This window comes from Camellia sinensis, chromosome 15 (assembly GCF_055761805.1).
Source record: "Camellia sinensis isolate YWXY chromosome 15, ASM5576180v1, whole genome shotgun sequence".
Lineage (NCBI taxonomy): Eukaryota > Viridiplantae > Streptophyta > Magnoliopsida > Ericales > Theaceae > Camellia > Camellia sinensis.
Window position 1 is genome coordinate 34,173,266 of NC_138975.1, and position 72,089 is coordinate 34,245,354.

Genomic DNA, 72,089 nt, shown 5'->3' on the forward strand with positions numbered 1-72,089 from the left:
TACAATGTTGGTTGATCAATTAATCATTGCATTGTGTGTAATCAAGGATATAATATATAGGAATTACTTGGGTAAGAAAAATTTATTCAACACCAATCTCGTGGTATTTGGATCCTTGGAACTAATGCTTTGTTGAATCGAAGTGTCAATGATTTATTTTATCAAAATTTTCATGCAGGTTTTGAAAAGCTGTCGGCATCTTAAATGGAACGACTTTGATGATAGCATTCTGCCATCTTTGAGTGCGCTTAGATCCCTTAAGATGCTTAATCTCCGTGCAAATAACATTGGGGGATTATTTCCACCTCAAGGTAACTTCAATTGTGTCTGAAAATTCATGATTGTTTCTTATTTGTACAGGAAGTTCGGAACTGGTAATCATAATTACAATTACATAATTATTTTTACTAATCTTGGTATTACTATGTTGCAAACTCATCACTTTGTTGTTTCTTTGTGCAGAATTAGCTTATCTTGGGAACCTGGAAAGGTTGGATCTAAGTTTTATTCAATTTAATGACATCCAAGGTAAAACCTAGCCTTCTTGAAATTACATGCTTGCTTCAAGTTTTCAACAAACAGAGCAGGAAAACCATATAACCTCTGTAGTATTTCATGCACTAACAATAATGGACTATCTTCCCATCCTATTGCATTTTAATCACTGATTTGGCTCATATTGCCTAGAAAGAAGAACAACAAATATAATCTAGAAGGAAGAATGAGTAAATGTTTCACAATCTTGTGGAAACTGATATTGCAGGTCTTGAAGTTCTCTTTTGACCTCGATCTTGATGCAATTGAACTAATTCTCATAATTCTGAATCAGATAGCTCAATTTATAAAGATACATACTCTATGAAGCTTAGACACTTCTAAATAGGCATTTGTCCGTATTGAATTCCGACATTCTTCAAATGCTCCCCAACATGTATTGGAGTTCTATTATAAATATTTGGGGGACTCACATCTATTTCTTAGAACACAGTATTGTAAGTTTGAAAAAATAAATTTGGGATTTAATTGGAAAAAAAATTGTGAATTCTTATTAATCTCTCATTCTTTAACTTTTGAATTTTAAGAATGAGTAATGCTAGGTTTCATGAAAGAAATATCATTAAAAGCTTCATAAAGATTCTCCACCATTGGATATGTAATTGCATAACATACAATAAAACATCACAAACTAATCTAAAGGTGGATAATTTTCATGAAGCCTTTGACATTACACTTTAAGAATTGTAGAGCCCAAAACTTCCGATTTACCTATGAATAGCCTTTTTAGGTTAGGATTTGTTTATTGACACTTCTTTTTTAATATGTAGAAAGAATGTAAAAAATGATTTATGACTATTTTGATATAATAAAACATAATTCATCTGTTTAGTTTTCAAACTCAAAAACTAGTTTTAGTAATTTTATTTTTCTTATATTTTGGCTTCAGTGAATTTCTTTAAATTTGTGTCAATTTTTTTTTTTAATTTTTAGATACACGTAAAAGGTAAAATATTTACAACAATGTTAGGTACCCATAAAAAAGTATCCATAAAAGTATCTAAAAAATAGATCACATTCATTCTAAGGGTGGCCCACATAATACCAAGTTCAATCACTTTGAGGATAAATTACATATTTCTTTTTCGGGGTACATATCCTTTTCCAAATATTTGTGAAGAAATTTGAAGAAACTTCACAAAAAATTAAAAAAAATATGGACATTTTTGTGTGTTTTTTCTTTTCTTTGGTGATTTTTTTTTAGTTTTTCTTTAAAAATATATTACTTTTTAAGTGCATCTAAGAAGTAAAAATATTTGAACTAAATATATAAAATAAAAAAATTAAGAAAACTTGAAAAATAAAAAATTCGAAAGCAGCTTTGAAAAACTAAACAAAACAAAGTCAATGCTTTCACTGTTAAAGAAAAAAATAAATAAATAAAGTAAAAGAAGAAGCAGTATCTATTTGTCCTTTTGAGGTATGCTTATAAAATATATGCTCATTAGTTGTCGTGTTCTTCCACTTCGTATGTTGAGATTTTTTTAATATTGTTATGTATGTATGTCTATATCACGCTGTATTCATGTCTCATGTCCGTATCCGTACTTTTCAATACATAGTGCATCAACTAACCAAATTGCCTCACTAGTCACAAACATATTATAGATAACCATAAATATTGTAGCCCTTTTAAAAAAGAAATAGAATTGCAATGTTAAATAGAGCGTGATTGTTGATTACTCTTTATTAAAATTGATGCTGGCAATCTCAGCTGGTAAGTAGAGATAGCATTCCACTTAAATTCTCCAATTTATGAATTGAAATCCCAATACAGTGAATGAGGAATTGGGTGTATCACAAAATAATTTCAATCATGTATCCCGTTTGACCAAAACCTCTATACTATGAGGTCAGTGATTCGAATTTTCTAACCTATGTGAGGGTATTGTTCCCCGTATATTTGTTGGGGTTTCTCTCTCCCTCTTTGAGAGTTTTTTTGTACTAATTGTGTGCTGTATTTAATTTTTATTATTATCATTGTATTTCATTAGGTTTCATTGTAATATCATATATGAATCGATCAAAATAATAATAATAATACCTTATTACAATCATATAGCAATATTAGCAAGATGAGGTCTTATAAATTCTCCCCGTCTTTTGTCATAGCAATTTCTCCCCTCCCCATACCCTGTTTTAGCAGGAGCCCGTGTATTAGGTTGCCCTTTTTTAGTCTCTCTCTATTCTGTTTCCTTCAATATGGGAATGAAATAACCAAATGAAAATTATATATGTAAATGGTAACTAAAAACATAATGAATTTTCGTAGTGGTTTATTAAATATCATTCTCATAGCTCCAATGAAAGATTGATCGATTCAATGTTTCATTAACTTATAATATAATGAACATTATCAATTTCTTGGAAGTTACAAAAATATGAAGCAAAAGTTGTTAATTTTTAAAAATTTACTGCAGGTTGTGAGAACTTATCGAGATTGGAAAATCTAGAGACGTTATATCTTCGAGGAAACAGGTCCAACAAGAGCGTCATTCTATGTTTGAGTTCATTGATATCTCTCAAAAACCTTTCTCTTCAAGGCAACAACTTAGGAGATCCCTTTCCTGCCCGAGGCATGTCTATCTTTATGAGAACTCCCAAAGAGAATATATTATCCATCCTCATCTTATTCATATCTTAACAAGAACTGTTTCAATGCAAAATTAACGGTGTTGAAAAATTTGGAGACGTTGGATTTAAGCTCTAATGAGCTTAGCTCCCTAACAATGCAAGGTATGACTTAGAACTTCCTAGATTCAGTTGAATAGAACTATCAATAAATTCTCTTTTTATATGTATGAGTTCATGTTTAAACCACCTGCTATGGAGACACAAGCACTAAATACCATGATTAATGGCACAACTATAGCTTATAGCAATGGGTCAAAAGTATATCTGTTTATTTGCAACCAACTTCTTAAATATTGATCTACCCATCTAGAAATATTACAGCATGTTTACAGGCACCCCCATCTGGTTGTTTTTGTTAGCTCAGTAGCCCAACTAAAATAATGTTGAGCCATTAGAGTTTTAGCCATTGGTATATGTTGTACTACAAGGTTTTGTTGAATTAGCAGGAAAAGATAGCATAAAAAAATTATTAAGCATAAAAAATAAGCAGAAAACATAATTATGTGGGTTACCTTCTTTACCCACCAAATTGACTGTACTAGCAAAATACCCAAACAAAATAATACTACTTACAAACCACAACTTAATAGATATGATACCAAGGCATAACCCTTTAACTTGCTTTTTTAATAGAAAATTTCCATTTGGAGTCAGTTTGCAATTTTTGCTTAAATATTCTGCTCAAGCAGCACTACTCATTCTTCTTTAGAGAATCAACTCTATTACTCTCAAAAGAAACATGCTCTGCCATGAGAGGAGAGCCCCTCAACCCTCGTATTAAAACCTTGGGCATGCTCAAAATTTTAACTCTAAGCCTCTTTTAGACCAAATTATTATTGCAAAGATTATGAAATTATTGCCGCAAGAATACTTCATAAAAGAAAAACCAACACCTAAAGATAGGAACTTGAGACAATTTCCAACAAGTTCACATAAAGAGAAAGGCCATGAATCAATTAAAGCGAAGAGGATTTGACAAAGGCATTGGACAATGCATGGATTTTAGAGTGTTGGGTTATTCATTGAGCTTCAGAAGAACATTTTAATGTCTACTTGAAATCAACAATATATAGAAATCTGATGTTATAACTTTGTATTTAGATAGCTGACACTTTCCTTGATAGTAGCATTCAAAATCATAGATTTCTACCGTGCAATTATGTGTAAAATAATGATGGTGCCATTCAATGATTGTGCTCTTGATTTTCAAATATTTAAATAAATAACAGAAAAGCCCAAAAAGAGAAAGCAAAACAAAAGAAAAGGAAATAAAAGGCCGGGAAATAGTTGTTAGTACTTCTAGCTCTACAACTTCTTTTGTTTCATTTTGTTTATTATTTATTATATATTATCTTTTTAACTGGTTCAACTTACCTATTGATTTCAAATTGAAAATATAATTGAATACGTTAGATGTTGCTTATGAAAGAAATTGTCTACATTGTCTAGTTTTATACATAGCAGGTAATTCCCCATGAGTAGAAACAAATGGAAGTGTATTGATTCTTTAATTAAAATGACATAGCTAGCGGTTTGCAGTTTACCTAATTATTGTTTTTGGTGAAATAAGGGGTGTGTGTGTGTGTGCTAATTCCATATATACCACTATATATATATATATATATATTCTCTACAATTGTGAATCAGAGTGAAAGTCTTTTTACAAAGTACCTAATTACCTGTGAAAGCAATAAGTTGGTCATTTTCACTTATGGTTCTTTGGGGTTGACTTTTAATGACATTTGATCATGGTCATATGCTCAGATTCTAAACTACTGTCTAATTTGAGCAAGATGAGACATCTGGATCTAAGTGGTAATCATTTTGACAAGGATGCCTTCAGAATTTTGGGTGCTCTCCCATCCCTTAAGTTTCTATCCTTAGTGTTCAATCAAATGGAAGGACCACTTTCTAACCAAGGTATGTGTATTTTTTATTTCTCAAATTCATGCTACTTAAGTTAATTTTTTTTAGTTCCATTTGAGTGTTGAGAACACTTAAAATAGTTGGAAAAATTAAGTCTTACAACTAGCAATTTTGTGTGAACTTATAGTTCTTCTTTGTCAAATATATCTTTCTGGAATCTATTACTGCCATCAATGGCATCACTGTCCTTAAATTTTTTTAACATTACATTTTCATTTGAAATTGAGCTACTAACTGAGGTGCCCATAGAATACAGGTCACAACATCAAATTATATTTATCTCTATTTTCTTTATCTCAATCTAATTAACGAGTCTCTTCACCTAGGTTACTGTTGACACCCCATTTTTGACCGCCCTTAAGACTTGGACACGACTGATGGTTTACAATCGGGGTTTGTGTTCCCGTTGTGGCAGAGCCCGTAACCGGTCAACCTTATGACACGCTTCTCAAAGTGAGCCTCCGGCAAACCGTTCAGGAATAGCAGACGGCAAACACTGTGACATAGGCGCACCAATGCACATGCAATGCAAAGAAACACATAAGTGAAGTCAAAACAAGATATCATGAGTTCGAGTCAAGTTCTCTAAGTCCCCAGCAGAGTCGCCAGAAACTGTAGACGTCCCCGAACGTCTCGGGAGGGAATCCCGTTTTGTTCATTTGGGCTCACTACAGTTCGGAGTCAAATTGTCACGGTTCTTAATCTGATCTCACAATGTGCAATGTGAGATTGATAAATCACCAAAGAGTCCAAATCCGGCAAATTATTTTGAAAAATAGATTTTTTATAAAGAAGTGTCAAGCATGGACTGCTTTGCCAGATACAGAGTCACCTCCTAAATATTTTTTATGGGAGAATTTAGGAAACACCGACTCGTTTGCCTAAGGCCACGTGTCTATCATCACCAAAGTTGCCTCGGCTCAGGAACTTGGGTACGATTAGGGAATGTCAGATATGAGCACCCCCGGTCGCCCGATCAAAGATCGGCCTCTACTAACCATGATATCTAGTTTTGAAAACATTATGCATCCTTACTATGTGATGCGCACAGCATACAAGTATAGACTAGTTTCCCTAATTTGGAACAATGCATTGCATATCCGTTTGTTTTGAAAATGGATTGAAATTTGCTACTTGCAAGTAGGCTAAAATACGGGTTTCGATGAATTATTCCAATTCAAGCAACCCAACCTTCACCCACAGGCATTCAGACAGCTAATCAACTATGCAGATAGCCTCATGGTAAGCATGCTATCATGGCAACACTCACACACATGCAAGGATACTAAAGCACAAATGCTTACCTAGTACTCCAAGCTAAAACAGAAACTAGTTAGTAATCAAATGCATGATCCTAGTTCATGTTAAGATGGCTAATGTAACACATGCAAAATGTAGCTAGAAATAGGGTCGGCTATTCTAAGATGTCATGTGAAATGCAACTTGATACATGTCTTCAAATTGGAAGTGAAATACAATGTAGTTAGAATGATGCGCTGGGCCCGGTGCATGCAAGACAGATGAATGGATGCAAACATGCGAGCATAAGTATGCTAATCAAAACATGACCTAGAACTAACCATCAAAGTAGGTAAGTAAAAGGGAGAAAGACGTGGGGTTGGAAGACATGCATCACACACACGCACACTTATTACAACATTGCCCTCTCTCGAAGGGTCCAAAAGAATAACACAAATTAACTAACTAACAAGCTAATTAATTATTTACATAACCACTTAACTAATTAAACAAATTAATTAAGCTACTGAAAGCAGTAAAACAGCCTCGGGGAGGGGGGTGCATGCATGCACACTCGGCTTCGCTCGGAAATCCAACGCCATACTGATGCTGCCTCTGTTTGCACTGTTTTATGCCTCTGAAAATTGCACAAGTCCAAAAGTTGGTTCTGGAACACTCCCTACCAGCCAAGAGAAATGGTCACCAGCCATGGAAAAAGTGGTCATCGACCACAAATGAAGCTCTCGGCCAAATATGGATAGCTGGATGGTACTGATGATGGCCGACCGGCCACTCTTTCTGCAGAATCCTGTTTGACAGCAGCAGAGAACAGACAGAGCATGGCAAAGCATTTACAAAGCAATAGATGCACAAACACCGTCCTTATCATGTTATGAACTCAAAGGAGTGTGGTCCTCGACCCTCGGGCCATCAATCACGCGTTTCGATGAATGATGGCCAAAGTGGCCAAGTGTGCAATTTCAATGTCAAATGAAATGCACACAAGACAAATAAGAGGCCTCCAACCTCTATCATGATTGATCAAGAGGCAAGAGATGCACACAGAATGCAATACAACCTAGGCAAGCAAGCAAGCATGGAAATAACTCAAGTGTGCAACAAATCTAATGCAACATGAGCATGTTAACATGCAATATGCAATAGGCATACAGCCTAAACATGTGCACATGTATAGCATGCAACAACATGCAAAATGAAACAAGCATGCAACAACATGGTGAGATGGACTTACACTAACATGGGTAGCTCTCAAGCATGCCAAAATCAGTGGCCAATGGGATGCAACAAAAGCATGGAAACATACATACAAGCATGCATGCACAAAGGCCTATCATCTAAGGCATAAAAGAAGCAACTTTTAAACACATTTAAAAGAGACTATTATGGACAAATGGCAAGCATACTGAGCTCTGAAGTTACATGAAAGATGATGCCAAATCAACTAATCAAGACAATCAAAGCATGTTAATGGACTTAAAGCTCAAAGCAAGCCACGTGACTTGAACCATGGCCATGTCGACCAAGCCCCAAAGGGCTAAGGTGATCCAAAACAGTCCCAAGGGAGGCCAAAACAAGGCTTGAACATGCATGGAATGAGGCCAAAACATGCTACAAAGGCAAGTACAAAACAAGACGCATACAAGGCCTAAAAGGGGAAATGCACTACACTTCTTACAACCAAACATGGCATGATTTTGGCAAATAAAATCAGAGTTAAAACACATCAAAAATAAGCCCCAAAACCCAATGAGAAGGTCTTCCAAAGATCAAATCATGGAGGCGCATGCAATGGTCTATTCTTAAGGCATAACACACAAACTATCCCAAGCATGGAATGGATGATAAATGCAAGTGTGTGGCCCTGGAACATGGAATGAAATGGCATGGGAAGTGATACCAAATCACTGAAATAGCCTAAATGAAGCATGATAATGACTTACAGACCCGAAGCTAACAAGCTAAAATGCAAAGAAGCTATACAAAGCATGGCAAGCATGACCAAATCGACACCAAACAGAACTTAAACATGTTAAAACATGACTAAAAACTTCACAAAGCTAAGTCAAAACATGTAAGCATGGTGGTCCAAATGCAAGATGCCTTTCTAGGCAAAATAGAGGAATGCAAGGCAAGTGTATGGTGCATGCAAGAGGTCAACAAACCAACCTAAAATAGAGGTAAAGCATGCCTAAATAACACCAAATACCCACTAAAATAGAGCCAACACATGTTAGAATGAGGTGCTCCTTTGGAAGGCCATGCAAGGGGTTGTTCTACACATGCAAGATGAACATTAAACATGGAAAAACCAACTATGGAAAGGGGTTATGTAGGCCCCAAAATTCACTGAAAAAGACCTGAACCGAGCTCAAGAAGTGTGCAAATAAGGGCTCCTTTGTAAGGCCAAAAATGCCAACAAACTAGACAATAAGGCCCTCTCCTTCTTAGGACCTCAAAACACTATCCACACCACTGGAATCCCTCTGAATTTCAGTGGTGAGAAGGCCAATGCATGGTGGTCCCGAAGCTCACAAAAATGGCACAAAAATGAGGCCAAACAAGGCCTAACAGGGGGTAAACAACCCCAAACACAAAAGTTATCTTAAACAAACTTCAAAATCATGTAAATACAAAACTTTTTTCAGTTTATAGCTAAGCTTAAATCAATATGCAAGATAGGCTAAAAGTGTGTACAAAAACGGGGAATAAAAGAAGGAAAAGGAGTTACCCTTGAAGACCACTTCCAAGAACACCAAACTAGCAGCCTCTTTGGATCAAAACCAGCTCAAAAACCCCTCAAACAACTCCTTATCACCTCAGTAACCAAAGAGTAGTGTACTCCTAGGTGTTCTAGTGCAAGAACAAGAACAAAAACTCACTTTGGAACACTCTAACCCGCACAAATGTAGAGAGAGGGAGATATAGAGAGAGAGTGATATATATATATTTTATATATTAGATTTTTCAACCCTTGAAATGGAAGGAGAGGCCCTCTTTTATAGAGGAACAAAGGTCCAAGCTTCTCTTAGAAGCTTGGAGCAAAGGGGCCAAGCTTCTCTTAGAAGCTAAAGCAAAAAGGGTCAAGCTTCTTGAGGAAGCTAGAGCAAAGGGGTCAAGCTTCCTCAAGAAGCTAAGAAAGGTTCAAGCTTCAGTTGGAAGCATGGAGCAAAAGGGTCAAGCTTTTTGGAGAAGCTAAAAAAGGTTCAAGCTTCCTCAAGAAGCTAAAACAAGGGTTCAAAAAGGTTCAAGCTTCCTGAAGAAGCTAAAGCAAAGGTTCAAAAGGGTCAAGCTCCCTCAAGAAAAGGTCTCGACCAGGAAAAGTGGCCGATTGATCAAAACAATGGCCGGCAGACCAAAAACATTGCCGACCGGCCAACACTTTTGGCCGGTAGCAAGAAAACAGGGCCGGTGGCCTCAGGCCATGGCCGGTGAGGTGTGGGGATGGCCAACTCCCACCCTCAAAAGCAAAACAACAAGTGTTTGGTGCAAAACCAAACACAGAACAAACTAGTTGAGAGGTCTTGAGGCAAGGCGCGTAGCTGAAACCTCCGAGAACTCAAGACGAACACAAACATGAGTGATCATCTAGTGTTCAAACGATGACGTGCAAGTCTTGAGGACGGTCAAAAATGGGGTGTCTACAGACACTCACCTTGGACTTCATCAATTAAAGAATGGATTGGTAAGTTAAAATGGGTAAACAAAATGAACAAAGTAAAACTTGAGCAAGATAAGCATATTGTGTTACATTGCATGTGTTCAATCAGACATTATATTGGATACAAAGAAGATTGGAGCATTTCATACTCAAAGTGATGAAATGAGCCAATCTCCATGGTCTCCATTGCCTTTGATCACACATGATGAGGTGATGGTCTTGAGTTTTGTTTTTACTTACAATGAAATTGTACTCCTTGGTTCCTTAGCCATCATGCATTGAAAATGCTTGGTTGATGGTTTTTGATCCAAGTGTGCCACTCCTCTAAGATTTTGAGATGATAAGTAGGGTAATAGTACACACACTCCTTGAGAATACACTGTTTTGCCTCTGTTTGCCCTCTGTTGCAGCAAAAAAGGGAAGTCAAGGAAAGTAGTGGCCAACCAGCCACCTGTATCAGCCGACTGGCCATCAATGAAAGTTGCTCAGTGTGCTCCTGAAAGGGATCAGAGGTGTTCTGGAAGTTGGCACAATTTTCAGTGGTCAAACAACAGACAGAGGTGTCCGATGGCAAGGCGGTGGATTTTCAGGGGGAAGCCAACCAAGCATGCATGCGTCCCTCACCCTCGAGGCCTTTTGATTACTTTAGTTAGCTTAGAGTAGCTAGTTAATTCAACTGTTGTACTTAATTAGTTAGTGAGTTATTCAATTCCGATTTGTTGTAATTAATTAGCTTAGAAAAAGTTAGTTAATTTGTTTCAATTGTTGTAATGAATTAGCTTAGCATAAGTTAGTCGATTCATTTCAATTGTTGTAATAATTAGCTTTGCTTAATTAGCGTAGCTAGTTAGTTAGCTTATTCATTCGGACCCTCCTTCGTGAGGGTGTATTGTTACAATAAGTGTGTGTGCGTGTGTGTATGTCTTCCAATCCTGCGGCTTTCTCCCTTTTATTTAATCGCTTTTGATGGTTAGATTAGAGACATTTTCAATTAGCATACCTTATGCTTACATGTTTGCATCCATTCATTTGTCTTGCATGCGCCGAGGCTCGGCACATCATTCAAACTGCATCGTAATTTCTACACTTCTTTGAATACGTGTTTCAAAGCATGCTGTCAAAGTGTTGCAAATGCCATATTAGTAGCCCAGCCTATTAATTGCATTATCGCATGTGTTGCATTAGGCATCTTGTATGGTTAGGATCATGCATTTTTCTAACTAGTTTTTGTTTTGGCTTGGAGTACTCGGTAAGCTTTATGCTTTAGCATACTTGCATGAGTGTGATTGCCATATTGCTATATGTAGCATGCTTGCCATCAAGCTATGTGCTTAAATGATTAACTGCATGAATGCCTGTGGATGAAGGCTTTGTTGTTTGAATTGTAACAATTCAATGAATGTGAGTTTTAAGCCCACCTTTGTTGTGGTGAATCATGTTTTAAGCCCACTTGAGATGGCAAATTTGCATCTTTTAAGCCAACTTGAGGGTGGTAAATTCAAGCCATTTTCGCAAACAAACATGAGTTGAGTTATTCCAAATCTTACAATTTTAGTCTATACCTACTTGTGTGCGTCACTTAGTAAAGTTAGTTAATAACCGGATTAAGAACACATAAGGTTTATTAAAGAACATATCGTGATTAGCAGAGGCCGATCTTTGATCGGGTGAGCAGTGGTACTCATTTCAGGACCTTCCCCTCTCGTACCTAAGTTCCCGAGCCGAGGCAACTTTGGTGATGACGGACACGTGGCCTTTGGCACGAGTCAGGGTTTCCTAAATTTTTCCAAAAACAAAGTATTTAGGTGGCAACTTTGTATCTGGCAAAGCAGTCCAATTTTGGAGTTATTTGAATTAAAATCAATTTCCAAAAAGATTTGCCGGATTGGACTCTTTGGTGTTTATCAGTTTCACATTGCACTTGTGAGACTAGATTTAGAACCGCAGGAGTCCAAACTGTGAGGCCTTCTTTTCAACCCCTTTCCAAATAGCGGGGGGCGTGGAAAAAGGTGAGCCCACATCGTGTCAAGCTGAACATTAAAAATATTATTACTTCCCCATGCTATATGCTTCACAAGGAAGTATGGCTCATAACAAACTTTCGCATGTGATTTGAACAAGATAACAGGTTTTACGTTTTAAACACAAGGTAATTAGCTGGTTGACCTAATCTTTACATCGTAACATTTAGCTATGGCAAGGACAAGAATTTATAGGTGGTTAGATATAGATTATTATTAATATAATTAATATCAATATTACTTTTCATTGACGCAAAATCATGCTTTTTCATTGAAATACTCAATTAGAGATTCAGTAACTCACTCAATTACAGTACATTCCTCAGAGCATGTACCACTAAGTTCTTCATACCCATTAACTTCAACCATACTATGAAGCCACTGAGTTCCTACCACAGTAATTACAAAGATTAAAACAGAAGATCAACAGCAAGAGGCTATAATAGGTGTTTCAAGGATTAGTTCACTAATAATGTTTTCATCTTGAGTCAAGGTTAATCAGGTGTTTGGTTATGGGTTTCATATAGTCCTTATCTGGAATTACTTCAGCCATAAATGGTTTATAAGGAAAATTTATATGCTTTCACACAAGCAAGCAAATGATAGTTTAACAAATTTGATTAATAATAATTCTAACAAATTTTGCTCTCTTCGTAATGAGACTCACACTGATTTCTTTTGGGTGAGGATAATCTAAGGTTTCCTTACTTTTTTTCTTCTTTTCTTGTTTTAATCTTTCTTTTCTATTATGATTTTCAACATTGTTGTACACAATTAGCAATTACAATCAGGCATTCTAAAAGACTAAAACCCACATTGATCTAAAAAACATAACTATTTTCAAACCTCAAACCCAAGCCTTTTTTTTTTTATTAAGCCCTACCCCCACCCACACCCAAAAGAAAGGCTGTATCCATCCATTTCATACCAAAATCCAGCTTCAATCAAACCTCAATCAATTCATTAATAGATACAGAACAACATGGTTACTTCATCCTACTTTTGTCATATTTGAACTCCTTCAAGCAACATGTATGACCAACTAACAGGACTAAATCAGTTGGCCACCTCTGTACATTTGTTTATAGGAAGTGAAGGTCAATCCTTACTAAATACGAAGATTGATAATTTCTCCCTTATAATGGGGTTTTGTTACGTTGTCTGTTTCTTCCTCATTATAGGGCTCTTTGTTGGGCCTATATATCTGTTAGACTATGATTGTATAGTTAGAATTCTCAGCATATTGTAAATACTCCTACTTATTGATCCAAAAAAACGCAACATATATGACCAGAAACACACATGTAGTGTCCATCATCACCTTTTGGTTAGGATTTCCTGCAATCACAACTAAGAAAACACAGGCACACCCATTTACACTGCCAAACACGCAACCACAGAGAGAGTGAAAATATAAACTTCACAACTTCCTCAATTGGTGTAAATGGGTGTGTGCCTATCAAAGTAGATCAAATGTATTGTACCAAAATTATGTAACCATATATTAAATTTGTAGAGACATCCAATGCCCAGATAATATAAAAAAAAAAAATTTAAAAATTGACACAAACTTGTAACAAACATATAAGAGATCAACCTTGAATTTTTTTTTCTTTTTAATAAGTAGAAATTCTTTAATAAATTGTACACCAAAAAACTAGTAAATTAGGGAATTCCACATGCAACTAAAGAGATAGATGGATTACTCAAGAGAAATTTAAGGTGAGCAATTACTAATTGGCTGAAGTAACATTGTGACTGTATTCCTCTCTAGTGATCTCGAATTACAATTATAATCCTGTAGGTCTTCATCGCAAGCTATTAAAATCCAATCATTGTCATCATCTTGATACTTGACAATGTAAGTTCCATTCCAACCTTTAAGTTCAACCTCTTTGCCACTTCTTGTTGAAACTCTACCATTCCCGACAACACAGGGAACTAAAATTTAATATAATCATCTCCATATTTTACCTTCATGGTCACAATACTAGCAGCTTGTGCTGCCATAAAATGTGGTTCAATGAGAGCAGCAATAGCCAAGTATTTCCTATGAGAAGGATCAGAAATTGAAGACTGACTACATGTAGACGTGCTCGAACGTGCCGGGCTCCGCGCGCGAAATTGGCGCAAAAATTCATTTTGTTCCTTGGACTACTACAGTTCGGACTCAATGTCACGGTTCTGAATCTAACCTCGCAAAGTGCAATGCGAGACTGAAAAATCACCAAAGTGCCCAAATCCGACAAATCATTTTGGAAAACTGATTTTTATAAAGAAGTGCCAAACATGGACTGCTTTGCCACATACAGAGTCGCCACCTAAATGTTTTATTTTGAGAAATTTAGGAAACCCTGACTCGTGCCAAAGGCCATGTGTCCGTCATCACCACAGAGGCCTCGGCTCGGGAACTTGGGTACGGGAGGGGAAGGTCATGCATTGAGCACCCCCGCTCGCCCGATCAAAGATCGGCCTTTACTAACATGATATCTTGTTTTTTGAAAAACACATGCATTCTTATTCCGGTTTATTAGCTAGAATTACTATGTCATGCGCACAACACACAACTATAGACTAGATTGCCTAAGTTGGAACAAAACATCTCATGTTCGTTTGAAAATGGTTTGAAGGTGCTACTCGCAAGTAGGCTAAGATGTGGGTTTGCCACCCTCGGGTGGGCTTAGAAAACATGATTTTGTCACTCTCAAGTGGGCTTAAAAACTCACATTTTGATGAATTGTTCCAATTCAAATAATCCAACCTGTACCCACAGGCATTCAGGCAGTTATATCATTTAAGCAATTAGCCTCATGGTAAGCATGTTGTTATGGCAACACTCACACTCATGCAAGGATGCTAAAGCATAAACACTTACCGTGTACTCCGAGCCAAAACAAAGAACTAGTTATAAATCATGCAAGATCCTAGTTCATGCTAAGATGGCTAATGCAACGCATGCAAAATGCAACTAGAAATAGACTTGGCTATTCTAAGATGGCATGTGAAATGCAACAACTGATACATGTATTCAACTTGGAATTGAAATACGATGCAGTTTGTATGATGCGCCGAGCCTGGTGCATGCAATACGAATGAATGGATGCAAACATGTGAAGCATAAGGATGCTAATCGAAACATGCCCTAATCTAACCACTGAAAGTGGGTAAGTAAAAGGGAGAAAGAATTGGGGGTTTGAAGACATGCACACACACACGCACACTTATTACAAAATTTTCCCTCTCGACGGAGGGTCCGAATAAATGATACAAGCCAACTAATTAGCTAACTAACAAGCTAATTAATTATTCCATAACCAAATTGAAGCAAATAACTATTCTAAGCTATTAAAACACTGAACGGCCTCGTGGCGAGGGATGCATGTGCGCTTGGTCGGCTTCTCTCAGAAATCCATTGCCATGCCCCATGTTGCCTCTGTTTACACTGCTCTGTGCCTCTCTGAAAACTGTGCTGACCTCTGTGAGGCTTCTGAACTGCCTCATGGACACTCTGAGAGGTCATCGGCCAATAAGGGTGGCCATCGGCCAGTGGATAATGGCCATCGGTCACTTTTGATGCTATCGGCCAACCATTTGTAGCCAATCGGCACACTATGTAGCCGATCGGCCATCTCTTCTTGTCAAATTGCTCCTGTTGCTGAAGCAGAGGACAAACAGAGGCATGGCAATACATTTGCAAGAAAATATTTGCAATTACACCCCTTATCATGTTTAAGGTTCAAAGGAGTGTAATGCTCGACTCTCGGCCCACCAATCATGCATTCCAATGCATGATGGCCAAAGGAGCCAAGTGTGCAAATCAATATGAAATGAATGCACCAAAGCACACATATGCCTCATACTCTATCATGTTGGATCAAGAGTGCCGGCGACCGAGGATTGAAGCACGTTTCATCACTTCGAGTACGAAACGTCCCTCGTTCCTCGTGTTTGGTTTGACACCCTAAACCAAACACAATGCAATGCATGTATGCCAAATACAATGCAACATGGAAATGCAATGCTATGCAACCTAAGCATGCTGAATGCAATAGGACTCAAGCATGCACACAAGGCTAAGGTAACAAGCATGCCAAATGCAATGCAACCTAAGCAAGCACGTGACAAAATGTAACCTAGCATGCATACAACAACATGCAACCTAATATACAAACATGCATGGCATACAACAATGGACAAACATGCAACAACATGCAAACTAGCAAGCATGCAACAACATGAAAATATGGGCTTAAACCAAAATGGGCAGACCTCAGCCACGCCCAAATTAGTGGCCAAAACACCAAAACCAATGCACCAAAAGGCGAAACAAGCATGCTCGCATATTGGTCCATAAGCTAGGAAAAAAGAACCCAACCCTTAGAGGCACTCAAAGGGTGACAAAAGTGGGAGTGCAACAACATTATAAGCTCTAAAATGATGTTAGGAATAATGCCAAATCACACAAATACGTCAAGCATAACATGCTAGGATGTTCAAAGCTTAAACCTAACCAAGGGACTTGCACCATGGCCACACAAAGCAAGCCCCAAGGGGCCAAGGGAAACCAAAATAGCCCCAAGGTAGGTCAATACAAGACCAAAAACAAGCTTGAACCTAGCCCACACAAGCTAAAACAAGACACCAAAGGCATGAAGCATGTAAGGCTAACAAGGGGGTGTTACACTACACCTATCACAACCAAACATGGCATGTCTTAACCAATAAATATCAGAGTTATGGCATGTCAAAACAAGCCCAAAAAACCACTGAGATGGCATCCCAAAAGCCTAAGCATGGAGGCATGCACAATGATCCGTTCATGAGGCATAAAACACCAACTCTTTAAAGCATTAAAGCAGTGATAAGTGCAAGTGTATGACCACTCTATATGGACTGAAATCACATATGAAATGATGCCAAATCATGAAAATGATCTAAGCAATGCATGCTAATAGACTTGAACACTTAAAGCCAACAAGCTAGATTGAACCAAGGCTATACAAAACAATGCATACATGACCAAGACAATGCAAATCAGAGCTAGAGCATGGTAAAACATGACTAAAAAGCTTCTTTAAGTTGAGCCAAAACATGCAAGAATGATGGTCTAAATGCAAGGTGCACGTTAAGGCAATGGAGAGGATTACACTACAAGTGCATGGTGCATGCAAGAGGCTACTAAATCAACTTTAGACAGAGGCATACCATGGAAAAATAACACCAAATGCTTACTGAAATGAAGCCAAAACATGCTAAGAAAACATGCTACCAATATCAGCCATTTATACTAGCAAATGAGACACACGGAGAGGGGGGTGTCCCTCTCCTATTCAAGACTCAGTGGTGAGAAGGTCAAAACAAGATGGTTCCAAAGCCTAAAAAGAAAGGCACAAAATAAGGCCAAACAAGGCCTAAGAGGGGGTAGACCACCCCCAACCAAAAAGTGACCTCAAGCAACCATAACAAGCATAAAAAATCAAAAATTTTTGTAGCTTAGAGTTAAGCTTAAAACAATATGCAAGTAGGTCTAAAAGCTTAAGCCAAAATGGAGAATTAAAAGGTAGCGTACTCACCCTTGAAGAACACCTTCAAGAACACAACTCCAGCAACTTTTCTGAGTTCAAACCCACCCAAGAACACCAAAACCAACTCCCTAGTACCTCAACAACAAAAGGATGGTGTATTGCTAGGTGTTTGTGTGTAATGGTATGAAGATTCTACACTTATGAGCACAAACAAAGGTAAAACAAGAGAGCGAGGTCAAATGTAGAGAGAGAGATATATAGAACTTTGTATCTCAATTTTCGGAACCTCTGGAAAGGGAGGAGGAGCTCCCTTTTTATAGAATTTCAATTCTCAAGCTTGTTGAACAAGCTTGAGTCTTGAAGCAAATCCCTTCATACATGTGTATGGAGGATGAGAATTGTGCATACCAGCTGTCACAGCTGGCACAAATTGTCTGCAAAAAGCATATGGAAAGGCCTCGACAAGAAAATATGGCCGATCGACCAAAAAAAGTGTTGATCAAGTAAAAAGAGTGCCGATCGGCCAACACTTTTTGCCGATAACGAGGAAACAAGGCCGATGGCATCATGCCTTGGCCGATGGGTTGTAGGGATGGCCAACAAGCCACCTCCCTTCCCTCACAAGCAAAACCACAAGTCCTTGGTCCACACCAAGCACAAAACAGTCAAGTCGAGAGATCTTAAGGAAAGACGCGCAGCCGAGACCTTCGAGAACTCAAAACGAGCACGAGCATGGATGACCATCAAGTGTTCAAACGATGACGTCCAAGTCTTGAGGACAATCAAAAATGGGGTGTCTACAGTTGCCCCTCTTTGACAGAACTCGAAAGTCATAAGATGACAGGAGTGAATGTCAAAGCCCAGAGACGACCCATTTTTGACGAGGCCGAAGACTTAGACAAGCATACAAGATAACAAAGATATGTGCCCGCTGGCAAGGGCAAGATGCAAAGGACGTGCACGATGTCTAACATAACTTATGATCATGCAAAGAGAGCTGTAAAGAAGCGTAACATGCAACAGTTTAAGTAAGCAAATAAGAATCAAACTACATTTCAAGAAGAAAAGATATAAGAAAATTATGCAATTCTCACTGCGCCTCACACGGAGAAGACTAAAAGCGACTACCGAGGACACCCGGAGTCTCAAACACAACATCTCTTAATGTATCACACGTAAGAGAAGGGAAGGGTGACCATTCTCAGCGTATCACACACAAGAGAAGGAAAGAGTGACAATTCTTAGCGTATCACACGCAGGAGAAGGAAAAGAACAATTCTCAGCGTATCACACGCAAGAGAAGGAAGAAGCATCTCTCAGCGCATCACGCAAGAGAGGAAAGGGAACACCAATTCTCAGCGTATCACACGCAAGAGAAGGAAGGAGTGACAATTCTTAGCGTATCATATGCAGGAGAAGGAAAGGAACAATTCTCAGCGTGTCACACGCAAGAGAAGGAAAGGAACAATTCTCAGCGTATCACACACAAGAGAAAAAAGAAGCATCTCTCAGCGCATCACACAAGAGAGGAAAGGGAACACCAATTCTCAGCGTATCACACGCAAGAGAAGGATGGTGCGACAATTCTCAGCGTATCACATGCAAGAGAAGGAAAGGAACAATTCTTGGCGTATCACACACAAGAGAAGGAAAGGAACAACAATTCTCAGTGTATCACACACAAGAGAAGGAAGAAGCATCTCTCAGCGCATCACGCAGGAGACGAAAGGGAACACCAATTCTCAGCGTATCACACGCAAGAGTAGGAAGGAGCGACAATTCTCGGTGTATCACACGCAAGAGAAGGAAAAGAAAAATTCTCGGCGTATCACACACAAGAGAAGGAAAGGAACAACAATTCTTGGCGTATGACACGTAGGAGAAGGAAGAAGCATCGCTCAGTGCATCACGCAATAAAGGAAAGGGAACACCAATTCTTAGCGTATCACATGCAAGAGAAGGAAGAAGCAGCTCTCAGCGCATCATGCAAGAGAGGAAAGGGAACACCAATTCTTAGCATATCACACGCAAGAGAAGGAATGAGCGGCAATTCTCGGCATATCACACGCAAGAGAAGGATAGAGGGACAATTCTCAGCGTATCACACGCATGAGAAGGAAAGGACAATTCTCAGCATATCACACGCAGGAGAAGGAAAGAGCAACACTCAACGTATCACACCGAGCACGCCGGGGTGTTTCTAGCTGAAACAAAACAAACTCAAAGGATAGGAAAGGTCTCACTTGGAATTCCTCTGAATGGACCGCACAAACAGTACCGTTTGGTTGCACCAGCCTCAAATGAACCGTACATACAATATCGTGCCTACACAAGAAAGAAATTGAACAGGTATAATACGGTAATAACACATGTTGAACGTTACGTCAAGATATCATCCCAATATGAAATAAATGCGTGCATGTGCAATGCAGGCGAAGAGATGCGTAGCAACGCGAGTGAAAAGTGCACAACAACGCATGTGAAAAGTACATAACAACGTACATGAAAAGTGCATAACAATGCAATGAGAAATGATGTATAACAAGCGCACTTATTACAAACATGACAAAGCATTGCAATGCAAGGTATTCGAAGCAATGCTTAAATCTTACAATATACAAAAAGATAAGAAAAAGGATACACCACGGACGTATCAAGTGCCGCAGACGGAAGACACGATTCGAGGTCAACGTGAAGGCCAGTTAAGTTTCAAAAGTGTACTTTCTTGCCCTATCTTGAGAGATAAGGGTACCAATCAACATAACTAACCCAAACAAGGGCATTAGAGGTGCATCAACCACAAGGGGAGGCCATCGGCCAAAAAATGAGATCATCGGCCAACTATTTAGCCGATCGGCTAACAATTTGGCCTATCGGCCAAAAATGTCAATTTCGGGGCTATTTTGTCCGTTCACCTCGGGTCTTTAAACATAGGGCCTCAAACCCTATTTCCTCACTTCCTCAAGATCGAAAATAATTCCCCTCTCTCTCTAGGTGATTTTCCTCCCTTCGATCCGAGTTTTTCTCTTGTTTTCGAGCCTCCCGCATTGTCAGATTTGCGAAGGTCTCATTGTTCCAAACACTTTGAACCGAACGAAACACAATTTCAGTGTCTCCTTCTCGATTTCCACCACTTGGGGTTTCTTTTCCCTGAGTTTACCTCAATCTTCGTGCCTTTTCCACACTCTGATCTTTTTCTCCAATTTTTCATCCCTCGGGGTTGACTTTTGGGTTGACTTTTCGCATTTTCACCCATTTTCCATACCCTCGACCATTTCTGGACCCTTCTCGAGATGGCAGATGACATTCCACGAGGTGGGACTCCCTCAGAGATGGATATGGACCCTGAGGTCGAGCTCTTGCCATTGAGCGTTCGACCGTTCGACCCGGCGACATACCGGCCGGCGATACACGCACTGCCTCCTGATAGCATCCGCCAGTTCAGGAGCAACACATGAGGGGCGCCATTGGACCTCTTGTTACGTGAGCCAGAGTCACACCTTTCCTACGGCGTTGCTAAGGTACAATCTTTCCCTCTTTTATTTTCTGCTGAGTAGATCGTGTATCTTTGATAGTCGATTTTGTTTTTTCAAATGAATAACCCAAACACACTGATACACCATATGCGTAGTTCACTGTGAGCACACCCACTTGATATCTGTGTAAACTCAAAAAAATGCTCACACACTGCTGTAACAGGTCCGCGAGGGGGAACGCCGCTACGGTTCGGAGTCGCGATTTTGTTGTCGCGGTTCTTAATCTGAACCAAAGAGTCCAAATCTGGCAAATCGTTTGAGAGAACAGATTTTTGAAAAGTAGTGCCAAACATGGACTGTTTTACCAGATACAGAGTCGCCACCTAAATATTTTTAAAATGGGAAAATTTAGGAAACCCTGACTCGGTGCCGAAGGCCACATGTCCGTCATCACCGGAGTTTGTCTCGGCTCGGGAGCTTGGGTACGATCGGGGAAGGTCAGCTATGAGCGCCCCCTTTCGCCCGGTCCGAAGACCGGCCTCTACTAACCGTGATATCCAATTTTGAAAACATCATGTGTTCCTAAACCAATTATTAGCTTAGAATTACTATGTTGTGCGCGCAGCAAACAAGTATAGACCAAAACGCCCAAATTGGAACAAATACATTTCATGTTTGTTTTGAAATTGGTTCGCTACTCGCAAGTAGGCTAAAATGCCGGTTTTGCCACCCTCAAGTGGGCTTAAAATTCACAGTTTTTAATGCATTATCCCAATTTAAGCAATTTGACCTCCATCCGCAGGCATTCAAGCAATTTATCTCATGTAAGCACTTAGCCGCATGGCAAGCATACTATCATGGCAACACTCACACGCATGCTGGATGCTAAAGCATAACTACTTACATTGTACTCCGTGCCAAAACAATAAACTAGTTAGTAAGTATGCATGTCCTAGTTCATGTTAATTTGCCTAATGCAACACATACAAGATGTAATTTAGATAGGCTCGGTTTACCTAAACATGGCATATGAGATGCAACCAATTGATCCATGTATTCAATTTTGGAATTTGAAAGTGCGAATGCAGTTAGCATGATGTACCGAGCCTAAATGCATGTAATACACATGCATGAGTGTACGCATGCACAGCATAAGGTATGCTAATTTCAAAAAATGCCCTAATCTACCATCATAAGCAGGTAAATAAAAGGGAAGAAAGAAATGGGGATTGGAAGACATACACACACTCACCCACACTTATTACATGTTTACCCTCACTCAGAGGGTCCAAATGAATATTACAGTCCCAAAATAATAAATAAATAAAATTATTACAAAATTTCTAATTTGATTTAAAAGAAAAGATGGCAAAAGAGAAAAAGAGGGTAGCCGCAGCCTCTGCCCCCCGGGATGCGCGAATGATGCATGCTCGAATCCGTCTCGCCCGGAAAACCCGTACTGTACTCCTGCCGCCTCTGTTTGTACTGCTTTGTCTTTCTGAAAATTGCCAAAGTACTGGAGCAAGTTCCTTACATCCTGCAGAGCACCACCGGCCGGACAGAATTCCCACCGGCACTTCACAATTTCCATCGGCACTTTATTGGACTCATCGGCACTCCAGATATTGCCGGTCGGCACCAAATTCTGCCGGTCGGCAGAAACTTCCTGCAGAAGACAATTTGACAGCAAACAGAGAACAGACAGTGCATGGCATGGGATTTCCAGGTACATGTAAGCATGGTCATACTTCCTATCATGTTTTGAACTCAAGGAAGCATGACTTTCGATCCTTGAACCATCAATGGTACATGACGGCTCAAAGAATCGAATTTGCCATTTGATATGAAGATGCATGCAACAAACAAAATGAAAACCGAGGCCTTATCAAGTTGGAGTCAAAGGTCCCGATGACCGGGAATCGAGGCACATTACATCACTTGAAGTATGAATGGTCCTTGATTCCCACACTTGGTTTGACACCCCAAACCAAGTAAATGCAATGCATGTTATGCTCATAAGGCTCAAATGCATCATGCCACCAAGATGTAAAGCACAACAAGCATTATGCAACCAACATGACAAATGTGTAATGCCAAGCATACAAGGTACAAACATGATGCAAACATGGACCAATTTGGGAATGGGATTAACATGCTACGAGGCTTAATGAAGCAACCATGCAACAAACATGGAACAAGCATGCAATGGGGCCTTAAGCCGTAAAGGGACAGACCTTGATCCGCCCCAAAACAGTGGCCAAAAGATGTCTAAAAGGTGGGCCAATACTCATGCTAACAAGCAAACTAATGGTCCCAAGGCTAAGGCACAAAAAGAAGGCATTTCACCCTCACTAACATGACCACCCATGGCATGATTGGGGCAAGCAAAAACAGAATATTAACATGCAAAATAAGGCTCCAAAACCCTCCTAGTGTGGCAGCTAAGATGACTCCCAAGATGCACATGCACTAAGGCCCATGCATAGGCATAAAAGGGTACACCTTCAAGACATAAAAGAGGCCATGCATGCACACATACAAGCATGATTTTTGGACTGAAATAGCATGGCAAACAACCTCCACTCATCAAAGTAGACCAACTAAAGCACTTATGACTCATATACTTGAGGGCTCACAAGCCAAAATGCATAGCAACCATAACAAACATGCCAAACATGACCAAGTTGATAACCAACAGATTTTAAGCATGGAAAAACAATGCTAAATGCTTCATGGAACTAAGCCAACACACACAAGAATCATGGCCTAATCATGAGATACAATTCTAAGCAAAAAGGAGCAATACAAAGCAAGTATTACAAGCATACAAGGAGGCACAAATCCGGCCAAAAACAGAGATCCCACATGACCTAAAAACACCCAAAAAGTTCTGAAATGAAGCAAAAACCAAGCAAGCATGCATGTCACCCTTTTGAGTTCAGAAAGCAAGGAAACAAAACCATGAAGGGAGAGGGGTGTCCCTCCCCTATGCAAGACTTCAAACCATCTTTTTAAACACCAAAAATGAACTGTTTTTTTAGTGATGAAAAGATCAAAATGCTGAAGTGAACAAAACCTTATCAAAGAGGCACCAAAATGGACCAAACAAGGCTTATAAGGGTGAGTTTGCACTCAAACTACAAAATGACCTTAATGAAAGTGCTAAAGCAGGAAAATATAAGCCTTTTTCATGGTATACACAAGAGCTGAAACAGCAAGCAAGATAGGTAGAAAACCATTGCAAGTTTGGGGAATAAAAGGCAAAATGCTCACCCTTGAAGAACCCTTGAAGAACAAATGGTCTAGCCCTCTTCTTTTGATCAAAACCAGTCCAAAAACTCAAGAAACAACCCCCCAAGTCCCTCAATCTCGGAGTAAGGTGTAATGGTGTGTGTAATGGTGCAAAAGTAAGGTAAAAACCACTTTTTGAGCTAAGAAACACACACAAAGGGGGAGAGAGAGGGAGGTATAAAGATAATATGTATCTATATCTCTAAGGGCTGATTTTTGCTTCTAAGTTCTAACCTAGAACCAAGAGGAAAGCCCCTCTCTTATAGGACTCCCTCTTGCAAAGCTTATACAACAAGCTTGGCTAGAGGGAAATCCCTCCATACACGTGTATGGAGGGGGGAGGAGTTGGTGCCAGCTATCACAGCTGGCACAAAATATCTCCATAAAGTGGATGAACAGTGGTCGGCTGCCCAAAAATGTCATTTCGACAAAAAATAGTGCCGACCGGCAACACACTATGCCGACCGGCAATAAAATGTGCCGACCGGCAAACCAAAGTGTCGATGGCAGAAGAAGACCAGCCGGTGGCCTCCAGCCACTGCCGGTGGTCTTTGGAACTGGTCTACAAGCCCTATCCTGCCCTCCCAAGGCAAAACACAAGTGTTCGGTGCAAAACCAGACACTAAACGGTCAAGTTCGGAGATTCTGAGGTAGGGCGCGCGAGCCGGGACCTCCGGGAACTCCGAACGAACACAAACATGGATAATCACCGAGTGTTCAAACGGTGACGTCCAAGTCTTGAGGGCGGTAAAAAATGGGGTGTCTACAGTTGCCCCTCTTTGACAGAACTCGAAAGTCATAACAATGACGGGAGTGAATGTCAAAGTCTAGAGACGACCCATTTTTGACAAGGCCGAAGACTCAGACAAACATGCAAGACAAACAAGATATGCGCCCGAAGGCAGGGGCGAAATGCAAGACAATGCACAGAGCCGAGCATAACTTATGATCATGCAAACAAAGCTGTAACGAAGTATACACGCGACGGTTTTAAGCATGGCATACACCAAACTACACTACAATGCGGAAAGGATGTAAGAGAATTATGCAATTCTCGAAACGTCTCACTCGGAGGATACAATACCTGTAAGGCTCGTCTGGTTGCACCAGCTTCAAATGAACCGTACATACAATATCGTGCCTGAAAAGAAAACAAACTTGACAGATACAATATGAAATTAAAATGCGGTCTACACAAACAATACATGCGGTCTACGCAGGTAATGATTTTTAAACAATCATGCGGTCTACGCAAGCAAAACACGCGGTCTACGCAAGTAATGAAATCGAACAGTGACGCGGTCTACGTAAGCAAAACATGCGGTCTACGCAGGTAATGAAATCGATAAATCATGCGGTCTACGCAAGCAAAACATGCGGTCTACGCGGGTAATGAAATTGATAAATCATGCGGTCTACGCAAGCAAAACATGCGGTCTACGCAGGTATTGAAATTAAACATGCGGTCTACGCAATCAAAACATGCGGTCTACGCAGGTATGGAAATTAAACATGCGGTCTACGCAATCAAAACATGCGGTCTACGCAGGTATTGAAATTAAACATGCGGTCTACGCAATCAAAACATGCGGTCTACGCAGGTATGGAAATTAAACATGCGGTCTACGCAATCAAAACATGCGGTCTACGCAGGTATGGAAATTAAACATGCGGTCTACGCAATCAAAACATGCGGTCTACGCAGGTATTGAAATTAAACATGCGGTCTACGCAATCAAAACATGCGGTCTACGCAGGTATGGAAATTAAACATGCGGTCTACGCAATCAAAACATGCGGTCTACGCAGGTATCGAAATTAAACATGCGGTCTACGCAATCAAAACATGCGGTCTACGCAGGTATCGAAATTAAACATGCGGTCTACGCAATCAAAACATGCGGCCTACACAGGTATCGAAATTAAACATGCGGTCTACGCAATCAAAACATGCGGTCTACGCAGGTATGGAAATTAAACATGCAGTCTACGCAATCAAAACATGCGGTCTACGCAGGTATCGAAATTAAACATGCGGTCTACGCAATCAAAACATGCGGTCTACGCAGGTATCGAAATTAAACATGCGGTCTACGCAATCAAAACATGCGGTCTACGCAGGTATCGAAATTGAATATGCGGTCTACGCAATCAAAACATGCGGTCTACGCAGGTATCGAAATTGAATATGCGGTCTACGCAAGTAAAGGAATGTACTATTACACAGCATAATCGAAATAATTTGCGGTGTTCACAAAGCATGAAAAGGATACGGGGCGGGACATTCTTCGCATGCATCGAGCGTTGCTCGCAAAAGTCGTGGCCTGAGGTCAACTCGAAGGTTCACGTTTCAAAGGCGTGCCTTCTCGTATTGTGAGGGCGTCCCACGACGTGGTTGACCCGAACATAGGTGAGGAAGGTGCGTTAACCGCAAGAGGAGTTTTGCTGGTGTCTATTCCGCCACTCGACTACCCTGCCATTCTACGTTTTATTTTCCTTTTTTTGCTAGTAGTTTAAGCACATTGCACTGCCTCGAGCAGGTTATTTTCTTCTCAAAATTACATATTTTGCAAAACACGTGATGGGAATGAAACAAATCATTTTATTCGAAAGAGATGTCGTTTTTGAAAACTTCTTATGCATCGCATCGCAAGGTATCACATCACAATGTGAACGAAATTGAATTCATTTTGGAAATTTGCCATCGTAATAATCAGGTAGTGAACCGACTTACAACTCGATAAGCAAAACAAGGTCATGATGCAACCAAACAAGTGTGAATACAACTCGATAAACAAATCAAGAGCTCAAAGAGAGCGAAATACAACTCGATAAGCAAATGTTCAAAAACTCGACAAGCAGACAGGCATGACTCCGCAAGAATCGGTCGCCGGGGAGGGGTTGAAGGTGGTGAAGCTCCCCAATTCTTAGCAAAAACAGCTCAGAAAACCAGAAGGAAGCCCATCGGCTTGGAGTAGAGACCACCGGCCCCAAGAAATAGCCACCGGCCATGAAATCTATTTGTCGGCAAACTATTATGGCCGGTCGGCACTAAATGAGGGGATCAGCAGAATGTTGACACCTGCCCCCACTCAACCTTATCTCCTACAAAACATCCCAGCTTCGTAGTTTTCCTCATTTTCACACTGATTTGCTCCAATGGAAGAGTTTCTTGCTCAAAATCTCACAGCTTGGGTTGCTAGCTTGGATGGCTCGGAAAAAGTGAATTTCTGGGGTTTCGGCATAAATGCACTATTCACTTTAGGTCGTACCCCGTTGCACCTCCCGTTTCTTCATGCCGTGGCAAGATTTTGGAATCCGGTGACGCATGTCTTTAGCTTTGCTGGGCAAGAGGCATGTCCTACTTTTGAAGACTTCCAAGCCTTAATGGAGTCCGAGCGCGATGAGGAGCTCCTGCCCCAACTTAATTTTGGTCATGCCCAATCTTTAGGGCGCATGTGTGGACTCAGCATGCGTGACGCCCGGTCCCTAATTTGTGACGGGATGCTGGACATTCCGAGTTTGGCCAACCGATTTTCTGATGCTGGTGATCGTAACAACCAACACTGGCAAGGCTTCCGGCGACATGCCCTCTGCTTGTGTATGCTATCGCATTTTCTATTCGTCTCAGGCTCTGGAGGGGCTAGCTTCCGGTTGATTGAGGTTGCCCAAGGCTTGAGGGAGGGCAAGAGCTGTATTGCCATGACTCCGGCCGAGACGTTAATGGGCTTAGACGCCTTTTACCGTCATGAGACAACTAGATTGGCGGGGAGTCCACTACTACTACAGGTAATGTTTCCCACCCAATCTCGCATTTATGTATTGCTCACATCACTCGGCCCTCAAGCTCGATCTTTTTCTCACCAAACCCTATTCTCGCTTTTCTCTCCTCGTACATCTCTCTATTCTTTATTCTCTCATTTTTCAATCCCTCCCCAGGTATGGTTGATGGACAAACTGCAGGTTGTGGACTCCTGCCCAGCATATTCAGCTCGCGGCTACTTCTTCCGGCACCGCCTGGTCAATGCCTTGGATGAGGGATGGTGGTTCGCTTGGATGTGCCACTTGTCCGCAGACCGTATTGCTTGGCGGTGCCCTTGGCTTAACCTTCCGGCGATGAGTTACAATATGCCCCGGCAGACTGGGATTCAACTGGTTGGTCTCACTCACTGTGTATTCTACTTCCCATTTCGGATTCGACGTCAATTTGGCCATGATCAGACCTGCCCGCCAGAGGGGATAGAGTATCCTGCTACATTCCCGGCCTGAGGCGCACAGCTTGCTTGGTAGGCCACCGCGTGGAGGATGAGAGCACTCCTGGCCCCCGCTCCTACTTTCAATTGCACTTTGTCTGACGAGTGCGTGGATTGGCTCAACGAAGAAGCACAGATTGGGCCCAGCTTGGCATCAGAGGCTTCGACCAGCTCTGGGAGGGGGCGCAGGAACACCTGATTTGACTATGCCCCAGGTTTATTGCTTTATTAGTACTTTTCAAGTTTTCTTTATGAGTGTAATAAAAAGCAACTTCGATTGTATACAAGAGCAGGAGCACTCTGTTTGGAAATCAATAAAATTAAAAGTTGTGGTACTGAAAATTTTCCGCTTTGGTCCAAAAATGGTCAAAGTTGTAAAAAGATTATTTGAGCAAAGTCAGCTTTTATTAAAACTTTTCAAAGATATTTTTGATATGGATCAGAACTGGACACGCCTGAGATCTGTCACTGAGATGCACAACCCCAGATCCCTGCAACTGGAAAGTTGCCCCTAGCCTGAAGAGCGCCGCAGCACTGCATAGCAACGGAAAGTTGCCCCTAGTCTGAGGGGTACCGCACTGGAGATTCCAACGGATGCTGATAGACAAAGATGACTGAGATGATCAAATGGACAAAGTTGATCGGGGAAGTGTTATAGCTGAACTTCAGGATGAAGCTGCCTACGTATCCCAAACATGGGAATCAAGCCTCACGTAGTTCCGGCTAAGGTTCACTCGAGTATTTTCACTCTCCTTTTGCGCTCTAACTTTTGCCAAGGCCGCCCTTTGCGGGTTTTCAGCCTTGCGAGCTCAGTTTTTATATTTTCTAATTTTTTTGTGCTCTAACTTTTGCCTAGGTCGCCCTTTCGGGTTTTCGGCCTAGCGAGCCTCTCAAGGATAGTATTTCTTCAACTTGTCCATGTTGATCGGTTGAGAGAATTCCAAGCCATCTAAGTCCATCAGAACCACAGCTCCGCCTGACCAAATAGCTTTGATGATGTAGGGACCAGTCCAATTGGGTTTGAACTTGCCCCTTGGGTCGTGGATGGGAGCTCGGTTGTCCTTGAGTACCAAATCCCCTTCCTTTAGATTTCTGGACTTAACCCTCTTGTTAAAAGCCCGAGCAATCCTGCGTTGATAACTCTGAACGTGGTACAGTGCTTTCAACCTTCTTTCGTCAAAGAGCATGAGTTCCTCGAACCTGCTCTGCTGCCAATTTGCCTCAGCTATCTGACACTCGGCCAATACCCGTAAAGACGGAACCTCAATTTTGATGGGTAGAACGGCCTTCATTCCATAGACCAACGAATACGGGGTCGCTCCTGTAGAAGTTCTAATTGAAGTCCTGTAGCCCCACAGAGCAAACGGCAACTTATCTGGCCAATCTCGGTAGGTCTCCACCATTTTCCGCAGTATGTGCTTGATGTTCTTGTTGGCGGCCTCAACTGCTCCATTAGTTTGCGGCCGATACGTAGATGACTTATGAAAAGCCACGTTATACTTCTTCAACAAGTCGACCACTTCTTTCTTAAAGTGGGATCCATTATCCGAAATAATCTCGTTTGGCACCCCGTAGCGACAGATGATGTTGTTTCTAATGAACTTTGCGACGTGCGATGCCTTCAACACCGCGTATGATTGGGCCTCGACCCACTTTGTGAAATAATCTATCGCTACCAGGATATATTCATGTCCGTTCGACCCCTTCGGGGTAACAGCTCCGATCACATCAATCCCCCAAATGGAAAATGGCCACGGGGAAGTCATGTTGTACAGTTTGGATGGTGGGATGTTCATACGGTTTGCATGGATCTGGCATTTGTGGCATCGCCGAACAAAGCCGATACAATCCTCCTCCATGGTTGACCAGTAATAGCCCTGTCTGAGGATCTTTCTGGCCAACATTACTCCATTCATGTGTGCACCGCACTCCCCTCCGTGGATGGCCTCCATCAGGCGCTTTGATTCTTTAGCTTCTACACAGAGCTTGTGCATTCCCAGATGACCCCTTTTGTACAGCTTACCCCCGCAGATGATAAACTGAACAGCCATTCTTCTAATGGCCCTCTTATCCTTGGCATTTGCCCCTAGTGGATACGTCTCCTTTTCCAAGAAGTTCCAAATGTCGTAGTACCAGGGGTTGTCATCTTGAACCTCATCTATGGCAAAAATCGACTCGTATGCTGGTGCGAACTTCTGATCAATGATGACTGGACGCATCCGGACTCCGGACGGGATGTCTATCACGGAAGATAGAGTCGCTAGTGAATCTGTGAACCTGTTGTTCTTTCTTACGAGGTGGGTGAAATTTAGCTTCTCGAACCGAGGAATTAACAAATCCAAGGTTTGGTGGTAAATTATCATCCTTTCCTCCTTGACCTTCCAGTCTCCTTTTGCTTGAGACACAACAAGATTCGAGTCCCCAATGACGTCCAATCGTCTTACCCCTAATTCTAGGGCTGCTTCCAGACCAGCAATACATGCCTCATACTCTGCTTCATTGTTCGAGACTCTGAACTGGAGCTTGAATGCTAAGGGGATACGGGAATCGTCAGGCGCTATCAACAACACCCCTATCCCATACCCATACTGGTTTGATGCTCCGTCAAAGTACATCGTCCAAGTTTCATCTTCGATGTGCAGAATGGCTTCATCTGGGAATAGGTATTCAACCGCTTCATCCCCCTCAACCGGGTGGTCGGCAAGGAACTCTGCTACCGCTCTCCCTTTCACCGACTTGCGTGTTACATACTTCAAGTCAAATTCGGAAAGCAATAGCAACCAACGAGCTAGCCTACCCGTAAGTGCTGGTTTCTCGAAAAGATATTTGATGGGATCCAAACGTGAAACCAACATTACAGAGTGAGCTAACAGGTAGTGCTGCAGCTTCCTGGTAGCCCATACTAAGGCCAAACAAGCCTTCTCCAGCGGAGTATAGCGGGTCTCGTAATCCAGCATCTTCTTGCTCAGATAATAGATGGCCCTTTCCACTTTGTCTTCTGACTCCTGTGCGAGCATGCAGCCCATGGTAGTCTCAGTTACCGAGAGGTACAATATCAACGACCTCCCCGGCTCTGGTGGTGACAACACGGGCGGGTTCTGTAGATACTCTTTGATCTGTTCAAAAGCTGCTTGACATCGGCCGTCCCATTGGAATTTCTTCCCTTTCTTCAGGAGACCAAAAAGTGGTTCACAAGTCAAGGTTAATTTAGAGATAAACCGTCTTATGAATTGCACTTTACCTAGAAAGCCTCGCACCTCCTTTTCAGTCCTTGGTGGTGGCATTTCTAAGATGGCCTTGATTTTGGAAGGGTCGACCTCGATGCCCCTTTGCGTAATCAGAAACCCTAGCATCTTCCCTGCTGTAACACCAAAAGTACACTTCTGGGGATTCAGCCGCAGCCGAAATTCTCTGATCCTCTGAAAGAATTTTTGTAAGGCGGTGTAGTGGCCCTCTCTTTCTTTGGACTTGACAATCATGTCGTCCACATACACCTCGACCTCTTTATGGATCATATCATGCAATATGGTAGTTGCTGCCCGTTGATAAGTAGCTCCAGCATTTTTCAGCCCAAATGGCATCACTCTGTAACAATATGTACCCCACGGGGTAGTGAATGCAGTCTTCTCCCGGTCTTCGGGTGCCATGACTATCTGATTATAGCCTGAAAAGCCATCCATAAACGAAAGCAAGGCATGTCCTGCCGTGAAGTCTATCAATTCATCAATGTGCGGCAAGGGAAAGTCGTCCTTCGGACTAGCCCTGTTCAAATCTCTGAAGTCTACACAGACCCGAATTCTGCCGTCTTTCTTCGGCACCAGAACAATGTTAGCCAACCAGGTCGGATACTCGGATACCAGCAGGAAGCCTGCGTCAATCTGTTTGGTTACCTCTTCCTTGATCTTAATGGCCCAATCAGGGCGGATCCTTCTGAGCTTCTGCTTGACAGGTCGGGCCTCGGGATCAAGAGGGATCCGGTGCTGTACAATCTCAGGATCGATTCCAGGCATGTCTTCGTAGGACCACGCAAAAACATCTTTGAAATCTTTTAATAAAGCGACCAAGCGCTCGTGTTCCTCAGAAGACAACGTGGACCCGATCTGGACCAGCTGCGGGTCCTTCTCAGTACCAACATTCACAGTAGTGATTTCATCCATTAAGGGTTTAACAAACCTTTCCTGCTCTTGATCAATTAACCGTTGTAAAACCGGAGGAATTTCTTCCTCATCGTTTTCATCAAAATTTTGAAAATCCTGATTTAAGCAATAAATCAAAGGCACAGAAAAATACTCCGAAACCACATTCACGTCATTCTCATTAAATACTTCCGAGCCGTCGGATTCTTCTGTTACAACAGACTCAAAAGAAAATGAAAAAGACGACCTAGACAGGACTGCGGCATCCGGGTTATCACCCCCGAGAATACCGGACTCAGACTCAGTCGAGCTGGAATCTGATTCCGACGTACAAGATTCGGTAGAATCAGACTCCGGCTCACTACCTGACCCGGTGCTGCTAGATAAAAATCCTTCTTCATATTGCCAGATGAGAGAAGGTGCGATGGACGCATCCAAAATAGCTGATGGTTGGCCCGCAGCCGCTTCATTCCCAATCACACATACCGAGGAGCCATCCCCCAAGCACTTCTGTTCGATCGGAGGATCTGAAAGCAGACACGCCAGTGCTGCCCCCATTTCATTTTCAGCGTCCTCAGACTGCACTTCCTTACTCTGCTCAGCCTCAGCCGATAGGTCTGCCTGCCCTTCGGCGATGTCATCCTCAGGTAACTGTAAATCAAAGAAGATCTCAAATCCTGGCACGCGCTTCTTCTCCGCGTTTAGCCACGGCTCTGGGAAGCCACAGAACGGAAAGTCCTCCCCTTCCCGGACGAAGCGTCCGTTTAGGGTACCCCAAATGGGCTAGTGCATTAAATCAAAGGGCTTCCCCATCTGTTTCGCCCTGGCCCTTCCGGCCATTTCCTTTCCTTTCCTTATCCAATCCTCTTTGGTGGGTAGGTAGCCCAAACCAAAGGTATGTGGGTTATGCGGCACTTCGGCCAATGCTGCGGTGCCTTTCCGACCGCTCTTGCCTAATCCCATCCCAGGGATGTGCTGGAGTTTGTTCATGAGATAGACTGCTTGGGCACTGACATATACCCCTTCATTAGCTGCCATGATGTTCTGTACGACCCGAGCCTCAGCCAAGGTAAAACCCGATATGAACACATCTTCCACACCGTGTTCGATTTCTAGAACAGGCGTAGACACTTCTGGTGGCGGATGAATTGACGAGTTTCCAAAAACAATGGCTACTCCCTTCCCATAGGGGTATTTCACCACTTGATGTAGAGTAAAGGAGACCGCCTTTACCTGATGCAGCCACGGCCGCCCCAAAAGCAGGTTGAACGTTGCAGGAACCTCCAAGACGTGGAAATCTATCTCGTGCTGTCCCGGCCCAACCTTTGTTTGAATCTTAACTGTCCCCATCACTTCTCGGCTTGTGTTTTCATACGCCCGAATCACCTGGGCCGTTGGCACGAAATCTGCGACTTTCAAACCAATCGCATAAGTTGTTCTTGCCGGACAAACGTTGATGGCGGATCCCGTGTCAACAAGCACCACGGGTATCCATTTATCTCTGCACTCGACAGAGATGTAGAGCGGCTTGTTATGGTTCGCACCCTCAGGCGACAGCTCTTTGTCAGAAAAACTCAATGCCGGGGAACTTCCTCCCGAAAAGACTAAGCCCACCAGCTGCTCGGGCGTGGTGTCTATGGAAAGTTCGGCTTTGTCCATGGCTGAAAGGACAGCCTGCCTATGTACTCGAGAAGCCATAAGCAGTCCCCAGATGGAGATGTCTGCTTGTATCTTTTTCAATTGTCTCAACACGGCCTCGTCTTCGAGTTGCCTCTCCTTTTGTTTCTCCGCTTCATTATCTTTTCCAGACGCCTCTGGTTGATCTAGGTGTGGAGGCTTGAAATACCGTCCACTCCTAGTCATGTGATCGACTTCGCCGATATACCAGGTATCATCTGGTTGGTTACCTTCCCAATCCTCGTCCGTGTGGGCAAGACACAAATCGTCGTCTTCCCACCACATACCGTCTGCGGCTGACAGGCATCTGTCTGGTTCTGTCATAACTGTCCTGATATTCGCAGTACCTTTTATCCCTATGCTCGCAGCATTCTCCATTTCCGTACTTGTGGCAGTTTCGACCCCCACGTGGCCTTTTGCTTTCCTGATCCTCTCAGAATCTTCGAATTTCTCCCGTTCAGACTGTGTCAATGCAGTAGATTGCTCACTGATCCCTGTACTCAAAATGCTCCATTCCCGAGCGAAACTCTCGACACCGGCGCTCTCCGGCGATATATTCTGTTCTTCGACACTCTCGGCCGTTGTGGATATTCCCGCCCTGCCGGGCCTTGTTCTGACTGAAACTCCCCTACTACATCTGGCTGATCGTCTAACCACCCCGTGGCCTCCGCCGATTCTTCATTATCGAACCAGTTGATGGCTGAGTCTTGGTCATCGTAAAATTGGAACTTGGCAACATCCTCTTCTACGGCTGCCAAATCATCTGTTCCCTGTCCTAGACTGCCCCCTCGGATTACACACAGCTCTCCCCCAACTGGAAATTTGACATCTGGTCTATTCTGGCCCACTGGTGAAATGTAGTCACTCGGACTGTAAGCATTCCCAGTATCACTCCCAGATTCCGCAGACTCTGGTTTGACAACCTCTTTCCTGTTCTCAATGATCACCACTGGCTTGGGTTGGGTTATAGAGACGTCCATCATGCACAAATCGGTGCAATCAGGGAGGAAAACTTTCGGCTTAGGCAAGTAAGAGGGTGTGATATAGATACTAGGATCGTAGGATGCGACCCCAGTGTTGATGAAATTGATTCTTTTGGGTGGTGGAACTTGGTTATGTGTAGGAAGGGGATTTGTAGTAACATTGGGTTTCTCAGAGGGTAAAATCACCCCGTTATCAATGAGATCTTGGATCTCGTGACGCAATCGAAAGCATAGGTCGGTGTCGTGACCGTGCTGCTGGTGGAACGCACAATACTTGGCCGGATTGTGGGCGGCGGGCAGTCTTTCAGGTAAGGGTCGCGGCTCTAGGGGCTTCAGATGCCATTTTCTGATCAAAACTCCCAAAGCTTTGGACAGGGGCATATAAAGTGGAGCGAAGGTTCTGGTGTTTCTGGGAGGGTATTTGGTTGTTTGTGGGTTGCTTCCGGATGCACCGGAGAATGGCGTGGCTGCTGTGTTTCTTGGAGAAGGGTTAGTGGTGACCATACTCACTTCGGAGGTCCTGGTAGTCGTAGCACCGCTCGGGCCTGCATTAGTATTACGGTTGAAATTTCTGCGGGGTTGCTCCCGGTCATTATCAATCCACCCTTGTCTTAGGGCGTCTTCGATTTGCACCCCCATCTCATGCAGATCAGCAAAGGTAGGAAAGGGGACTACAATCATCTTTTGCATTAGCCTCGGCTGGAGATTGCACACAATCATCCGAATCTGGTCCTTGTCCGTGGGTCTTAAGGTCATCATCGAAGCCTTAGCTCGCCATCTGGTTACAAATTCTGAGAAACTCTCCTTGGGTTCTTGCCTCGTTGTCTCGAGATCCTGGGTCATGATCTCGATTTGTGTGTTATATGAGTACTGCAGGATGAAGGCCTCAGCCATCTCGTCCCAACTTCTCTTGACGTCATCCTCCAACTTGGCATACCATGCGGACGCTACACCCGACAGGGTCCGACCAAACAAAGATAACTTCTGCAATCTGGTGAGGCCCATTGGCCTTAGGACGTCTGAGAATAGTCGCAAGTGCACCATGGGATCCTCAGATCCGTCAAAACGATCAATTTGTGGCATCTTAAACTGATCTGGCAGCGTCACAGCTGTGTCGATATATCCGTCTCCAATGTCCGGAATGGACTTCGCACCTTGGGATTTCTTGAACAGCTTTTCAAGCTTATGCATTTTTAACGTCATGGGGTCTACCTCGGACTCAAAGGGAGAATCCGATAAATTGATGGGAGTGGGTGCCTTGGATTGTTGAGGCGGAATCGGGGGTGGAGCCGACCCTGTTGGGATGTCCGTGTCTTCTTGGACATTCCGGGCGTTTGGCGTCTCTTCGGGTATTGGAACCCTTAATGGAGGAGGGATTTGCTGTGAAGGTGACGCCCTAGTTTGCTGTTGCAATCTCCCAATTAAATCCGCCTGCTCACTCATAACTGTGGCTTGTTGTCTGGCGAATTCTGCCTGCCGGGCAGCATCCTGCTGCATCATTTTCATGCTTTCTTGGAGTTGGCGCACCATCTCTTCTAAATTGGCCATGCTGCTCTGTTCTGGCTGAACTGTCGGTGTGTGCTCCCTTTCTGCGGGTGAAACAGGGTCCTGATCCTTACTATACACAGGTGGGGTAGATGAAACCCTTTGTACTGACTGTTGAACCGATGTCCTCTGCCTAGTTGCCTTTCGTGTAGAGAATGGTACACTGGTTGTCCTTCTATCAGATCCTCAGATCGATGGAGCCGACGACCTCTGATCCAGAGTGCTTGGGGAATATCTACCGGGTTGGAAGCAATGATGCTAAACTACCTAGCAAAAAGATAAATAAAGCAATAAATAAACTAACAATCAGACAGCATAACGGCATAAGATAAACACAGAATACACAGTTGGATATGCGTAATACATAATCGGTGTACCGAACACCCTATTCCTCCATACTGATCACTGTTCCCCGAAAAATATCTGTTCCCAAAACTGATCCCTGATATCCGCAGATAACTGATTCTCTTAAACTGATACTGATACCCTCAGGCCTGATATTCAAACTTGCAGACTGACATGTACTTTCCCCTGTAGAAATACATTCTAAAAGCACATAGCAAGTAAAGAGAGCCCAAACACCCCTATATTGGGGTAGGGTTTCCCTATCCTATTTTGTCAGGAGCTAGGGTTTTACTATGCACGCAGCAGTTCTCAAACAACCTAATATCGGGTAAGCAACCTGTCTTAGTTTGGAATGGTCACTATGGATCCGAATATGCACTAGGTCGAATGGTCGAAAAGGGTGCCCCAGTAAACCGGGGTTTGTGTTCCCATGCTGTCAGAGCCCATAACCGGTCAGCCTTATGGACATGCCTTGACAAGACAAGCCTCCGGCAAACCGTTCAGGAATGGCAGATGGCAAACACTGTGTTCCTAGGCGCACCAATGCACATGCAATGCAAAGAGACACATAAATGAAATCAAAATGGGACATCACGAGTTCAAGTCAAGCTCTCTAAACTCCCCAGCAGAGTCGCCAGAAACTGTAACAGGTCCGCGAGGGGGGACGCCGCTACGGTTCGGACTCGCGATTTTGTTGTCGTGGTTCTTAATCTGAACCAAAGAGTCCAAATCTGGCAAATCGTTTGAGAAAACAGATTTTTGAAAAGTAGTGCCAAACATGGACTGCTTTGCCACATACAGAGTCGCCACCTAAATATTTTTAAAATAGGGAAATTTAGGAAACCCTGGCTCGGTGCCGAAGGCCACATGTCCGTCATCACCGGAGTTTGTCTCGGCTCGGGAGCTTGGGTACGATCGGGGAAGGTCAGCTATGAGCGCCCCCTTTCGCCCGGTCCGAAGACCGGCCTCTACTAATCGTGATATCCAATTTTGAAAACATCATGTGTTCCTAAACCAATTATTAGCTTAGAATTACTATGTTGTGCGCGCAGCAAACAAGTATAGACCAAAACGCCCAAATTGGAACAAAGACATTTCATGTTTGTTTTGAAATTGGTTCGCTACTCGCAAGTAGGCTAAAATGCCGGTTTTGCCACCCTCAAGTGGGCTTAAAATTCACAGTTTTTAATGCATTATCCCAATTTAAGCAATTTGACCTCCATCCCCAGGCATTCAAGCAATTTATCTCATGTAAGCACTTAGCCGCATGGCAAGCATACTATCATGGCAACACTCACACGCATGCTGGATGCTAAAGCATAACTACTTACATTGTACTCCGTGCCAAAACAATAAACTAGTTAGTAAGTATGCATGTCCTAGTTCATGTTAATTTGCCTAATGCAACACATACAAGATGTAATTTAGATAGGCTCGGTTTACCTAAACATGGCATATGAGATGCAACCAATTGATCCATGTATTCAATTTTGGAATTTGAAAGTGCGAATGCAGTTAGCATGATGTACCGAGCCTAAATGCATGTAATACACATGCATGAGTGTACGCATGCACAGCATAAGGTATGCTAATTTCAAAAAATGCCCTAATCTACCATCATAAGCAGGTAAATAAAAGGGAAGAAAGAAATGGGGATTGGAAGACATACACACACTCACCCACACTTATTACATGTTTACCCTCACTCAGAGGGTCCAAATGAATATTACAGTCCCAAAATAATAAATAAATAAAATTATTACAAAATTTCTAATTTGATTTAAAAGAAAAGATGGCAAAGGAGAAAAAGAGGGTAGCCGCAGCCTCTGCCCCCCGGGATGCGCGAATGATGCATGCTCGAATCCGTCTCGCCCGGAAAACCCGTACTGTACTCCTGCCGCCTCTGTTTGTACTGCTTTGTCTTTCTGAAAATTGCCAAAGTACTGGAGCAAGTTCCTTACATCCTGCAGAGCACCACCGGCCGGACAGAATTCCCACCGGCACTTCACAATTTCCATCGGCACTTTATTGGACTCATCGGCACTCCAGATATTGCCGGTCGGCACCAAATTCTGCCGGTCGGCAGAAACTTCCTGCAGAAGACAATTTGACAGCAAACAGAGAACAGACAGTGCATGGCATGGGATTTCCAGGTACATGTAAGCATGGTCATACTTCCTATCATGTTTTGAACTCAAGGAAGCATGACTTTCGATCCTTGAACCATCAATGGTACATGACGGCTCAAAGAATCGAATTTGCCATTTGATATGAAGATGCATGCAACAAACAAAATGAAAACCGAGGCCTTATCAAGTTGGAGTCAAAGGTCCCGATGACCGGGAATCGAGGCACATTACATCACTTGAAGTATGAATGGTCCTTGATTCCCACACTTGGTTTGACACCCCAAACCAAGTAAATGCAATGCATGTTATGCTCATAAGGCTCAAATGCATCATGCCACCAAGATGTAAAGCACAACAAGCATTATGCAACCAACATGACAAATGTGTAATGCCAAGCATACAAGGTACAAACATGATGCAAACATGGACCAATTTGGGAATGGGATTAACATGCTACGAGGCTTAATGAAGCAACCATGCAACAAACATGGAAACAAGCATGCAATGGGGCCTTAAGCCGTAAAGGGACAGACCTTGATCCGCCCCAAAACAGTGGCCAAAAGATGTCTAAAAGGTGGGCCAATACTCATGCTAACAAGCAAACTAATGGTCCCAAGGCTAAGGCACAAAAAGAAGGCATTTCACCCTCACTAACATGACCACCCATGGCATGATTGGGGCAAGCAAAAACAGAATATTAACATGCAAAATAAGGCTCCAAACCCTCCTAGTATGGCAGCTAAGATGACTCCCAAGATGCACATGCACTAAGGCCCATGCATAGGCATAAAAGGGTACACCTTCAAGACATAAAAGAGGCCATGCATGCACACATACAAGCATGATTTTTGGACTGAAATAGCATGGCAAACAACCTCCACTCATCAAAGTAGACCAACTAAAGCACTTATGACTCATATACTTGAGGGCTCACAAGCCAAAATGCATAGCAACCATAACAAACATGCCAAACATGACCAAGTTGATAACCAACAGATTTTAAGCATGGAAAAACAATGCTAAATGCTTCATGGAACTAAGCCAACACACACATGAATCATGGCCTAATCATGAGATACAATTCTAAGCAAAAAGGAGCAATACAAAGCAAGTATTACAAGCATACAAGGAGGCACAAATTCGGCCAAAAACAGAGATCCCACATGACCTAAAAACACCCAAAAAGTTCTGAAATGAAGCAAAAACCAAGCAAGCATGCATGTCACCCTTTTGAGCTCAAAAAACAAGGAAACAAAACCATGAAGGGAGAGGGGTGTCCCTCCCCTATGCAAGACTTCAAACCATCTTTTTAAACACCAAAAATGAACTGTTTTTTTAGTGATGAAAAGATCAAAATGCTGAAGTGAACAAAACCTTATCAAAGAGGCACCAAAATGGACCAAACAAGGCCTATAAGGGTGAGTTTGCACTCAAACTACAAAATGACCTTAATGAAAGTGCTAAAGCAGGAAAATATAAGCCTTTTTCATGTTATACACAAGAGCTAAAACAGCAAGCAAGATAGGTAGAAAACCATTGCAAGTTTGGGGAATAAAAGGCAAAATGCTCACCCTTGAAGAACCCTTGAAGAACAAATGGTCTAGCCCTCTTCTTTTGATCAAAACCAGTCCAAAAACACAAGAAACAACCCCCCAAGTCCCTCAATCTCGGAGTAAGGTGTAATGGTGTGTGTAATGGTGCAAAAGTATGATAAAAACCACCTTTTGAGCTAAGAAACACACACAAAGGGGGAGAGAGAGGGAGGTATAGAGATAATATGTATCTATATCTCTAAGGGCTGATTTTTGCTTCTAAGTTCTAACCTAGAACCAAGAGGAAAGCCCCTCTCTTATAGGACTCCCTCTTGCAAAGCTTATACAACAAGCTTGGCTAGGGGGAAATCCCTCCATACACGTGTATGGAGGGGGGAGGAGTTGGTGCCAGCTATCACAGCTGGCACAAAATTTCTCCATAAAGTGAATGAACAGTGGTCGGCTGCCCAAAAATGTCATTTCGACAAAAAACAGTGCCGACCGGCAACACACTATGCCGACCGGCAATAAAATGTGCCGATCGGCAAACGAAAGTGCCGATGGCAAAAAAAGACCAGCCGGTGGCCTCCAGCCACTGCCGGTGGTCTTTGGGACTGGTCTACAAGCCCTATCCTGCCCTCCCAAGGCAAAACACAATGTTCGGTGCAAAACCAGACACTAAACGGTCAAGTTCGGAGATTCTGAGGTAGGGCGCGCGAGCCGGGACCTCCGGGAACTCCGAACGAACACCAACATGGATAATCACCGAGTGTTCAAACGGTGACGTCCAAGTCTTGAGGGCGGTCAAAAATGGGGTGTCTACAACTGCATTTTCCTCAATTCTGAGCATATTCGAAACACTGTATTTCTGACACTGATTCACATCTGTTTGTCTTAAACACAAGGAGATTCCCATGCCTTCTGGGGGTATGGGATTACCATTGCCCGCGGTTGGTACATGGAGTTGCCCAACGCGGTTCGCCACATCGTTGACCAAGCCAGTTTGGGCGTTTTCTGCAGGGGACTCTCGCGCCTTACTGCGAGCAGGCCTCTTTTTGGTGTGCTGGTGGAGAGGTGGTGGGATACCACTGATTGCTTCCACCTTTCTGCTACAGGGGAGATGACGATGACTCCTTTTGATTTCTCCATGCTCACCGGCATCGGAGTGGGGGTGATCCGATTCCCTTCGACACTGACATGGGCGAATGGGACGCTGCCCTGATCTACTTGCTTGGCAATTGGCCACCTCTCTCCGGGCCAAGGTTCATGAGGTATTCTTGGTTCAAGAACCATTTTTGGATTCAAGCGCCTACAACCAGTGAAGAGGTGGAGCAGTATGCTCGAGGCTTCATCATGTTTTTGCTAGGGACCACCCTCTTCGCTGACCGGGCGAACACTGTTGCCCTTTATCTGCTGAGCGCATTAGTGGACGTGCCCAGGATCCAGTGTTACGACTGGGGTGGCGCAGGTTTGACCACTCTCTATGGATACATGAGCTCATCCTCTCCCCACAGCGAACATTTGCTTGGAGGCTACTGGCAGGCCTGGGAGGTACATTTTCCCTTTCTATTTTATTGTTCTGCTTTACATTATCTGTACACCACACACACTACACACACGCAATCTACTTTACACTGGCTGTACACTACACACACTGCACAAGACACTGCACATACTGCACAAGACACTGCACACACTGCACAATTCACTACACAACCTGTACAACTCACTGCACAAACTACACAACTCACTGCACCAACTTTTATGATTTCTGCTTTATCTGCATACTGCCTTACTAATAAGCACACTTATTCTTACCCTGTTACATTCTGTAGTTACGGGTGTATGCCTACTTTCTGAGGCTCGCCCTAGTACCGAATGTGGAGACGTCTCCCATGGTTCCATATTCTCATTGCTATGACGTGAGGTGGGAGCAGAGGTGTAGACGTCCCCGAACGTCTCGGGAGGGAAATCCCGCTCTGTTCATTTGGGGCTCACTACAGTTCAGGACTCAATGTCACGGTCCTGTATCTAATCTCGCAGAGTGCAATGCAAGACCGATGAATCATCAAAGAGTCCAAATCCGACAAATCGTTTTGAAAACAAATTTTTTTGAAAGAAGTGCCAAACAGGGACTGCTTTGCCAGATACAGTGTCACCACCTAAATATTTTATTTTGGAAAATTTAGGAAACCCTGAGTCGTGCCTAAGGCCACGTGTCCGTCATCACCAAAGTTGCCTCGGCTCGGGAACTTGGGTACGATTGGGGAACGTCACTTCGTGAGCACCCTCACTCGCCCGATCAAAGATCGGCCTCTATTAACCATGATATCAAGTTTTGAAAACATTATGCATTCTTATTCCGGTTATTAGCCTAGATTTACTACGTGATGCACACAGCATACAAGTATAGATTGGATCGCCTGAATTGGAACAAAACACCTCATGTTTGCTTTTGAAATGGTTTGCCACTCGCAAGTAGGCTAAAATACGAATTTGCCACCCTCAAGTGGGCTTAGAAAACAAGATGATTTGCCACTCTCAAGTGGGCTTAAAACTCACAGTCAATGCATTATTCCAATTCAGATAACCCGACCTTCACCCACAGGCATTCAGGCAGATATATAACATAAACACATAGCCTCACGGTAAGCATGCTATCATGGCAGTCACTCACACACATGCAAGGATGCAGAAACATAAACACTTACCGAGTACTCCAAGCCAAAACAAAAGCTATGTTAGAAATCTATGCATGATCCTAACCATACAGAAATGCCTAATGCAACACATGCAAAATGCAACTATAGTAGGCTCGGCTATTCTAAGATGGCATATGATGATGCTACAACTAACAAGTATTCAACTTGGAATTGAAATACAATGTAGTTAGTGTGATGCGCCGAGCCCGGTGCATGCAAGACAGATGAATGAATGCAAACATGCGAGCATAAGTATGCTAATTGAAACATGCCCTAATCTAACCATCATAAGCTAATAAATAAAAGGGAAAAAGACGTGGGGTTAGAAGACATACGTCACACACACGCACACTTATTACAACATTGCCTCCCCTCGAGGGGTCCGAATAAATGACAGCTATAGCTAATTATTACACAACATTAACTAATTAACAAACTAGCCAAGTAAGCCTGTAAACTACATGAATATGACTGCCTCGGCTCTGTTTTGGGTGACGATGGACGTATGCATGCTCGAGTCGCCTCGTTGGGAAATTCCATCGCGATGCCTCACGTCGCCTTTGTTTGTAATTGATCTAGAAACTTGCACAAAGCTCCAGAAGGCTGAAACTCCACCTTGGGAAGGCTGCCGACCAGATATTGGCTTGGTAAACACCTGCCGACTACCCTTTGTGGTGGAAACCAAAAAAGGTGGTCGGCTTGCCGGGAAACCTGGTCGGCCGACCACTTTCTGCCCCTGGATTCTGGTTTTTCTGCAACAAAGGCAAGAGGGAGAGAAAGCAAGGTATTTTCAACATATGTGTGCAAGACCACTCTCCCCGTCCTTGCACAAGCTCAAGGGAGTATAGACCTCGATCGTCATGCCACCAATCACGCATCTCGATGCATGATGACCGAGAAGTCAAATTGCACGACTCAATGGGACGTGAATGCACATATAAGCAAGTAAAGCCAACAACTCTATCATGGATATCAAGAGTGTCGGCGACCAGAAATTGAGACACGTTTCGTCACTTTGAGTACGAAATGCCCCTCGTTTCCCGTGTTTGGACTAACTCCTACTCCAAACACAATGCAATATGCATGACATGCACAAATGCAACTAGCATGCAATCCTAATGCAATGTGACCTAACCACGCAAACATACAAGGATGAGATGCAAACATGCTACTAGCATACACGATGCGACTAACGACCTAGCATACGCGATGCACACACAAAGATGGACATACACAAAGACATAATCAAAGCATACACAATGCGATGGTCAAACATGCAACAACATGAACCAAATGGCATACACAATGCAAGGTGGACTTAAACCAATATGAGTGGACCTCGGCCACACTCAAATCAGTGGCCATATGATGAAAATGAGTGAACTAAGATACATGCAAATATGCACGAATGCAAAGAATCGATCTTAAGGCACAACATGCAACTCTAACTAAGCATGGAAAAGGATGAAATATGGCATGGAATGGCACATGATACAGCTCTGAAATGGCATGAAAGATGGTCCCGAAACATGCAAATATGGCACACAATGCAAGCTAGGGAGCCCGGGTACTGAAACTAGCGAAGTGCGTTACTCTAGAGGTACCCAAAGCAATGCACTAATGGAAAAACCAACCCCAAATAGACCCTAGGCAGGTCTGAAACAGTGGGGAAATGGCCTAAAATGATGGCTCGGAATGCCAAGAAATGAAGCTCATTCAATGGTCGGTAAATGAGGCATACAAGCCCGACTCTCAAATGCATTTAAATAGTATAAAACATGGCAATATGGCATTGATACAAGCTCTAAAATATGATGTATAATGGGCCCAAAACAAGAAAATACCTCAGTATATGCATGTAATGGACCTCGAAACTCAAAGCTAGGGAAGTGTATTGAACTACAAGCATGAAAAACAAACATCATTCGACCATGAGACCCAAAAATAGAGCTAGGGCAGTCCAAAATATGAACAAAATCAGTTTAAGGCAAGGCCAAAATGTGCTAGAATCAAGGGTCAACAAAGCATGCAAAGAAAGCTAGTGAACCATGAGTTGTACCACAGCTATATGAAGCATATGAGGGCTCACTAAACCAGCCAAAAATAGAAGTATGCCATGCTAAAATATGCCCAAAAACCCACTAAAACTCAATCAATGCATGCAAGAATGATAGGCTCCTTTGGAAGACCATGCAACGGGTTGTTCCACACATGTATCATGGACACACAAAATGGCAAAATGGCCTCTGGACAGAGGTTATGAGAGTCCTAAAACCCACCAAAAAGACCTTGAAATTAGTCTAGAAAGCATGCAAATGAACGCCCCTTTGAAAGGGCTCGGAGAGGATTGCTCAACACATGTAAAATGGACACTTCATATGGTAAAATGGGCTCTAGATAGAGCCAAGGAAGACCTTAAAACTCACCAAATAGGGCCTGAAATATGACTTCACAATATGCAAGTAGGAGCCCCTTTGGAAGGCCAAAAGGGCCAACAAACAAGACAAGGAGAGAGAGGGTCACCCCCCTCTGATTTTGGCTCCCAAAATAGTGTGCTAGCCACTGAAAATCCACTGGATTTCAGTGGCTAGAAGGCCAAACAAAGCATGAAACAAAGGCCAAGATGCAAGGCTCAAAACAATATGCGAACATGCATTCAAGGTGGCAGATGACCCCCAACAGAAAAATGCCCTTAATAAAACTTCAAGAGGGGCTCAAAATAAGACTCTTCTCAGTTTATGAAAAATCTCGAAAATGCTTGCAAGTAACGATAAGATAGGAAGAAAAATAAGCCTACAAAGAGGGATGGAGCATACAGGGAGGTAGATGACCTCAAACAGAAAAGTGTCCTTAATCAAACTTCAAGAGAAGCTCAAAATAAGACACTTTTCAGTTTAAGACAAAACCTAGAAATGCTTGCAAATAAGGCTAAAGAATGAAGCAAAACAATGTCAAAATGGGGAAATTAGAGACTTACCCTTGTAGAGAAGACCTCCAGCAACTTCTGGACCAAGATGGTGAGCCTTCAACCTCTGCAAATCAGTTCCAAGATGCTTGGATGGATGATGGAGGTGTTGTGCTAAGGGTTGGTGTGCAAATGGCCAAGAATAATGGAGTTTAGAGCTTGGGATGGAGAGATATGGAGAGTTGTATGCAAAGTGTCTTAACCAAATTCTTCAACCCTTGCAAATGGAGAGGAAAGCCTCTCTTATAGAAGACAAAGGGCCAAGGCTTCTTGGAGAAGCCTCAAGTAAAGGGTGTAAGCTTCTAAAAGAAGCTAAGCAAAAGGGTCAAGCTTCTTAAGGAAGCTAGACCAAACAGGTCAAGCTTCCTCAAGAAACTTGGCAAAAGGTCAAGCTTCTCCTAGAAGCTAAGCAAAAAGGGCCAAAGCTTCCTTAAGAAGACAAACAAGAGGGTCAAATCTCGGAGGAAGGGTCAAATGCTTCACAGCTGGCATAGTTGTGTTGCACTCAAGAAAGCCAAAAATGGGATGGTCGGCCGAGCAGTTCAAGTGGTCGGCCAACCACTTGCCCTGGTCGGCCGACCAGGCTTCAAAAAGGTCAAGAAGCAAAGCTGGTGGGCCTACCTGGAAAGGTGGCCTCTCAGGTGAATGCAACACAGTGGTATGGTGGGAGACCAAAAATTGTGACCAAAGAGAGAGGAAAACCAGCTTTCTAGCAAGGTTCGAAAGGGTCAAGAAGAAAAACTGGTCAGCCTACCCATATTGGTGGCCTCCCATATGAGTACAACACAATGGTGGTATGGAAAACCAGAAATTATGGCTCTAAAGTGAGGGAGACCAGTTTCCCGACAAGAAAACTGGCTGGAGGAGAGAGAAAAGTGGTCTCCAAGGAGAAAGCTGGTCTCCAAGAAGAAAAGGTGGTCTCCCATCCTTGTACCACCTTCCGAACAATGAAAATAGGGCCCATGCCAAAAATGAACCCAAACCGATGCAAAATGAGGGTTCGAGGGTCAAAACGCACAGCCGGGGGCTCCGAAAACTGATTGTTAAGCACTGAAAGTGGCGTGCGACCACGAAGGTGGTCTCCCGGGCCACAGTGTCCTTCTAGGGAGAGGAAACAAGGTGTGTACCAAAAACCGGAGCAAACTGAGGTAGTTAAGCGGTCCCGAACTGAGGCACACGGCCGACGGCTCTAAAAAATCGGAAACTGGTCTCCAAACGGGAAAAATGGCCTACGACCACGAAACGTAGCCTACGGCCACTGAGAGATGGTCTACGAGACCTCTCCCTCCCTTCGAAAAGAGAAAACAAAGAAAATGGGACGTGGTTCGTAAATCGAGGCAAAGCACAAAAGGAATTCGAAGCCCGGAGGCAAGGCTCTCAGTCGAGATTTTGCAACCTCAGAACGAGCACAATATGCATCATCACTGAGCGCTCAATCGGTGACGTCTGAGTCTTAAGGTCGGTCAAAAATGGGGTGTCTACAGGAGGCCACGGGAGTCTTTCCTGTTCTTCCCCAGATATTTTGATACCATCACCGCAACAGAGGTATTTCACACATTACATTCATTTAAGCTTCGCTTTGCATTGTACTTCGAATAACAGATAACAAACTGTACATCCTGTCATTTGCAGATCACTTGGCAGCCCTAGGCTGTGTTGTTGGATGCAGTGAGAGATGGGTATGCGGGTGCTTGGGAGACTGCCCGGTTCAGGATTTTGCTAGAGGAGGGTCCGGTCTGCTGGGCTTGGTATTTCGGAGTGCGTTTTTTGCGTCAGACTATTAGTCTGCCAGAGCAGATAGTCCCAAGGCCACCTCCTACCCATACGAGGGCTACTGAGAGGCACACCTTAGAGGAGATGATGGACTACACGATCGACTAGGACTCTGACTTCTTCAGAGACAAGGGCGACTACGCTGAGTTCATACAGACCCATCTAATGCGACCTCTGACCGGTGGTCGCCGAGTTGAGAGAGAGAGGCCTGCAGGGCCAGCAGTAGGAGTAGGAGTTCCGAGGGGGACTCAGGCCCGTGGTACGAGTGAATCCCGGAGGGGACGGGGAGTTGAGTGGCCAGCCCTGCCTACTACCATGACATGCCGAGGACAGGTTGGGGAGACTTACGATATACCTATCGCTTCTCCCCCGACTGATCATGAGCTTGTCGGAGTTCGCGGCTCGACCCCGGTATGTGTTACTTTTCATTCTGTACAGTCATTTCATTTCTGTTGATATTCCGCAAAATGCTAAATACTTAAACACTTTTGCAGGCCTCCATAGAGTGCACAGGACAGTCCCTGGAGCTGACGGCCTCAGTAATGAGGATGCTGTAGAGGAGCCTGGACCTGCTCAGCATTTACAGTATTCTATTAAGTACTTCCATCTTCATTCCTGAAACTTTGCACATTCTGTTCCATACTGATCTGATACATCACATCATCAATACGGTGCTTGATACACTGCACTTACATACCACTCGCGGCACTGACACACTATACCTCATATACTGCTCACGGCATTCAGATGCAGTACTCATACATTGCTCATAGCATTCATACTCTGTGCTCATATACTGTATTTAGTATTCATACTCGGCTTTGCTTAGCATTACTGATGCGTCTGCCAATTGTTCTTTTCAGGCCCCATTCCAGATGTCGGCTACAGGGGCTGCCGCAGCGGGACCATCAGCGCCTCCAAGGGCAGCAGGGGGAGCCAAGCGAGGGATGACAATCCACAGCCGAGGCAGGCACAGGCGTACTCATGCTGAGAGCAGCTCACGGGAGCCTACTCCAGAAGATGAGGAGTCTGATGCCGAGGCAGAGTCATCTCAGGGTGAGGCCGGAGATGGCTCAGATTCAGATTTTGATGGCGGAGATCCTGGACCTTCGTCCAGGAAGAGGACCAGGACGGATTCCCGCACTTGAGGCTACCGGCACTGATCCAGACACTTTGCTATTTTTCTTTTTTTGCTTTATTTTCCTTTTTGCTAGTAGTTTAAGCACATTGTACTGCCTCAGGCAGGTTTTATTTTCTTCAAAACTATGTACTTTTGCAAAAGAAAAACATGATGGAATGAAACAACTATTTTGTTGAAAAGTGTTGCATTTGCACATTATATGCATCGCATCGCATCGCATTGCATTATATAACAATGTAAATGAGATTGAACTTTGCTTTGATAACCACACACTCGAATTACATTAATCAGGTAGTGAACCAACTAATCAACAAAACAACTCGATAAGCAAAACAAAGAACTCGACAAGCTGACCAATTGTAAATACAACTCGATAAGCAAAACAAGGACTAAAGAATGCAAAAGAGAACTCGATAAGAAAAAGTACAACAACTCGATAAACAAATTGAAGTAACATAGGCGTGACTTCGCAAAATCATCACTGGAAGGCATTTGGAGTGGAACCAGTCACAAGTTCTCCACATCTCCAACACATGGACAGCCTATAGGACAAGATGGAAGGCCATCGGCCATCAGAAATGTCCATCGGCCATCATTTCTAGTCGATCAGCCAAAACATATGGTTGGTCGACACTCTTTTTGGCCGATCGACCAAAAATGGCAAGGACCACCAGAATGCTGCCACCTATCTTCCACTCAACACCTTATCTTCTACAAAAGCCCCAGCTTCGTAGTTTGTTCATTTCAACACTGTTTTTGTACAGAATTGAGGCTTTTCTTGTCCGAAATCTCAAAAATTAGATAGCTACCTTAGATGGCTCGAAAAAGCTGAATTTCCGGGGCTTTGGCATAAATGCCCTATTCATCTTGAGTCGCACCCCGCTGCGTTTTCCGTTCCTTTATGTCATGACACGGTTTTGGAATCTGGTAACACATGTCTTTAGCTTCGACGGACAAGAGATGTGTCCCACTTTCGAGGATTTTCAAGCTTTAATAGAATCTGAGTGTGATGAAGAAATCTTGCCTCAATTCCGGTTCGGCTACGTCCAAGCCCTAGGACGGATGTGCATCCTCACTTTGCACAACGCTCGGTCATTGATTCACGACGGAAAGCTGGACATTCCGAGCTTGCTTGGTCGGTTTTCTGATGCCGGGGATTGCGGCAACCTTCATTGGCAGGGTTACCGGTGACATGTGCTTTGCTTGTGCATGCTATCTCATTTCATGCTTGCCCCAGGTTCTCGAGGGGTTTAGCACTCGTTTGATTGAAGTCGCCGAGGGCCTAAAAAAAGGCAAAAGCTGCATCACCATGACGCTAGTCGAAACATTGATGGGTTTGGACGCTTTCCATCGCTGGGAGATGGCTAGCTTGGCGGGGAGTCCACTACTATTGCAGGTAATGTTTCCTACCCCATCTCACGTATATTGTTCACATCACTCGGCACTTAGGCTCGATTTTTCTCTTAAAACCATTTTCTCATTTTTTCTCTCAACGTACACCTCTCTATTCTTTAATCTCTCATTTTTCATCCCTCTCCAGGTGTGGTTGATGGATAAATTGAGAGTGGTGGACTCATGCCCGGCATATTCAGCTCGCAGCTGTTTCTTCCGACGACGTCTAGTCAATGCCCCTGATGAGGAATGCTGGAACAACTGGATGTTCAGTTTGTCCGCGAACCACATTGCTTGGCACTGCCCTTGGCTCAATCTACCGGCGATGAGCTACAGCATGACCCGTCAGCCCGGGATTCAGTTGATTGGCTTGACACACTGTGTGTTCTACTTCCCATTCTAGTTACAGCGCCAATTCGGACATTATCAGACTTGCCCAACAGAGGGGATAGAGTACCCTGCTACATTTCCAGTTCGAGGCGCACAGCTAGCCCGGTATGCCACAGCATGGAGGACGGGAGAGATCCTGGCCCCCGCTCCTATTTTCAGTTGCACTCTCTCTGATGAGTCTATAGCTTGGCTTGATGAGGAGGCACAGGTTGGGCCCACTTTGCTGTCAGAGGCTTCGACTAGCTCTGGGAGGGGGCACAGGAACACCTGAGTTATCAATGCCCCGAAGTTATTGCTTTATCAATACTTTCAAGTTTTTCTTTATGAATGTGATGAAAAACAACTTCAATTTGTATTCAAGAGTAGGGGAACTCTGTATTGAAATAAATGAAATTGAGGGTTGTAGGTACTGAAAATTTTCCGTTTGGTCCAAAAATGGTCATAGTTGTAAAAAGATTAATTTGAGCAAAATCAACTTTTATTAAAACTTTTCAAAACCATTTTCAATATGGATCACAACTGGACACGCTTGAGATTTGTCACTCAGATGCATAACCCCGGATCCCCAACAACTGAAAAGTTGCCCCTAATCTGAATAGTACTGCACTGGAGATCACAACCGAGTTCTTGAATGTAGAATAGACAAAGATGACCAGACATGATCGCATGGGCAAAGTTGATCGGGGAAGTGTTTATGGCTAGACTTCAGGATGAAGTTGCCTGCGTATCCCAAACATGGAAATCAAGCTTTACGTAGTTCGGCTCGAGTTCACTGGTGTATTAACACTCTCCTTTTGCGCTCTAACTTTTGCCAAGGCCGCACTTTCTGGGTTTTCAACCTTGCGAGATCAGTTTTTATTATTTCAAATTTTTCATGCTCTAACTTTTGCCTAGGTCACCCTTTCGGGTTTTCGGCCTAGCAAGCCACTCGGGGGTAATATTTCTGCAACTAGTCCATGTTGATTGGTTGGGAAAACTCTAGGCCATCTAGGTCTATCAGAACGACAGCTCCACCCGACCAGATAGACTTGATGATGTAAGGACCAGTCCAATTAGGTCTAAACTTGCCATTAGGGTCGTGGATGGGAGCTCGGTTGTCTTTGAGCACTAGATCCCCTTGTTTCAAATTCCTGGACTTAACCTTCTTGTTAAAAGCCCTGGCAATTCTTTGTTGATAACCCTGAACATGATACAGTGCTTTCAGCCTCCTCTCATCAAAGAGCATGAGTTCTTCAAACCTGCTTTGCTACCAATCTGCCTCGGCTATCTGACACACAGCCAATACTCATAATGATGGAACCTCAACATCATCTGTCACCCCAGTAGAAGTACAAATTGAAGTCCGGTAGCCCCACAGAGCAAATGGCAACTTATCTGGCCAGTCCCGGTAGGTTTCCACCATCTTCTGCAGAATGTGTTTGATGTTCTTGTTGGCGGCCTCAACTGCTCCATTGGTTTGCGGCCGATATGTAGACGACTTATGAAAGCCACGTTGTATTTGTCCAACAAGTCGATCACCTTCTTCTTGAAGTGGGAACCATTATCTGAAATAATCTCGTTCGGGACCCCATCGTGACAGATGATGTTGTTGCTGATGAACTTAGCAACATGCGAAGCCTTCAACACCTCATAAGATTGGGCCTCAACCCACTTCGTAAAATAGTCTATCACGACCAGAATGAACTCATGCCCATTAGACCCTTTCGGAGTGACAGCCCCGATCACACCAATCCCCCAGACTGAAAATGGCCATGGCGAAGTCATGTTGTACAGCTTTGACAGCGGAATGTTCATGCGGTTTGCATGGATCTGACATTTGCGGCATTGGTGGACAAAGCCAATACAGTCCTCCTCCATAGTGGACTAGTAGTGTCCCTGTCTAAGGATCTTCCGGGCTAGCATCACCACATTCATGTGCGCTCTGCACTCTCCTGCATGGATGGCCTCCATCAGGCATTTTGATTCTTCAGCATTAACACAATTTATGCATCCCGAGATGACCTCTGTTGTACAGTTTACCCCCGCAGATGATGAATTGAGCTGCCATTCTTCTAATTGCCCTCTTATCTTTGGCATTTGCCCCTGGTGGATACGCCTCTTTTTCCAAGAAGTCCCAGACATCGTAATACCAGGGGTTCTCATCTTGAACCTCATCTATGGCAGCAATTAGCTCGTAGGCCAGCACAAATTTCTGGTCCAAGATGATTGGACACATCCAGACTCCAAAAGGGATGTCTATCATGGAAGATAGAGTTACTAGTGAATCTGCGAACCTGTTGTTCTCTCTTAATAGATGAGCGAAGTTTAGTTTCTCAAACTGAGGAATCAACAAGTCCAAGGTCTGGTGATAGATTCTCATATTTTCTTCTTTGACTTTACGATCTCCTTTAGCTTGAGATACAACAAGATTCGAGTCCCCGATGACGTCTAACCGTTTTGCCCCTAGTTCCAGAGCTGCTTCTAGTCCAGCGATGCACGCCTCATACTCTGCTTCATTGTTTGAGACTTTGAACCGGAGTTTGAATGCTAGGGGTATACGGGAATTGTCGGGTGCTATCAGCAACACCCTTATCCCATGCCCGTACTGGTTTGACGCTCTGTCAAAGTACATCGTCCAAGTTTTGTCTTCGACATGCAAAATGGCCTCATCTGGGAACAGTTACTCAACTGTTTCATTCCCTTCAACTGGGTGATCGGCTAGGAACTCCGCTACCGCTCTCCCCTTTACTGACTTGCGAGTCACATACTTCAGATCGAATTCGGAAAGCAGAAGCAACCAGCGGGCTAGCCTACCCGTAAGTGTCGGTTTCTCGAAGAGATATTTGATAGGATCTAATCTCAAAACTAGTATTACAAAGTGAGCTAACAGGTAGTGCCGCAGCTTCTTGGTAGCCCATACCAAGGCCAGACAAGCCTTCTCTAGCAGAGTGTAGCGGGTATCGTAATCCAGCATTTTCTAGCTTAGGTAGTAGATAACTTTCTTTACTTTGTCCTCAGACTCTTGTGCAAGCATGCAGCCCATTGTAGTTTCAGTCACTGAAAGATACAGAATCAACGGTTTCCCCGGCTCAGGCGGTGACAACACAGGTGGGTTTTGTAGATATTGTTTGATTTGTTCAAAAGTAGCTTGGCACCGGCCGTCCCATTGGAATTTCTTTGTTTTCTTCAGGAGACCAAAGAGTGGTTCACAAGTCAAGGTTAATTTTACGATAAACCGTCTTATGAATTTCACTTTACCTAGAAAGCCTCGCACCTCCTTTTCAGTCCTCGATGGTGGCATTTCTAAGATGGCCTTGATTTTGGAAAGGTTAACTTTGATACCTCTCTGTGTGATCAAGAACCCCAGCATTTTCCCTGCTGTAACACCAAACGTATATTTCTGAGGATTCAGCCACAACTGATACTCTCTGATCCGTTGAAAGAACTTTTGCAAAGCGGTGTGGTGGCCCTCTCTTCCTTTGGATTTGACAATCATGTCGTGCACATACACCTCAACCACTTTGTGGATCATGTCATGTAAAATTGTGGTCACGGCCCATTGATATGTAGCTCTAGCGTTCCTCAGCCCAAACGGCATCACCCTATAACAATAGGTCCCCCACGAGGTGGTGAAAGCAATCTTCTCCCGGTCCTCGGGTGCCATCAATACCTAATTGTAGCCTGAAAACCCATCCATGAACGAGAGCAAAGCATGCCTAGCAGTGAAGTCCACTAATTCGTCGTTATGCAGCAGACGAAAGTCGTCCTTCGGAATGGCTTTGTTCAAATCCCTGAAGTCCACACATACCCGAATTTTGCCGTCTTTCTTCGGCACCAGAACGATATTAGCCAACCAAGTTGGGTATTCAGATACCAGCAGGAACCCTACATCAATTTGCTTGGTGACCTCTTCTTTGATCTTGAGGGCCCAGTCCGGGTGGATCCTTCTGAGTTTCTGTTTGACAGGTCAGGCCTCTAGGTTAAGAGGGATCTGGGGCTATACAATCTCAGGATTGATTCCAGGCATGTCTTCATAGGACCATGTGAAAACATCTTTGAAATCTTTTAATAAAGCGACTAAGCTCGCGCTCCTCCGAAGACAACGTGGACCCAATCTGGACCAGCTGCTGGTCCTTCTCAGTACCAACATTAATTTGGGTGGTTTCATCAACCAGCGGTTTTACAAACCTCTCCTGCTCTTGTTCAAGCAAATATTTTAGAACCGGATGAATTTCTTCCTTATCGTTTTCATCAAAATTTTGAAAGTCCGAATTAATGCAATAAATCAAGGGCACAGAAAAATACTCAAAGGCCACAGCCATTCCATTCTCATTAATCACTTCCAAGTCGCCTAATTCCTCTGTTACATCAGACTCAAAGGAAAAAGAAAAAGACGACCTAGACAAGACTGTGGCATCCGGGTTATCACCCCCAAGAATACCAGACTCAGACTGAGACGATCTGGAACCTGATTTCGGCTCCACAGACTCGGTGGAATCAGATTCTGGCTCACTACCTGACCCGGTGCTGCTCGATAAGAATCCCTCCTCATATTGCCAAACAAGGGAGGGTGCGATGGATGCATCCAAAATGTTTGAAGGTGGGCTCGCAGTCGTTTCATTCCCGATCATAGACACTGAGAGGTCATTTCCCAAGCACTCATGTACGATCGGAGGATCTGACAGTAGACAAGCCAGTGCTACCCCCATTTCAATCTCTGCGTTCTTGGAATCCATTTCCTTACACTGATCAACCCCAGCTGATGGGTCTGCCTGCTCCTCGGCAACATCATCCCCAGACAACTGTAAGTCGAAGAAGATTTCAAACCCCGGCAAGTGCCTCTTCTCTGCATTTAACCATGGCTCTAGGAATCCGCAGAATGGAAAGCCTTCCCCCTCCCGAACGAAGCGTCCGTTTAGGGTGCCCTGGATAGGCCGATGCATCAACTCAAAATGCTTCCCTGCCTGCTTAGCTCTGGCTCTCCCGGCCATTTCTTTGCCTTTCCTCACCCTGTCGTCTTTGGTGGGCAGGTAACCCAAGCCAAAGGTATGCGGGTTGTCTAGCACTTTGGCCAATACAGCAATGCCCTTCCGGCCACTTCTTCCTAGTCCCATCCTAGGGATGTGCTGAAGCTTGTTCACGAGGTACACTGACTGTGCGTTGACATACAACCCCTCATCAATAGCTAAGATATTTTGAACAACCCGGGCCTCAGCTAGGGTGAATTCTGATAGGAACACATCCTCCGTGCCATGCTAGATTTCCAAAACTGGTGTAGATACCTCTGGCGGAGGATGGATTGACGAATTCCCAAAAACTATAGCCACCCCCTTCCCGTGAGGGTACTACATCTGGTGTAGGGTGGAAGAGACTGCCTTCACCTGGTGCAGCCACGGCCGCCCTAGGAGTAGATTGAAGGTTACTGGAACGTCCAAGACATGAAAATCAACATCGTGTTGTCCTGGACCAACCTGGGTCTGAATCTGCACAGTCCCCATCACCTCTCTGCTAGTATTGTCATAGGCCCTTATCACCTGGGCAGTTGGCATGAAGTCTGTGGGCTTCAACTCGATTGCATATGTCGTCCTCAATGGGCACACGTTGATAACAGATCCCATGTCGACAAGAACTACCGGTATCCACTTGTCTCTACACTCCACAGAGATGTAGAGTGGTTTGTTATGGTTTGCGTCCTCAGGCGGTAGTTCCTTGTCAGAAAAGGTCAACATCGGGGCAACTCCTCCCAGAAAGACCAGTCCTATCAGCTGCTCAGGCGTGGTATCTATTGAAAGTCCATTGCAGAAAGGACAGCTTGTCTATGAACTCCTGAAGCCATAAGCAGTCCCCAGATGGAGATGTTTGCTTGTATCTTTTTAAGCTGTTTCAGCACAGCCTCTTCTTCGAGTAACTTTTCTTTCTGTTTCTCTGCCCCCTTGTCCTTTTCGGATGCATCTAGTTGATCTAAGTGTGGGGGCTTGAAATACCGCCCGCTCCTAGTCATGTGGTCAACTTTGCCAGCGTACCAGGTATCATCCGGCTGGTTTTGTCCCCAGTCTTCATCTGTATGGGCAAGACATAGGTCGTCATCTTCCCACCACATGCCATCGGCAGCCGATAGACACCTATCCGGCTCCATTACAACTATTGATGTGCCCACAGCATCTTGCATTCCTATGCTCGCAGCACATTCCGTTCTTGTGCACACAGCATGTTCTATCCCCGCAGGGGCCTTGGCCTTTCTGGCCCTCTCAAAATCTTCAATCCTTTCCCGCTCAGACTGCTTCAATGCAACTCAAACTGCTCTTTTCCCGAGCAAAATTCTTAACACCGGTGCTCTCTGGCGGTGCAAACTGATTCCCGGCCCTTCCGGCCACAGATGATGTCCTTGTCCCTGACGGACTCTGTCCTGGTTGAGGATGTTCAACAACATCCGGCTGGTCGTCAAGCCCCATGGTAGACTCCGCTGACCCATAAAACTAATTGACTGCCACGTCCCCTGAGTCCTGTTCTTCAAAGAACTGCAGATTTGTAATGTCTTCTTCCAGATCCGCTAGGTCATCTAGCCCCCGATTAGGTCCATCCTCCCGTACTACACAAATCTCTGCCTCCACTGGCAATTCCACATTCGGCCTAGCCTGGCCCGCTGATGTAATGTAACCACTCGGGTTGTATATGAAGCTCGCAGATCCCTCAGGATCTATACAATCATTTCCATCTGCCTCTTCAGTCGACCTAATTCAATCTTCGGTACCCACCACTACTGTTTCTGGTTGGATTTGGGAGATGTCCAACATGCACAAGTCAGTGTTGTCGGGAATGAACACCTCCGGCTTGGGTAGGTGGGAAAGGGTGATATATATGCTAAGGTCGTATGACACAACCCAATTTGGATTCGATTAATGCGTTTAGGAGGTGGAGCTTGGTTATGTGATGGAAGAGGGTTGGTTGTGACATTCGGCTTCTCCGGAGGCATGATCACCCTATTGTCAAAGAGATCCTAAATCTCATGACGCAATCTAAAGCACTGGTCGGTGTCATGACCATGCTGTTGGTGAAAGGCGCAGTAATTCGCCGGGTTATGGGTTGGTGGGACATTACTTGTTAAGGGTCGCGACTCTAGAAGCTTCAGGTGCCCCTTCTTGATCAAAACCCCCAAAGCTTTGGACGGATACATGTATAGTGGGGTAAAGGTTCTCTGGCCTCAGGGTACGAATTTGGTTGTTTGCGAGCCACTTTCGGACGCACCGGTGAATGGTGTAGTTGCAAGGGTCCTTGGGATGGTGGTGGTGGTGACCATACCCACATCTGAAGATCAGGCAGCTGCAGCACTGCTTGTGCCTGCATTCGTACTACGGTTGAATGCCCTCTTGGGCTGCTCTCTCTCATGATCAATGAGGCCCTGTTTCATAGCGTTTTCAATCTGCACCCCTATCGCATGTAAATCTACAAAGGTGGGGAGGGGGAGAACGATCATCTTCTGCATGAGCTTGGGCTGGAGGTTGTGCACAACCATCTGAATCTGATCTTTGTCAACAGGCCTGATGGTCATCATCGAGGCCTTAGCCCTCCACCGGGTCACAAAATCGGAGAAGCTCTCCTTCGGCTCTTGCCTAGTTGTCTCGAGATCACGAGTTGTGACCTCGATCTGTGTATTATAGGAGTATTGAGCTATGAAGGCCTCAGCCATCTCCTCCCAACTTCTCTTAACAAAATCCTCCAGTTTTGCATACCAAATAGCCGTTACACCCGACAGGATCCGGCCAAACAGAGAAAGCTTCTGCAATCTGGAGAGGCCCATTGCCCTTAAGATATCCGAGGACAGCTGCAAATGCACCATAGGATCTCTAGACCCATCGAAACAGTGTATGTGCGGCATTTTAAACCGGTCCGGCAGAGTCACGGCCGAGTCGGTGTACCCGTCTTCTATATCCGGGATGGACTTCACGCCTTGAGACTTCTTGAACAGCTTTTCAAGCTTGCTCACTTTTAATGCTATGGGGTCCACTTCGAACTCAAAGGGAGAATCCGGTAGGTTGGTGGGTGTAGGTGCCTTGGATAGCTGGGGTAGGTTCAGGGGTGGAGCTGGCCCCGTTGGGATGTCCATATCTTCCTGGACATTGGCTCTCTTTCTCGAGTATTGTAACTCTTGGTGGGGGAGGAGCTTGGTGTGAAGCTGATGCTCCGGTTTGCTGCTGTAGCCTGGCAATTACCTCTGCCTGTTAGGCTATGACCTCGGCCTGACGTGTGGCAAATTCTATTTGACGGGCAGCGTCCTGCTGCATGGCTTTCATACTTTCCTTTAGCTGACGCATCATCTCCTCTATACCTGCCATATTGTGCTGATCTACCTGAATAACCAGTATATCTGTCCCTGCAGTAGAAACTAAGACCTCAGCCTAACTGTTCACTGGTGGGGTAGACCAATGATCTGGCGACCGCTGTACCGATACACCGCACCTTTTTGACCTCCGCCTAGTAACCGGGGATAAAGAAAGGAACACTGCTTGTCCGTCTATCAGATCCCTGGATCGATTAGGTCTGACCCAGAGTGCTCGGGGAATATCTACCTGGTCGGATGCAATGGTGCTAAACTACCTTGCAAAAAGTTAAATAAAACATAATAAGGAAATAGTGAACAAAAAAACGGACAACATAACAACTTAAATAAAGACAACACACAGTTGGTAGACACAAGCTGAAAGAACAGTTCTCAACCACTGATCACTATTTCCAAATCACTGCCCCAAATTTGAATCCGATACCCGCAAGTAAACTGATTCCCAAATACTGATGCTGATGCCCGCAGGCCTGATACCCAGACTTGCAAACTGATACATACAACCCTGTAGAGACACACTCTGACAGCACATATCAAGCAAGTAAGAGCCAAAAACACCCCTATGGAGGGGTATGGTTTCCCTGTCCTATTTTGTCAGGAGCTAGGGTTTCACTACACACGCAGTGGTTTCAAACAACCTACGATTGGTAAGCAACCTGTCCTAGCTTTGAAATAGCCACTATAGTTTCCAATATGCACTAGGTCGAATGGTCAAAAAGGGTGGCTCAGTAGAAACCGAGGCTTGTGTTCCCGTCGTGGCAGAGCCCGCAACCGGTCAGCCTTATGGCATGCTTCTCAAAGCAAGCCTCCGGCACACCGTACAGGAATAGCATACGACAAACACGATGTCCTAGGCGCACCAACGCAAATGCAATGCAAAGAGACACATAAGTGTAATCAAAACAAGATATCATGAGTTCGAGTCAAGTTCTCTAACTCCCTAGCAGAGTCGCCAGAAACTGTGGACGTGCCCGAACGTCCTAGGCTCCGAGCGCGAAATTGGCACGAAAATCCATTTTGTTCCTTGGACTACTACAGTTTGGACTCAATGTCACAGTTCTGAATCTAACCTCGCAAAGTGCAATGCGAGACCGATAAATCAACAAAGAGTCCAAATCCAGCAAATCGTTTTCGAAAACTGATTTTTATAAAGAAGTGCCAAACATGGACTGCTTTGCCAAATACAGAGTTGTCACCTAAATGTTTTATTTTGGAAAATTTAGAAAACCCTAACTCGTACCTAAGGCCACGTGTCCGTCATCACCAAAGTTGTCTCGGCTCGGGAACTTGGGTATGAGAGGGGAAGGTCATGCAATGAGCACCCCCGCTCGCCTAATCAAAGATCGGCCTTTACTAATATGATATCTTGTTTTTTTAAAAATGCATGCGTTCTTATTCCGGTTTATTAGCTAGAATTACTATGTGATGCGCACAACACACAAGTATAGACTAGATCACCTAAGTTGGAACAAAACATCTCATTTTCGTTTGAAAATGGTTTCAAGGTGCTACTCGCAAGTAGGCTAAGACGTGGGTTTGCCACCCTCGGGTGGGCTTAGCAAACATGATTTTGCCACTCTCAAGTGGGCTTAAAAACTCACATTTTGATGAATTGTTCCAATTCAAGTAATCCAACCTTCACCCACAGGCATTCAGGCAGTTATATCATTTCAGCAGTTAGCCTAATGGCAAGCATGCCGTTATGGCAACACTCACACTCATGCAAGGATGCTAAAGCATAAACGCTTACCGAGTACTCCGAGCCAAAACAGGGAACTAGTTAGAAATCATGCATGATCCTAGTTCATGTTAAGATGGCTAATGCAACGCATGCAAAATGCAACTAGAAATAGGCTCGGCTATTTTAAGATGGCATGTGAAATGCAACAACTGATACATGTATTCAACTTAGAATTGAAATACGATGCAATTTGTATGATGCGCCGAGCCTGGTGCATGCAATACGAACGAATGGATGCAAACATGCGAAGCATAAGGATGCTAATCGAAACATGCCCTAATCTAACCACTGAAAGTGGGTAAGTAAAAGGGAGAAAGAATTGGGGGTTGGAAGACATGCACATACACACGCACACTTATTACAAAATTCGCCCTCTCGACGGATGGTCCCAATATATGATACAAGCCAACTAATTAACTAACTAACAAGCTAATTAATTATTACATAACCAAATTGAAGCAAATAACTATTCTAACCTATTAAAACACTGAATGGTCTCGTGACGAGGGATGCATGCGCGCTCGGTTGGCTTCTCTCAGAAATCCGTTGCCATGCCCCATGTTGCCTCTGTTTACACTGCTCTACACCTCTGGAAATTGTGCCAATTTTTGTGATGCTTCTGAACTGCCTCATGGACACTCTGAGAGGACATCGGCCAATAGGGGTGGCCATCGGCCAGTGGATAATGGCAATCGGCCACTTTTGTTGCTATCGGCCAACCATTTGTAGCCGATCGGCCATCTCTTCCTATAAAACTGCTCCTGTTGCTGCAGTAGAGGACAAATAGAGGCATGGCAATACATTTGCAAGAAAATGTTTGCAATTACACCCCTTATCATGTTTACGGCTCAAAGGAGTGTAATGCTCGACCCTCGGGCCACCAATCACGCATTCCAATGCATGATGGCCAAAGGAGCCAAGTCTACAAATCAACATTGAATGAATGCACCAAAACACAAATATGCCACATACTCTATCATGTTGGATCAAGAGTGCCGGTGACTGAGGATTGAAGCATGTTTCATCTCTTCGAGTAGGAAACGTCCCTCGTTCCTCGTATTTGGTTTGACACCCCAAACCAAACACAATGCAATGCATGTATGCCAAATACAATGCAACATGGAAATGCAATGCTATGCGACCTAAGCATGCCGAATACAATAGGACTCAAGCATGCACACAAGGCTAAGGTAACAAGCATGCCAAATGCAATGCAACCTAAGCAAGCATGTGACAAAATGCAACCTAGCAAGCATGCGACAACACGCAACCTAATATATAAACATGCATGGCATACAACGATGGACAAACATGCAACAACATGCAAACTAGCAAGCATGCAACAACAGGAAACATGACAATCATGCAACAACATGCAAATATGGGCTTAAACCAAAATGGGCAGACCTCAGCCATGCCCAAATTAGTGGCCAAAACACCAATACCAATGCACCAAAAGGCAAAACAAGCATGCTCGCATATTGGTCCATAAGCTAGGAAACAAAGAACCCAACCCTTAGAGGCACTCAAAGGGTGACAAAAGTGGGAGTGCAACAACACTATAAGCTCTGAAATGATGTTAGGAATGATTCAAAATCACACAAACAAGTCAAGCATAACATGCTAGGATGTTCAAAGCTTAAACCTAACCAAGGGACTTGCACCATGGCCACACAAAGCAAGCCTCAAGGGGCCAAGGGCAACCAAAATAGCCCCAAGGTAGGTCAATACAAGACCAAAAACAAGCTTGAACCTAGCCCACACAAGCTAGAACAAGACACCAAAGGCATGAAGCATGTAAGGCTAACAAGGGGGTGTTACACTACACCTATCACAACCAAACATGGCTTGTCTTAACCAATAAAAATCAGAGTTATGGCATGTCAAAATAAGCCCAAAAACCCGTTGAGATGGCATCCCAAAAGCCTAAGCATGGAGGTATGCACAATGATCTGTTCATGAGGCATAAAACACCAACTCTTTAAAGCATTAAAGGAGTGATAAGTGCAAGTGTATGACCACTCTATATGGACTGATATCACATATGAAATGATGCCAAATCATGAAAATGATCTAAGCAATGCATGCTAATAGACTTGAACACTTAAAGCCAACAAGCTAGATTGAACCAAGGCTATACAAAACAATGCATGCATGACCAAGACAATGAAAATCAGAGCTAGAGCATGGTAAAACATGACTAAAAAGCTTCTTTGAGTTGAGCCAAAACATGTGAGAATAATGGTCTAAATGCAAGGTGCATGTTAAGGCAACAGAGAGGATTACACTACAAGTGTATGGTGCATGCAAGAGGCTATTAAATCAACTTTAGTCAGAGGTATAGCATGCCAAAATAACACCAAATACTTGCTGAAATGAAGCCAAAACATGCTAAGAAAACATGCTACCAATATGAGCCATTTATATTAGCAAATGAGACACAAGGAGAGGGGGTGTCCATCTCCTATTCAAGACTCCAAAACTACCTTTGCACCACTGAAAATCCTCTAGATTTCAGTGGTGTGAAGGTTAAAACAAGATGGTTCCAAAGCCTAAAAAGTAAGGCACAAAATAAGGCCAAACAAGGCCTAAGAAGGGGTAGACAATCCCCCTACCAAAAAGTGACCTCAAGCAACCATAACAAGCATAAAAAATCAAAAATTTTGTAGCTTAGAGTTAAGCTTAAAACAATATGCAAGTAAGTCTAAAAGCTTAAGCCAAAATAGGGAATCAAAAGGTAGCTTACTCACCCTTGAAGAATACCTTCAAGAACACAACTCCAGCAACTTTTCTGAGTTCAAACGCACCCAAGAACACCAAAACCAACTCCCTAGTACCTTAGCAACAAAAGGATGGTGTATTGCTAGTTGTTTGTATGCAATAGTTTGAAGATTCTACACTTATGAGCACAAATAAAGGTCAAACAAGAGAGAGATGTCAAATGAAGAGAGAGAGAGATATAGAACTTTGTATCTCAATTTTCTGAACCTTTAGAAAGGGAGGAGGAGCTCCCTTTTTATAGAATTTCAATTCTCAAGCTTGTTGAACAAGCTTGAGTCTTGAAGCAAATCCCTCCATACACGTGTATGTCCCTCCATACACGTGTATGTGTATGGAGGATGAGAATTGTGCATACCAACTGTCACAGCTGGCACAAAAAATCTGCAAAAAGCATATGGAAAGGCCTCGACAAGAAAATATGGCCGATCGACCAAAAAAAGTGTCGATCGACTAAAACGAGTGCCGATCGGCCAACACTTTTGGCCGATAGCAAGGAAACAAGGCCGATGCCATCATGCCTTGGCCGATGGGTTGTGGGGATGGCCAACAAGCCACCCCCCTTCCCTCAGAAGCAAAACCACAAGTCCTTGGTCCACAACCAAGCACAAAACAGTCAAGTCGAGAGATCTTAAGGCAAGGCACACAGCCGAGACCTTCGGGAACTCAAAACGAACACGAGCATAGATGATCATCGAGTGTTCAAACGATGACGTCCAAGTCTTGAGGACGGTCAAAAATGGAGTGTCTACACTACATTGTCAAATTTGATCTCGAGTTGTGTTTGGTTTGTGTTTTGAAAGTTGTTTTTGGAAGAAAATTTCCAAAAACATGTTAGGTTACAAATTTTCCCAAAAAAATTGTAAAATTACTTCTCTCTCTATTACACATCAAATCAATCACTTTTTCTCTCTCCTCTCTCATTCTCAATCACTTTTTCTCTTACACATATCTACTCAACTACAACAAAATATCAAATGTCACACCCCTAACTCGCCCCTAAAAGTTTGGGCATGACCACCTCAGAAAACAGACATAAAACCTGATGAATATAATCTACGGGGCCTGAACGGAAGCATTTAATAGTATATAATAGCAAACAAAAAAAAAAATAATAATAATAATAATAATAATAATAATATATCCATTGAGCTACCACTACCATACCAAGATCACAAACAGAACATCATACAGATAAATATACAGTGACGTGCACCTGAAGATAGCTATGTACATATACATATACACCGATCTTAACAAACATTTAGGGTACAAATTAAAAACTTAACAAAACTCCATAACTTGAACGATCAACATCTAAGAGCTTAGATACTCAGGGTTTGACAACTGGGTAACAAAAGCCACAAGTGAAGGTTGATCTCCAGGTTGAGTGCCTACAGAAACAAACATAAAATAGAGTGAGTCAAGCTCAGTGAATAATAACACATAACAATTCAATGCTCAACGTGAATTATAATCCACATCCGTGTGTTTATCAATAAAGAGAACATATGGTTTGTTTGTTTCTGTATGCATAGCAAAGTATCTTTTTCAGAAGACTTGTCATATCTTGAATATTCGGGGTTTCATAGTGCATCTAGGCATTTTGGGGAAATTATCTAGGAAGCATATCATATTATAAACATATCATAAGTTCATGACATTTTTCTCATTTCAGAAATTACTTATTATATGAAACATTTCTTAACTCCAAATACGGATTTCATCAAAATCATTTATACTTTAAGTATCTTTTACGGAACGGCCTTGGGCCTAGTCTTAAACACAGTGGCGTAAACGGCTTGAAATCCTTAACAAAATGGCATGAAGCCATTATCAGAACGGCATAAAGCCCTTGAAACACATTGGCATTAAAACCCTGAAACATATGGTATAAAATCCCTTGGAACATCTGGCACAATAGCCCCTTGAGACATATGGCATAAAAACCCTTGAAAGATGGCATATAGCCCTTGAAAAGTTGGCATGAAGCCCTTGAACATAGATTGGCATTAAGCCCATTTAATGGCACAAAGCCCTTGTAATGGCATAAAACCCATGTAATGGCATAAAGCCCTTGTAACTTGTGATGGCACAAAGCCCTGGTAATGGCATAAAGCCCATGTAATGGCATAAAGCCCTTGTAACTTGTGATGGCATAAAGCCCATGTAATGGCATAAAGCCCTTGTTACTTGTGATGGCATAAAGCCCATGTAATGGCATAAAGCCCTTGTAACTTGTGATTCTAGTCTTCTTAAAGTATCAGTATGCAATAATGCACATAAGTTTCCCATGGCCTGATTACAAATTAATACCGGTGTCTCGTGAACAATTGAATAATAATAATCATAACAATTATTAACTGAGGCCACATAATAATACTAAACATTGCATGCGTGTCATAGGTTCTTGATGACCTCGGGTCCATAAGTAACATAATAGAATAATCTCAGTTTCATACAGATACTTGGCTTAAAGATGAACATAATTCTATTTATTAGTTTGCTTATAGATAATAGAGAATTATTATTTGCTATTGATAGAACGAAGTCATTCTAAAGTCATACCGATATAGGCCAATCTTTCAACGTTCACATTGACTTTCACTCATCATAATTGTTCATGTAACATGTTCGTGTGACACTTACAAGAAACAGAGCGTTAGTGATAATAATTATCAATACTGAATAAAATGTACATCTCTGTACTATTACTCGCAGTGTGCTGGTAGAGCGTTTATTCCTCCCGAAGCGTGCCCTACACACATATGAAGTCACACATTAATTTTCTAAAACATTTCCCCTAATTTCCTTTCTCATTTTAACATGATTCACAATGCGCATAACAAAGTTCATTCGCAAATTTTAACATTATTTCAAAACATCTCAAAAATCCAATTCAACTTGTACATGCATAAGTCAACCCACCAATTCCATGATTCTATTGTCAATTTGGGCAAAATCATGATTTATCATCACAAATTAGCCTAGGGTTTCAAGAAAATATAAGGTTTTCCATAAAAAAAAACGAACTTCTCATACCATGACCTTACATCCCAATTTTCTCCTTAATTATACATCTATGGGTCATATCTCACCACCTTAACTCATCAATTGAACCTTCCATGCTTCAAACCCGAAATTCCCAAATCTCATAATTTCCTCCATATGCTCAAAATGAAAATTTGTACATTAATACAATGGAAATACCACAAATCTATCTCTTGATGTAAGTATTGAAAAGTATTAGAACCCTCACCTCAAGAATCAATAAAGGAGCAAGCTTGAGGAGAAACCTTCGCAAATCCGAGTTCCAATCGGATAGAAACATCGATCTTTTCTTGTTCTCCACCCTTGATGCAAAAACCATGGTGGATTGTTGTTCAAAATAGAGGAAATCAAGGTTTCGAGGCTAGGGTTTTGGAGGGTTTCGGACTTAGGAGAAGAGGAAAGAAGAAAGAGGAAAGAAAATGTGGAAAAAGATCTCAAAATCCCGTTTTTACGTTGCTGTACTCGCCAACCCCGCTCGAGCGTCCTTATTCCCGCTCGAGCGTACCTGCTCCCAGCACATATCCCAAAACTTTAATCATGTGTAACTCTCTCATCTGGGCTCCGTTTTAGGCCGTTCTTGTGTCCAAATTGAAGCCCCGGAGATACGCTTTTCAATGGTTCTAACCTCACATTCAAATTCAAAGTGTGGAAAAAGAAAAGGGCAAAAGAGTGGCTGTTGAACATAAACAAATTGTTCGAATTAAAGTTTTTGGTCCTATCTTACTTCACCATCATATTACCACCTCAAACAATACTCCAAAATAAAAGAAGAAGATTCCAAATACACCACTACAATGTCAAGGGAAATCTTACTTCTCACGCTCGAGCGTCGCTTCAACCGCTCGAGCGCGCACAGACCAATAAAGTAGTCCGCTCGAGCGTCAACTTCTCCGCTCGAGCGGAGATTCACAACTCCCAGAATCTCAGGCCATCTACAAAATTGCTGACAACCCCAAAAGTCTGCTCGAGCGTAAACTCCTCCGCTCGAGCGGAGGGAAAAATTCTTGGTCATCACATCCTTCCCGCCTTAAGAAATTTTGTCCTCGAAATTGAAGAAACCAAATAGAAGACAATTCAAGCATAAACGGAAACACACCCTGTAATGTTCCAAAACTAGATCCACACTTGGGATAGGATAGGGTCACAAATACTTTCGATCACCACATACATTTCAGAATTTTAACGGGTAAGGAGCAACACTAACCATTTATAATCCCAAAGTCCATAACAACTTCTCAATTAACAACAAATTTTCAATTACACTTCACTTAACGGCATCACCAATTCTCTATTCCACTTGACATTAAAAAACAAAGACAGTGATGACCATCATACAATTATTCCTTAAAAACAATTACGTAGAGGAGTTCCTACTTAACTTCAAGAGAGGCCAAACAAACATACTTTAAGCTTTAGGATTTCTATACCCTCTTTCACTTTCTCATTTGCTCCCTAGAAGATCTATGATCTTCTTTTCAACCCTTATTCCTTTCCAAGGTATACATATAGATAGTCATATATAAAAACATATAGGACAAAATCCAATCGTTAAATCATTCCGAAATTGAAATCTCGTAAACATACTTAAGATGACATAAAAATTATGCTGATCCCAGATACATAATCAGTTCAGATAATTAAACCTTTAAGGCTTCCAATTCCTTATTCGATTATTCTAAGTATAATAGATACGTTTCTTGTTAAATAGATAGGCATCCTTAAACATGGTCTCACTATTTAGTCTTAATTGTTCAGGTGATTTCACCGTAAACATTTAAAAAAAATACAAAACAAGGACTGAAAAACATGATTTATAAATTCCTACAGCATACATTAATTCCTTAAGTGGATCTTATAAGGCAATTTACTCGGTGGTACATGACCATTACAGTTACATATAGTTCTCAAAATAACTTAATTACGTGGTCAAATTAAAATCCGATTTTGCATCATTTAATCAGATCTTAGAACCTACCAAGTAGGGTTCTGCCTAAGAGGCACGATATATTCCATTTCACCAGTCCCCAATACAGTGATAAGCCCAAAGTCATTTTTCATTTCCGAAAACATATCAAAATCATGTCGTTTTGTGAAGTCAAAACCACATTTACTAATTCTTGACAAGATCGGAACGGTGGGAAGAAGAATCCCCATTATAAACACCTGATCATGCCGTCATAAGTTCAAATCTGGATAATAAATATAGCTATCAAAACAAGGCTAGAAATCGAATTCAAAATCTTACTTGATTAATCGATCATAACCGTAAGGTATGATATTTTCCTTTACTAGCACTTTTTCTTGTCATAGCACAAATTAATTTGGCCTCTTCTCTTCCCTTTTTTTTTTTTTCTATCTTTCAAACAATTCTTCTTTTTCTTACTGGAAGACACGAGGTCAATCACATGGTTTCGGATTCACATCATAATTGCCATATAAGTGATATAGGACAATGTCATGATCGCTAACATTTGCATAATTACATAGATAGTTCACAGGAATGAGAAAAATCTTAAATCAGTTAATATACAAAAACAGAATTTGAATTCTTGCAGTAGCTTAGCTATTTACCGATCATTTAGTTTGACATCGAAGTAGTCAATAGCTGCTCTTTTTTTTTTTCTCTCTCTTTTTTTTTTTTTTGGTCTCGTGTAAGTAAACACGCGATGTGGGTGAGGTCCTTTATATCATTCAATCATTTTTACAAGAAATCCTGATCGCAAATTACAGAATACACGTAAACAAACTAGATTACAGACTTTAAATCACAAATTACGGATTCCATAATCAAATTCCGATTGCACATAAACGAAACAGATAAATAGAAACATATTCATATGTATTCCTAGTTATACTTGAATCACAAACAGAAATCAGAGTTTATACTTGATCGTAATCCACCCGTACAAGACCGTCGGTGGCACCATCCGTACAAGACCGTCGATGGCAAAACGTATCTTGTAACATACTGAAACCACGGTATCATTACCCCCGGGCAAGGGCCTTATACTAAGGATGCCATGAATATTTTTACAGATATGGATCATCATTCCTTAATTCGTAACATAACATATCAGAAAAATTAAGCATTGCTTGTCATATCATGTCATTGTCATGCGCTTAACAAAACAGGATAATCAAAGTACGTATCACAATATTTTTTTTTTCTATCATTGGTCCAAACAGTTCCATGACAAGGAAGACATAACTGTATCATAAATATTCCATACTTAGTGTTTAAGCAATTTGCAAGTCATCTAAATAAATGATAGGTAACTATTAGTTCAAAATAACAACCAAAAATTGCATGTGCTTTACTTATCAATCACTTTCCCTTTTCATTTTGTCTAACCAACCCGAGGTGATCCTCTATCCTTATTTCCGCCATACTCTACACAACAATCAATCACAATATATACACAAGGAATGTAATCGTTAACGTGAACAAATTACATTTACCGTTGCTATCAGTCTTTTCGTATGTACTAAGGATGTCATGCATGAAGCCTAAGTCTTTTCTAGACATCCTACAGCTCAATGGATCCGTGTGTGAGATAGCAACTCGTGCTCTGATACTACTTGTCACACCCCTAACTCGCCCCTAAAAGTTTGGGCATGACCACCTCAGAAAACAGACATAAAACCTGATGAATATAATCTACGGGGCCTGAACGGAAGCATTTAATAGTATATAATAGCAAACAAATAATAATAATAATAATAATAATAATAATAATAATAATAATAATAATAATAATAATAATAATAATAATAATAATAATAATAATAATAATATATCCATTGAGCTACCACTACCATGCCAGGATCACAAACAGAACATCATGCAGATAAATATACAGTGACGTGCACCTGAAGATAGCTATGTACATATACATATACACCGATCTTAACAGACATTTAGGGTACAAATTAAAAACTTAGCAAAACTCCATAACTTGAACTATCAACATCTAAGAGCTTAGCTACTTAGGGTTTGACAACTGGGTAACAAAAGCCACAAGTGAAGGTTGATCTCCAGGTTAAGTGCCTACAGAAACAAACATAAAATAGAGTGAGTCAAGCTCAGTGAATAATAACACATAACAATTCAATGCTCAACGTGAATTATAATCCACATCCGTGTGTTTATCAATAAAGAGAACATATGGATTGTTTGTTTCTGTATGCATAGCAAAGTATCTTTTTCAGAAGACTTGTCATATCTTGAATATTCGGGGTTTCATAGTGCATCTAGGCATTTTGGGTAAATAATCTAGGAAGCATATCATATTATAAACATATCATAAGTTCACGACATTTTTCTCATTTCAGAAATTACTTATTATATGAAACATTTCTTAACTCCAAATACGGATTTCATCAAAATCATTTATATTTTAAGTATCTTTTACGGAACGGCCTTGGGCCCAGTCTTAAACACAGTGGCGTAAACGGCTTGAAATACTTAACAAAATGGCATGAAGCCATTATCAGAACGGCATAAAGCCCTTGAAACACATTGGCATTAAAACCCTGAAACATATGGTATAAAAGCCCTTGGAACATCTGGCACAATAGCCCCTTGAGACATATGGCATAAAAACCCTTGAAAGATGGCATATAGCCCTTGAAAAGTTGGCATGAAGCCCTTGAACATAGATTGGCATTAAGCCCATGTAATGGCACAAAGCCCTTGTAATGGCATAAAACCCATGTAATGGCATAAAGCCCTTGTAACTTGTGATGGCACAAAGCCCTTGTAATGGCATAAAACCCATGTAATGGCATAAAGCCCTTGTAACTTGTGATGGCACAAAGCCCTTGTAATGGCATAAAGCCCATGTAATGGCATAAAGCCCTTGTAACTTGTGATGGCACAAAGCCCTTGTAATG

The 72,089-nt window shown here is 42.8% G+C and overlaps 1 protein-coding gene across 1 annotated transcript; it reads left to right on the forward strand.

Annotated features, from left to right (window-relative positions):
* Positions 1 to 203: 203 nt before the first annotated feature.
* LOC145813830 (receptor-like protein 14) lies at positions 204 to 3,583 on the forward strand. Its single transcript, XM_082909947.1, has 3 exons — positions 204 to 311; positions 463 to 528; positions 2,976 to 3,583. The coding sequence occupies exons 1-3, from the start codon at positions 263 to 265 to the stop codon at positions 3,197 to 3,199; spliced, it is 339 nt and encodes a 112-aa protein (XP_082766073.1). The 5' UTR covers positions 204 to 262; the 3' UTR covers positions 3,200 to 3,583.
* The last annotated feature ends 68,506 nt before the right edge of the window (positions 3,584 to 72,089 follow it).

Excerpts from the sequence above, each read along its gene's own strand:
- LOC145813830 (XM_082909947.1), top strand. The coding sequence starts at position 263 with ATGCTTAATCTCCGTGCAAATAACATTGGGGGATTATTTCCACCTCAA. Across the intron at positions 312-462 it reads GGGATTATTTCCACCTCAAG|AATTAGCTTATCTTGGGAAC; the intron begins GTAACTTCAATT and ends TTCTTTGTGCAG. Across the intron at positions 529-2,975 it reads TCAATTTAATGACATCCAAG|GTTGTGAGAACTTATCGAGA; the intron begins GTAAAACCTAGC and ends AATTTACTGCAG.